This window comes from Leopardus geoffroyi, chromosome B1 (assembly GCF_018350155.1).
Source record: "Leopardus geoffroyi isolate Oge1 chromosome B1, O.geoffroyi_Oge1_pat1.0, whole genome shotgun sequence".
NCBI lineage: Eukaryota > Metazoa > Chordata > Mammalia > Carnivora > Felidae > Leopardus > Leopardus geoffroyi.
The window spans coordinates 100,883,884-100,955,972 of NC_059327.1; the positions used below are offsets into that span (position 1 = coordinate 100,883,884).

Genomic DNA, 72,089 nt, shown 5'->3' on the forward strand with positions numbered 1-72,089 from the left:
TTATTTTCTGAAAGATCAATTTACTTCTCTAACATGTTTAACAATTAATGTGACATATTTATGTTCAAATTAATTTATATTGGGCTGAGGATTTTGAATCTTTAAAAATTATTGTTTGGTCACTGTTACTAGAAAGGAACTGTCATTTTCTTCCCCAAATATCATTAGAGTTTACAGTTCTTGGATTCGGACAGGTTTTTCTCCATTTGAGAAGTGATATTATATTCTTTATCATCTATCTTTAGTGCTACCTGGTTTGTCATGAATGGTTCATAAGTATTTTTTAAGTCAATAAAATTTAAAAAGGACTTTAAGCTCCCAAACTTTGCGACTTAGAAATATCAGATAAAAAGCAAAAATAAAACCCCATTTTCCCTATGACCATGTAAATCTAGCTACCCAGTACCACCAAAATATATTTAACATCTTAAATGCCTAACTTATTGTTAAGGCATAACTCAGATACCAAGGGAACATAATGTGTGGCAAAAAAAAAAGTGTCATTAATATGTACCAATTAAGTTCCTGACCAGCTTGACTTAGTAAAATGACTGATTCTTTTATGTGGGTGATAGAAAGTACAGAGCTGAAGAAAGATATCGGGATCAGAGGGGTAATCACAGAGAGATCTTGAACTGGACCTGCTAAAGGATGTCCCAGAACTTCAGAGACCCAGTTCGGTGATGGCAATGAAACTCAAATTTAGAGTGGCATGTGTGAAATTAAATAGTAAGAAATATTGGCAATTATAATAATTTGATAAATGCCTTGCTTATTTCATGATAAAAATAATGTCCAGCTAGTTGGCTGAAGGCAGCCATTTCTATATGATATTTTACCATGCCTTTATTTCTAATTTATCCTTTTACTTTCAATTATTTTTTTCAAATGGATTGTAACTTTCTTCCTACTCAAAAGAATCTACCTTGGCTTTTTATGGTTACATATATAATAATCAGTAAATCTGTTCTGTCGCCTTTATTACCAAGCCTTTGGGCACCGCATAAGGTCAACCTTATCAATAATTTGCTAGTACATCACTTTTTTCAGTGGAAGTACAATTTTATCTTTGCATTTACATGGCATTTACTATTAAAGTCAAAAGTAGACATTGATATGTTAATATGCAGAAAAATCGTCTTTCTGGGTATGGCAACAAGAGAATATAGTCTACAGCTTTAACACAGATTTAAACTTTTTATGGCATTGCTATACTAATATACTAATATTAATATAATAAATGTTTGTTGGCTTGGACTCTATGACTATACTGTTTTTTTGTTTGCTTATTTGTTTTTGTCTTTTTGTTGCTTTAATGGTGGTTGTCAGGAACAGCATATATATCTTGCTCACTACTTTAATGATAGTATAAATTAGGGGAATTTTTTTAGTTTTTTTTTAAGTTTTATTTATTTATTTTTGAGAGAGAGACAGCATGAGCAGGGGAGGGGCAGAAAGACAGTGAAAGAGAGAGAATCCTAAGCAGACTTCACGCTACCACCACAGAGCCCGATGCAGGGCTCCAACCCACAAAACTGTGATATCAAGACCTGAGCCAAAACCAAGAGTTGGATGCTCAACCAACTGAGCCACCCAGGTGCCCATTTAGTCTTTTTAAAAGATGATCAACAGAAGAATCTTGGTCTCCTGAATCCTAGAGTCTACTCTTTTTGAAGTTCATATACAAGCTAAATTCCTCTCATAAAGAATTTATTATTCTAGTTATGAAACGATTCCACAATATCCCCATAAAATAAAGAGAAGTATCCTTATTTTAGACAGGAAGAGTTTAAAAGAAAATAAAATGCAATAAGCACTATTACAACCCAGTCTGCTATTGTCTGTAAACCACAATGATAAACACATAGCATTTCCCTTGTTACCCACCCAGAGGCCCTTAAGGAACATTCCAATATTCTTCCCTTTCATCCATTGCAGTCTGAACAAGTCCCAGAACAGTACCAGAGTTGAGGATCCTCTTATTTGGAAAAAAAAAAAAAAAAAAGTGAAAGAACTCAGAACCATTTTCTGATCCTTTTTAAAAACTCAAATGTTACCATTCAAATCTACCATTACCCCTCTAGAAAAATACAGAGGTCTGCCTTTGCTAATAGGCAGATGATTGAAACCAAAAGAGATCTACAAACACATGAATGGCATGTTTTCATTTAACTCAATGATGCCTCAAATATCTATCTTTCCTCAGTCATTTCCCACTTTCTCAGGCTCAACCAAGAAACCTCCCAAATGGCAAGTTATCTGGCAAACTGTTCATCTTTTCTGCAAAGAAAATTAACCACAGCCATTGCTCTTTTAAAAACAAGGGAGATATAAGGGCGCCCGAGTGGCTCAGGCATTGAACGTTGGACTCTTGATTTCAGCTCAGGTCATGATCCCAAGCCCCACATCGGGCTCCATGCTGGGTGTGAAGCCTGCTTGTGATTCTTTCTCTCTCCCTCTGCCCCTCTCCCCTGCTCACTCTCTGTCTCTCTCTCTCAAATAAAAAAAATGGATACACACACACACACACACACACACACACACACACAAACACATATGATATATATACACACAGAGATATGTACCACATCCTCAAAATTATTCATTGGTAAATTTTGCATGTTTCATGTTGATTTTTTGAGAGAAATAACAGGAAAGCACAAATAACAAAAACTGAAAATTGTTTTTCTTTGTGACCTCCCTATACACAATATTTATGAAAACAGTCATTCTTACAGCATAGAAACAAGCCAATTAGGAGGAACCTTAAGGTTGTTCTGGGTCCCTCTAGACATTGGCATGCCTATGAAGGTTCCTGCTGCTTTGTCTATAAAATGGAACTGGTAATACTTACTCACTCAGCACTTTACATCTTTCACCTCCTTTGCAGTGAAGGCTGATGTACATATTTCCATACTGTGTAACAAGGATAGTTCCTCTATGGAAAACAGTCACAATAACTTCTTAGGAATAGCCCACCATTACAAATCTTTGAAACAAGAAATGGAACATACCACCTGAAATAAAGCAGAAAGACGGCATTCATTTTAAGCCACCACAATTGGCAGGCCAAGAGTGAAGAAAGAGTATGGTCATTAACATTAAGAACAGGGGGTGCTTGGGTGGCTCAGTTGGTTAAGCTTCCAACTTCGGCTCAAGTCATGATCTTGTGGTTCATGAGTTCCAGCCCCGTGTCAGCCTCTGTGCTGATAGCTCAGAGCCTGAAGCTTGCTTCAGATTCTGTCCCACTCTTTCTCTGCCCCTCCCCTACTCTCTCTCTCTTTCTTTCTCCCTCATGCATGCACACTCTCTCTCTCTCAAAAAATAAATAAACATTAAAAATTTTTAAAAAAGAATTGCCTATAACAAAAATTTAGGGTTGCATAGGTTGGAAGGTAGGACTGGGGGAAGAGAAGATATTTTCTCCTCAGGTTGAGGGCTAAGAAATTTCAAAATTTTAGATGTTAATAGATGAATAAGCTTCAAAAAAAATCTTAATTTTTTTTCTATATTTGTATAGCATAGTATTCACCTCTAGAATGAAATTGGAAGTTTCAAAACAAAAATTTCAAACTAAGCCACTCTACAGTTCTAGCAGATATTCCTGGGAATTTGAAATCAAAAGAATTTGAGAACGGTTATGAAGGATTCAAAATCATAAATTCCTTCACTTAATCCAGGAAGCATGTAAAGTCATGGATATTTTCCCTAGTTTTTAAAATTTTTAAAAATGAGTTAGCTTTTAATGATTAAACACATTCCCTATTATATGGTTTATTACACTTGTTACTTAGAATAATTGGGTGCTTCTGGGAAATGGCCCTCTAAGAAATTTAACAGTCCACTTGATTAATATTTAATATAAGACTATACACTCAAGTCAGTTTAATAGTATATTAATATACTTAAACACTATTTACTGAAATCCTGAAGTAATCCCCTATTCCTCTGAAATGCATGGTTATTAAACAGGAGTGAGTTAAATATGTACAAATGAATTTTAAAATATATCATTTGTTTTTAAGTTTACTAAAGAAAAGATATTTTTGCAACCAGGATCCAGTGTTCTGCTTTATATAACCCCCAATCTCCCCACCCCCACCTATTCCACCCAAGGCCTGAGCTATACTAAAATTTTGCAAAGCCTTGCATTGTTCTCCCTGACACCAGATCAACCAACACAAAAAAGCAACTGCCAGCTCAAAAGCAATCCGGTGATAGAGCCTGGTGCTATCTAATCAAGGGCAAAAGGTCACTTCCGAACAACTGGGCAATAAAAGATTATTTCTAGGGACAAAACAGAGAGGCCCAGAGGTAGGGGGTAGAAAGTGGGGAGGAGCTGGGAAGGAAGAAGGGCAAAAGGGCTCCCGTCTGTGGGAGGAAGTGCATTGACTCTAGGCAGCAGACGGGAACCATCTGGCTCCTTCCGAGGTCTGTTCTTAAGACAAGAGAGAAAGCCCCTTTAAAGGGGCCAGTGACTCTGGGCTGTGCAATTCAAATTTTTTAATAATATAAAGCCAGCTTTCCCAGGCATAGAAAAATCAGAGAGAGAGAGAGAGAGAGAGAGAGAGAGAAAATAAGTCTTTTCCCAAATAGGAGATAGATCCACAAATGCTAACTGGAGGATGCATTGCTTTTCAGTAAACAAACTCTCTTGATAAGTACTAAGTAGATGATCCAGCAAATAGAGTTTAAGTATTATTTAAAGTTAACCTTAAGGTAAAACACACACAGAGACACACATAATTTTTAAAAGAATATGAAATCCTCTTTTAATGATACAGTGGTACTAACTTCTTCCTCCCTCCTCCTTCTACTTTACCACTCTCCTCCCCACCCTCCCCAATCCTCTTCCTACAGTAGTAGTCTTCTCACTTGTTCTTATTGAAGCACCTTGGAATGGGTACAAGGTAAGTCAAGGGCCCTATTGCAGTCAGCCTAGATGCCTTGGTCTAGAGAAAGCCAGAATTACAGACAGTGTACCCTATTCCCCCCCCAACCCCCCCCCCCAAAAGAGTCAGTACCAAGTCAACTATGTCCTCAATTTTCTCATCTGTGATTGATTTTTTTTTTTAACCACTGAGTAATTACCAACTGAAATAGAAAGTACCCAGGCTGAGAGACTACTGCTGGCTGTGTGGCTGCAAACATGAGATCCTAATTACAGTAATTCAAAATCCACAGGACAGGAAGCCCAATCATTTTCAGACTTTTTTTTTTCTTTTTTTTTTTTTTTTTTTCTGGAGGAGTACAGCATAGCTAACAGGCCAGCTGATTGGAGACAGTTCAGGGTGGGCCACAGCATGATATTCATGTTTCTAAATACGAACATCTCTTAAAAATGGCTCTGTTCAAGAACTGGGATTTGGAATAAATGTCTGCCAACCATTCCAGCAGTACTGCTAGGAAGGAAATAGAGCTTTAAATGTCTTCTCCTAGGACAACTAAACCTTTGTCCCAATAGAACACACTGAGAAATTATTCTACAGAGAAAATTTCATATAAGTAGGAAATAGAAAGGTAGGTAAAACTGAAACTTGCTTTTTGACATCCTCGTAATCATAAGAAAAAAATTATGAGAAAATATTCAAATAATGTCATAAGAAATTGTAGCACAAAAATATGTTAAGATTTCCTCTCAAGAAGAATTTTGTCATAGGTAAATGCCACACTGTACATAAACAAGTAATATGATAATGGTGGTCGTGGTCAACTTTTATCAAATGTCAGTACACATCAACCACTGAACAGGAGATACAATGGGATTGCCACAGAAAGGTACCCAGAATCCATTTCTTCAAGGAGTTTATCATCTAAAAGTGGTGGAATAAACCCCACCTGGAAAACATGCAAAAGAATATACAGATAAGCCCAAAATGAATAGTTTCTTAATGCTTAAGGGATATGGGAATACACTGTACTCTGGATTAGGGGGTCCTTTGGGAAGGACTTTAATGATGAAACGAATTTCAAACAGAATTTTAAAGAAGGGTAAACGCATGCTTTGGCAGAGTAGAGAAGACATTGGTCTTTTCTAGCCAAGGAAGTTTAAAGGTGGGATGAGAATATCTGGTTAACTGGACTTGATGCTCTAAACTGAGGAGATACAATAGATGAGGACAGTCTAGGGAGCAAGGTCTACTGGAGAGCAGGATACACAGAAGGTTATAGGTTAAAAATCATGAGCTTCAAGTGCAAATCAAAATCACAAGACACTCATTAAGATGGATATTATTTTTTAAAAGTAACAAAATAACAAGTGTTGGTGAGGATGTGGAGAAATTGGAACCCTTATGTATTGTTTGTTGGTAGGAATGTAAAATGGTGCAGCCACTAAAACAAAACAAAACAAAACAAAACACACACAAACAAAAAAAAAAAGTACAGTGGCTCCTCAAAAAATTTAACATAGAATGATCTTATGATCCAGTTTCTGGGTATACATCCAAAGGAATTGAAAGCACAGACTCAAATGGAACATTGTATATCCATATTTGAAGCAGCATTATTCACAATAGCCAAAAGATGGAAAACTACTCAAATGCCCATCAACAGAAAAATGAATAAACAAAATGTGGTATATACATACAACAAAATAATTCAGTCTTAAAAGGAAAGGAAATTCTGACACGTGCTACAACACTCTTGAACTTCGAAGACATTATGCTAAGTGAAATAAGACACAAAAGGGGATACATTGTATATGACATGCCAAATTTATAGGGACAAAAAATAGGATAATGTTTGTGAGGGGCTGCGTAAGACTGGGGAATTATGATTTAATTGGCATAGGGTTTCAGTTTGAAATGAGGAAAAATTTCTGGAAATGGATAGTGGTGATGATTGCACAACCAAGTAAATGTACTTAGTGCCACTGGATGATACAGTTATTAAAAAATGGTTAAAATGTTAAGTTGTATGTTATGTATGTTTTATCACAATAAAAAGAATGCACTAAGACAAACTTTAGAAAGAAAACAGAGGGAGCTTCAAAATCAACAAAGCTAGCTTTAAAACCATGTCTGCCACTTAATAGCCATATAACCATGGGCAAGGTACTTACTGTTTGAGGTCCAAATTCCTCAGCTATGGAATACAGATAATGACCCTCACAATACAGGTTTATAAATACAAGAAATAATGTAAAGTCACCACTTAGAATAAGAATTAACCAGGATTCTTGGTTTCAAGAAATGGAACCACAAATGAAGTACCTCAGGGAAGTTATTGACTTACTGAAGCAAAGAACAAGAGGGTGGGCAAGGCCAGATGCTGGCAAAAGGAACAACAGGAACTAAGCTGTTGTCTAATAATATCAAGTTCTTTTCATCTGACCTGCCATTTCTGCAGAGTAGTTTCTCCGACTGCTAGAGAATATGACTAATGGGATTTTATACATACGTTCCTATGCTTTCACAACTGGGCCAAAAGAGAGCTCTTCCTTTGGTCCCATTTGAAAAACTCCTGGGGAAGACTATAGATGCTGGCGAGGATGTGGAGAAACAGGAACCCTCTTGCACTGTTGGTGGGAATGCAAATTGGTGCAGCCACTCTGGAAAACAGTGTGGAGGTTCCTCAGAAAATTAAAAATAGACCTACCCTATGATCCAGCAATAGCACTGCTAGGAATTTACCCAAGGGATACAGGAGTACTGATGCATAGGGGCACTTGTACCCCAATGTTTATAGCAACACTCTCAACAATAGCCAAATTATGGAAAGAGCCTAAATGTCCATCAACTGATGAATGGATAAAGAAATTGTGGTTTATATACACAATGGAGTACTACGTGGCAATGAGAAAGAATAAAATATGGCCCTTTGTAGCAACACGGATGGAACTGGAGAGTGTTATGCTAAGTGAAATAAGCCATACAGAGAAAGATACCATATGGTTTCACTCTTATGTGGATCCTGAGAAACTAACAGAAACCCATGGGGGAGGGGAAGGAAAAAAAAAAGAGGTTAGAGTGGAAGAGAGCCAAAGCATAAGAGACTCTTAAAAACTGAGAACAAACTGAGGGTTGATGGGGGGGGGTGGGAGGGGAGGGTGGGTGATGGGTACTGAGGAGGGCACCTTTTGGGATGAGCACTGGGTGTTGTATGGAAACCAATTTGACAATAAACTTCATATATTGAAAAAAAAAATGAAAAACTCCTGGGGAAAGACTGATTGGACCTGGTCACATGCTGAACCCCTAGCCCAATTACTGTGGCTGGGTCAGGAGGTGAGAAAACCCCATTAAAAGCCCAAGTTAAGGAGGGAGGATGGAGATAGACACTGGGAGAGTAGATGTGAACCCAGCAGCTACCTTATTGGATGACTACTACAACTAGTTTGGGAAATAATCATCTAGATTTTATATACAAGATAAATAGGAGCCATCTTAGATACCTGAACAGAGAAATTATCATTTTATCTAAGAATTATGCATTTTGGAGCACCTGGGTGGTTCAGTTGGTTAAACCTCCATCCAATTCTTGTTCTTGGCTCAGGTAATGATCTCATGGTTCATGAGTTCAAGCCCTGCGTTGGACTCTGTGCTGACAGCATGGAGCCTGCTTGGGAATCTGTCTTTCCCTCTCTCTGCCCCTCCCCTGCTTGCACTCTCTGTCACTCTCTCCAAATAAATAGATAAACTTTTTTAAAAATATGCATTTATGTTGTTTTGAACTAATTAATTCAATCACTCATTATTAACACTATTTGAGATAAGTTACTACATACAGGATAATTTTCTGAATAACTGAAATTTGCTTCCCTAAGTATTAACATTTTTATTTTGAACTTTATCTAAAATATATCATTTTATGGGGCACCTGGGTGTCTCAGTTGGTTAAGTGTCTGACCTCGGCTCAGGTCATGATCTCACGGTCTGTGGGTTTGAGCCCCGCGTTGGGCTCTGGGCTGACAGCTCAGAGCCTAGAGCCTGTTTGAGATTCTGTGTCTCCCTCTCTCTCTGACCTTCCCCTGTTCATGCTCTCTCTCTGTCTCAAAAATAAATAAACGTTAAAAAAAATTAAAATATATCATTTTATGATAAAATATAAAGACAATTTTTATATATTCAAGATAATTTATCATGAAAATAAAATATCATACTGCATTGCACTAAACCAATACTCTCAGGAAAAATTTTCGTGCTCAGAACTGCTCAAATCCTTCACTCCAAGACTCAAAGGGCATCTTTAGGTCATTTGTTACTTCTTTTGTTACTATTCTCATTTTTCTGCTGCAAAAAGCAAACAAAAAAACACAAACAAAACAAAACAAACACAACCCTTTCTTCCTATCATCTTTCATCCTGCTTCTAACTGCTGAGTATTGAACATCAGATAATTAATGACTGTAAAATAAGACTTTCAGGGTACATTTCATACGAAAAAAAGTGGACTGGCTTGGATCCAAAGAATTATTATAGGTGTTCAAGGATCTGTTCTTCAGGTTCACAAAAGTGTTTGGAAAACTGGAAGCCAACCTCTGCCTGAAATCCAGGTACTTCAAAATACTGAGTCAAGACATTAAATAGTATGGGGGAATCAAAGATCACTGACACACTGAAAGTTTCTAACCTAGTCATTAAAACATCAAATTAACTATATAGAGAATATCATCTAGCTTAAACTGCTTAGTTTGGAAATACAATAGAAATTCAAAAGAAACATGTTAGAATATTTGCAAGGCAAATTTATTTCACCCAAGATACACTGGTTGAGTTTGTCAACTAGATTTTCAGAAGAAGTATTAACCAGATTAAGACAATCTTGACTCTAAAACAGATTATTAGGGGCGCCTGGGTGGCGCAGTCGGTTAAGGGTCCGACTTCAGCCAGGTCACGATCTCGCGGTCCGTGAGTTCGAGCCCCGCGTCGGGCTCTGGGCTGATGGCTCAGAGCCTGGAGCCTGTTTCCGATTCTGTGTCTCCCTCTCTCTCTGCCCCTCCCCCGTTCATGCTCTGTCTCTCTCTGTCCCAAAAGTAAATAAACGTTGAAAAAAAAAATTTTTTTTTAAATAGATCATTAAAGTGACTGACAAAGTAACTACTGAAACAGAGAACTCTCTCACAGTTAATACAGTAATCCTTATTGGTACTTAGTGATTTTCACAATTTCTCTTCAAGGTGACTTTGATTCTGCTCTTGACCAAAGCATTGATGGTTGTGGCAACAACAACGTGTTTAAGGGAAGAATGACCCAGAAGGAACATGGAGAACATGTGTGCTTCATGAACATGTCTCTTCAGAAAGGCTTGCAATATTATCATCTCTCACCCAAAAACATAAAGTACATGGCCTAGTATTCTCAATAGCAAATGCTCAAATACCCAAAGAATTTAATCAAATCTGTGGTTGCACATTCTTAAAAGAGGAACTGAGTGTTGAAGGAAAGATTAGGGAGGACAGGAGAAATCCAGAAGAGCTCTCTTCCTTGTTTTCTCTTTCAGAATGCCTAGTAGGCATAAAAAATATTATTTTTCTCATGTGATTAAAAGAAGAAATAAGTGATAAAATGTCAAGAGTAACCACAAGCAAAAAGAATACAGTTCCTACATAGGCTAACTGGCTCCCGTTCTAGGAGGGTAAATTCGCAGATAAAACCTGTGCCCCTGCCAAGGCCTGCCAAGGCGTTAAGTCTCTCCAGCTATGTAAACTGCAGAGAGTTTGCAAAGGAACAAATCCAGGACATAACCCCCTTGAAAACAACAAAAGGGATACTTGTCCAGACATTCACATTGCATCATGCCACTTCACAACTTATAATGAGTCTAGAAAAAGAGGCATGGTTTTGGCATGGCTAGTCTTGTAATTCTCATTCTATAAGGCAAAACAAGCACATCGTTATTTTCTAGACTACATTTTATCTGCTTGAATCTACCTAGTGAGACATTGACAAAGCTCTTCAATCAAACTAAGCCAAATCAATGTGGGATTTTTTGCTATAAACTGCAAAACTTATTAGCAATCGATCAAGGCCTGATACACTTATTTTAGGGGTTTATTCAAGAGCCTTTTCCTTTCCTTCCCCTGTCTATCTCACTAATAATTGGCTCCACTACTGAAAGTTTGAGGGAACTTTATTATGTTTTCTGTGTATATGGGGTTTTTTTTGTATGTTTTCTCTATACAGTTCACATTATTCTAGATACTTAAGTTGTAAACTATACTACTGCACAAATACTTAAACTCAAACCTTTCACAGTGAGGAAGAAGAATTTTGTAGATAAAAACACATACAGGGACAGATGGAAAGATAGAGAAACAGACAGGTAGCTAATCAATGTGCCTTTTACCACCATGAGATTTAGGGAAGACTTATACCCTAAGTCTTCCATATTTATCCAACAGACCAGATATTTATAACCTGCACATTGAAAATAGCTACTATGTGGAAAGGGCCATATCTGACATTCACAAAGTTAATAAAGTAATATCGAAAGTGTCAAAACATGTCCATTTTATTAAATTTTTTCCCCCTAGCATTTTTGAGCTTGTCAAAATTTTTCCAGATTTAACACAATTTTAGTTTCAGGTTTGTATAAATTCAGACTCAAATTCTTCTGTTTTCAGTAAACTTGGGAAAACTTACCTCACTGCCAATATTTGCAATATAAAATAGTAAAGGTCACAGCGATTTACAAGAGTTTTTAAAACCCAGTCTGAGAGATTTATGATACATTGTGTATTCTTATTTCTTCCAATCTGTTATTCAAAAGATTAGAGGAGAATTAAGAAGGCTAAAGTCACACCTTCTTGCCATAGGCTTATTTTTCCTGCTTTCATCTCTTTGGTCTCTCTACTTATTCATTGATGAAAGTATGGAAGGAAAAATATATTATTCCCTATCTTAGTACATCACCAATACAGAAAACATGCAGTTCAACAATCCTTCTCCTGCTGAATAGTGAAAAAGAGTGTTTAGCATGGTGAAGATTAGTTATATATGGCCCAGAGCCATTCCTGAGAAGCTTATTAACTAGTTAAAGAGTTGGAACTAACGTATAGTAAACATTACATTGCCAACTGAAGGCAATCCATTTGCTCTGGAAATCAGGAGCATTGGTAGCGCTGATAACCTCTTGTGAAAGTGGAGGAGCTGCCTAATGGAGATTTGATATAGGGAAGAGCCAAGATGGCAGAATAGCATGGAAGCTGTTTTTGCATCTCGCGTCCGTGAAATACAGCCAGATCAACACTAAACCATCCTGCACACCTAGAATACTGATTTGAGGATTAGCACAATGGAGGTCTGATATAAAGGCACTGGCTACCTCTGCATGCAGGTAAGTGACTGAAGTGCCTACCGATTGGAATCCTTATCCTAATGTTTGAAGGATTATCTTCTATCTAGAAGCCATACTATATTAGTCTGCTAGGCTGTCATTGCAAAATACCACAGACTGGGTGCCTTAAGCAAAAGAAATTTATGTTCTCACAGTTTTAGAGGCTGGAAGTCCAAGATCAAGGTGCTGGCAGGATTGGTTTCTGGTGAGGCCTCTCTTCCTGGTTGATGGATAGTCACCTTCTCACTATGTCCTCACATGGCCTTTCCTCTGTGCTAACAGAGAAACAGAAAGAACACTCTCTTATGTCTCTTCCTCTTCACATAACAACACAGGTTCCATTGGATTATAAGGCTCCATCCTTATGACTTCATTGAACTTTTATTGCCTCCTTATTGCCCTGTCTCCAAACACAGTCATACTGTGAGATCGAGCTTCAACATATGAATTTGGGGGGAATATAATTCAGTCCCTAATACATACCTTAAGTCGAGAGAGTTATGGAGGACTAAGACTACCAGAAGACTATGATACTTAGGCCTCAAAACGTAGGCCCTTGTAAGTTTCCTTGGGGGAAAAAAAATCAGTCTCCATTGAAATATGCTTTAGGTTTATGTCTCTAGCTTTAATAAAAGTTTGTCACATGAACTATTTCTCCCTTTTTTAGGGATATTGTCTATTCCCAATATTCAATTCCTTCTACATAAGTTCTGTGCGAGATTTGTCTTTTAGAATTTAGTGCCAGGGGCAAAATCTGTCTTCCCTGAGAACTTCCTGTAATTCCTTAAAATGCCAAGAAACTCATACTATAATATTTTCACTTTTTCTTCTAGTCTGGCAGGAAATTTTGGGTTATATTGGAAGTTCAAACATAGCAAACCTATTAACTGCTTATATTTGCAACCATCCTCTTACATGTTTTGCTTTTCATCCCGATTCACTTAGTACTTTTCTTAGTAAAATTCTCTTAATATGCTTTTTAGCGGCCTCAATAAAACACATTTTCACGAAAAAGATAACGTTTAAACAAATCCCTGGCACGACAAGTATCTTTATAAAATTAAATCAGATTTTTATTTTGGGGGATGGGGGGAGAGAGACAGAGCACAAGTGGGGGAGGGGCAGAGAGAGAGAGAGACAAAGAACCTGAAGCAGGCTCTTAGCTGTCAGCACAGAGCCCAATGTGGAGCTGCAGCCCACGAACCATAAGATCATGACCTGAGCTGAAGTCCGACGCTTAACCAACTGAGCCACCCAGGCGCCCCTACGCCAGATTTTTAAAAATAAGATGGCAGATACCAGTTTCTGTGAAAATAACACGTATAAAATAAAATAAAAAAAAAAAAAGAGTGGCCACCAAAGAAGAGAATTCTAATTTATCTTTAAGTTTTCACTCTTGATACCCAGGAAAATGAATATCTGGCAATGAATATGAAAATAAAATTTCAAGAGTAGCAAAACCCATTTAAAAGTGGAAGATAGGGGCGCCTGGGTGGCGCAGTCGGTTAAGCGTCCTGGCTTCAGCCAGGTCACGATCTCGCAGTCCGTGAGTTCGAGCCCGCGTCAGGCTCTGGGCTGATGGCTCAGAGCCTGGAGCCTGTTTCCGATTCTGTGTCTCCCTCTCTCTCTGCCCCTCCCCCGTTCATGCTCTGTCTCTCTCTGTCCCAAAAATAAATAAACGTTGAAAAAAAAAAATTAAAAAAAAAATAAAAGTGGAAGATAAAGCTTCCAACAGAATCAATATATAATTTTAAGCTATTATATACAAATTAACTTTTATACTGGTTAGTAGTGTATCATATTAGCTAGCAATAGTCACTAGGAAATAAGCTCCACCCTTTTGCTGATGTGGGTGCACTGTTCTGCCTTGTACCTCTCTGGTCGTGGCTGACCACTAGACTGTGAGGGTTAAAGAGTAAGCAAAAGAGGCGCCCGGGTGGCTCAGTCCGTTAAGCGTCCGACTTCGGCTCAGGTCACGATCTTGCGGTCCGTGAGTTCAAGCCCCACGTCGGGCTCTGTGCTGACGGCTCAGAGCCTGGAGCCCTTTTGGGATTCTGTGTCTCCCTCTCTCTCTGCCCCTCCCCCGTTCATGCTCTGTCTCTCTCTATCTCAAAAATAAATAAACGTTAAAAAAAATTTTTTTTTATTTTAATTTTTTTTTTTTCAACGTTTATTTATTTTCGGGACAGAGAGAGACAGAGCATGAACGGGGGAGGGTCAGAGAGAGAGGGAAGCACAGAATCGGAAACAGGCTCCAGGCTCTGAGCCATCAGACCAGAGCCTGACGCGGGGCTCGAACTCACGGACCGCGAGATCGTGATCTGGCTGAAGTCGGACGCTTAACCGACTGCGCCACCCAGGCGCCCCAAAAAAAATTTTTTTAAAGAGTAAACAAAAGAAGCACCAGCAGCATGGCAGCCAGGAGGAAAAGGACAGATGCCCTTTCTGAGTCTCGGCATGTGCTAGGATGTGACTTCAAGGCCTCTCACTGATAAGATTCATGCCTGTGGAAAAGCTGAGTTTTTTAAGTTTTAAGAAAGAAACCGTAGTTTCTAGAAAGGAAAGGTAAAAGAAATCATAAACTACAATATTTAGCTCTTTTTTACCATGGTACAAAATTAGTGCATTGGAATAACATGTCTCACTATGTTGTGCAAATGCTGTACACATATTGTGTAAAAGTCCAGAGGATGCGTTTACAAAATATCAGCAACATGTGTTGATAATATTTAAAATCTATCAATCATGCATGGATGTCAGAAAACAATATGTTGTTGGATCTGTTGAACAAAGAAAAACTAACACAAAAAACTAGGTAAGGTCTTCCTGAAATTCTTCACAAATATGACAGACCTCCATAAAAACTCTGCCTTGTACTGTGGTTTCAACTAAATGGGGAAAAAATTAAGTAAAGCAACTTACATTCCGATAGGGGAGTGATAGGAAGTCTCTGGGAAAATAAGTTTTCACAAAGTAGGTAAGAAAGACTAAGCTAAACCCTGTATGGAAAATTAGGTCAAGATGAAGACTGAACATAAGCAATTACCTTCCCTATCTAAAACCTTCTAAAACAAATAGGAAAGATGACATGGGAGAGAATAATTCCTGAAGCATATTAGAAAACACAAAAGGGTTCAGTTAGCGGAATACCAAATGCTGGCAGGGATATAGAACAATAGGAATTCTCACTTATTGCTGGTGGGAATGCAAAAATTATGTAGCACTTTGGAAAAGTTTGGTAGTTTCTTATAAAGTTAAATACACACTTACTGGTGTGGATTGTTTGTATGCCCCCCCAATTCATATATTGAAGCTTATCTCCAACATGATGATAATTGGAGGTAAAGCCTTTGGAAGGTGACTAGGTCATGAGGGTTTAGCCTTCATGAATGGGATTAGTACCTTTTTATAAAAGAGACTTCAGAGAGATCCCTTAAGCCTCCCACCATGTGAGGACACAGTAGGAAGATGGCCTTCTATGAACCAGGAAGAAGGTCCTCAACTAGACACTGAATCTGTCAGCACCTTGATCTTGGACTTTATAACCTCTATAACTGTAAAAAATACATTTCTATTGTGTATAAACCACTCAGTCTATGGTATTTTGTTATACCAGTCCAAACGGACTAAGGAAATACATAAAATATACAAATTTATTTTTTCATATGTCATGACAGGAAAGCCAAGATCCTGGAAAAAAACCTACTGCTCATTTGTCTACTGTGCTCATATCTCACGCTCTATTTTCACTGCACAATGATGCTTATAACATACAGTTTGTCTGTTTATTATCGTCTATGTCTCTTATTGGAGCATCAATTCTGTGAGGAAAGGATAGTAGCTATCCTGTTCAATGCTGTATCACCAGAACTCTAGCAAAAATTTTATAAATTTGTTAAATTGAATGACTCAATTCCAACTTAGATGATGAGAGAAATATCTAAAAAGAATGGCTGCAGCATCAGTACATCCCATATTCATTTTGCCTCCATTCACTGTAGTAACCTAAGTGAACATGTTATAAGTACAGCACCTAGCTTAACATTTTTCAGAGAAAGTCAGTGATCCTATTTAATATAATGATTCAATACTAGGAGTAACAGAAATGTGCTAAATTAATCTACATATTTAAATTAATTTTGTAATAGCTTCCAAAGAAGAAATGGAACCTAGAAGAAAAAATCAAATTATATATACCCTGTATTTTACCAGGATTCCTTGATCTGGTAATATGGTAAACCCAAACTCAGTTAAGCAATTTCTGAGCATCATGCTATATGAAGTATATATCTATTTATATATCTATAATTACATCAAAAAGAATAAAATACCTAGGAATAAATTTAACCAAGGAGGTGAAAGACTTGAAAATTACAAGACACCAAAAAAGAAATTGAAAATAGCACAAATAAGTGGAAAAATATATGATGCTCATGAAGTTGAAGAATTAATATTGTTAAAATGTCTATTCTACTCAAAGCAATCTACAGACTCAATGCAGTCCCCATCAAAATACCAATGTAATTTTTCACAGACTAAAACAAAGAATCCTAAAATCTGTTTGGAACCACAAAAGACCCCAAATAGCCAAAGCAATCCTGAGAAAGAAAAAAACTGGAGGTATCATGCTCCCTGATTTTAAGCTTTACAACAAAGCTGTAGTACTCAAAACAGTATGGTGCTGGCAGGAAAACTGACACACAGATCAATAGAATAGAATAGAGAGCTCAGGGGTGCCTGGGTGGCTCAGTTGGTTAAGCATCTGACTCTTGATTTTGGTTCAGGTCATGATCTCACAGTTTGTGAGTTTGAAGCCCCACACCAGGCTCCATGCTGTCAGTGCGGACCCTGACTGGGATTCTCTCTCCCTCTCTCTGTGCACTCTCCTCTCTCAAAAAAAATAAATAAACTGAAAGAAAGAGAGAAAGAGAGGAAGAGAGGAAGGAAGGAAGGAAGGAAGGAAGGAAGGAAGGAAGGAAGGAAGGAAACAAATTTTAAAACTTATACCATCCCTCACACCCCTCATTTTCATCCACAAACCAAGGAAGTAAGGTAGTACAGGCCAAAGCACAAAGCATGTTTACATTGTTTTAAGGTTGAAAAAAAGAAAAACAGTTAACCTATTCTTAAATAATAAAAGATATAATTATTCTCTTTTGCCTTGAGCATTGATCTCGGTTTCTTGGTGTCTTAGTCTGTCTGGACTAGTACAACAAAACACCATAGACTGGGTGGCTTATAAGCAACAAAAATTTACTTCTTATAGTTCTGGAGTCTGGGAAGTCTAAAATCAAGACACCAGCAGATTTCAGTGTCTGGTGATTCCCTGCTTCCTAGTTCATAGATGGCCTTCCTCTTGCTGTATCCTCACATGGTAGAAGGGGCAATGGAGTGCTCTGGGGTCTCTTTTATAATAGCATTAATCCCACTCATGAGGGCTTTATCCTTATGACCTAATCATCTTCCAAAAGCCCTACTCCTAAATACTACCATGTTGGGCATTAGGATTTAAACATATGAATTTGGAAGGAACATAAACAGTCTATAGCACTTAGTTTCGATTCCTAAGGAAAAGTAGCAATGGTTACTCCTAGAAAACTATGGGTAAAACAATGAAAGATAGATCTTAAAGTCATACATGATGCACTGTCTTTGGAGTCAGATAACCAGAGTTCAAATTCTGATTCCCCAAGTTTTAGCTCTGGGGAACCTGGGCTACTTACTTTACCTCTCTGCACCTGGGTTTTCTCATCTTATATAAAAGAGGATAATAATGGTACCTACTTCATACAATTGTTGAGAAGATCAAATAAATCATAAAAGAACAGTACCCAGCTACCCCAGCACACAGTAAGCAGTCAGTAAATTTGAGCCATGAAAATAATGAAAGGATATAAAAAGAGAGGATCCCTTGGAGGAACTTACAATACAGTGAGAAAAACAAACCATAAATGAAACAAATTATATGGGAATGAATATTAACATGCATAAGAATAAATATATATCTTACAAACTAAAACTTTAGGAAAAGGAGATTACAGGAACAATGATAGTAGCCTTTTGTTGAGGAAACAATCACAAAATAAATGAGTTCAAATGTCATATTTGGTAATAAGAACTCAAATAATGGAAACCCCAGCCGATATCTCCACTACCCTGTGACCTGGGTTCCTGTATGGAAAAGACGAAACGGCTAGTCTTTTTGAATTTCATAGAAAAAAGAAATCTCAGAAGAGAAATAGCACTTTCATCTCTTAAGAGTGGTGATATCTGGAATACAGAGCTAGGAAGGTACTAGTACTGAATTTATAAAGGTTTTTACAGAAAAAAAAAAAAAAAAGTCTTTTTGCTTCTGTAATTAAGAGAAGAGACCAGACTGGAAGCAATAGGTCTATCTTGTTCACCAGCACAGCCTCAGAAGCTGGCCCATATCCGCTCCCTCAGCTCTATCCCAGGAAATAATCGCTCATTTCTCCAAAATCTCAGTATTTCAGTTTTCTTCTCTTAGACAATTTAGTGCATTTTAATTCCTTATTATGGGTGTGTAGAGGTTGGGCTCCATTTGCAAGTGTTGAATCACTACTTAGTTAACACACAGTATAATAGTAGTTTGAGGTCTACATGTATGTTATGTTATGTTATGTTAACTAACTGAAATTTAAATAAAACTTTAAAAACCATTTTTGCCAAATTCCTCAATTATTTAAAATGATCATATTCCCCCTTTAAAAATGATCATACTTTATAACTTTAATTTATCACACATTAGAACCTCTCTAGAAATCTTAAGAAACCAATCGTTTACCCAGGTTTCAGAAGTGCCTCGTTTTCTGTAGAGCAATTTAGTTTGCTGCCTTTTAAAAAAATAAAATAATAAGTAAGCAGGCACAAGAGTAATACATAATGCCAAATATGTTTTTTACTCCCTACGGATTGCAGAAAAGATTCAATATTTTTTCTTTATTTACCACACTATTAAACACCTCAGTCCCGAAACCGCCATCAACACTAAATTCTAACTGCAAGTGATTTATTGAGCCTAAAAGCTTAATTCTACTTTCAATTTCCCTTTCTCAATTGAGAACACAAAACAATTTTGCCAACATACAGAGTGCTAGGCTAGTTGTTATTAGGAAAAAGGAAAATAATAAAAACCTGTGAGCCCCTACAAGTGAAAAGCTTAAATAATCATTCTATCATTCAATCTCATATTTTAGGTTTTACCCTTCTTTGGGGGGACATCAGGAAGGAGGTTGGATATTTTTTCGTTCATCAGTATTGCAGTCTTAATTCTCTTTTACAATTTAAAAGAGCTACTGTGCTTCTGAAGCTTCTCTGGTCAGGGGCTTTTTATGCCTAAAGTTTCAAAACCTAGGGCAAATGGTTTTCTCCAACCCTGCTTAACTCAAATATGAAACAGGAAACTGTGATGTCGTGTCTAGTAAACCATCAAAAGCACTCTGTTTAAAATAGAGAAATTAAGTGAGCTCACTGCTACTTTCAAATACCTTAATTTTTGGTAGAAGACTTACCTATCTAGGAGTCATTGTAAAAGGTTAATTAAATAAAATAAAAATAGGGTCGTCACTTCTTCCTAAGTGCATCCTAAGTTGTCTTAGCAAATGAGTTCCTTCATCGGAAAAGATGAAAGATGTCAGCATTCTCCTGTGAGAATGATGTACATTTAAGAGGTTACTTAGCTCACAACTCAGAAAGTTCCTCTAATTCGTGGAACAAGAGAATAATAGAACTTGAACATTCAATAGTATCATAATGGTACTATTTTAATATCGATAACTTTGTGGCTATACATAGCTAATCACAACTGTAGGCAACTGAGCAGTCATTTGGAGCACTTAAGGAAAACAAAATAGTCCTCTGAGGCTTCCACATGATAAACATACAAGTTCACTATCTAAACATTAAGTCATCTTTTAAATGGATACTTTAAGTAATCACTTCCTGTACAACCGGAATGAAATATACACTGATTTTAATGACAGTGATAATAAAGTTGGTTACGTAATTCCAAGCCAGTCACCTTCAGGAAAACTGATGAGCATTAGTCTTTAGAGACAAAGTTTCTTAAGAGAAATTACTAGTACTATTAATGTGGTTAACATAAAAAGTGGGGGGATGGGGAAGAGAAGGAACCTAGCTCTCATAGCTGAGCTGCAGTTGCCATTATTTTTTAAAGTCCTTTCTTTGCAGGATTATTTTGCTATAACTATGGACAATATCAAATAATTTTAGTTTATTTTAAATAAAAATCATAGATTGTTATTACTGAGCCCTCAGTGATCCTAATTTTTAAGCTCTTTTTCTTATCAAGTGTCTTAGTTTTCCTCCAGTAAATGTGTTCAGCTGGGTTTAAGTACTGGGTTTACTACTGGAAAGCTGAAAAGGACAAACTCAGTTTTTTTCCCTTCACAACTCTCTGAAAGAGCTCCACTTTATTAAAAAGATAGAAAAGAAGGAAGTAAATGAAATAAAATACAAATTCTGGTTCTTTTCAGAATGACTATTTTCAGAAAGATTATTCTGGTCTATATCATATTTTGGAACCAATTCCTCTAGTCTAAAAGATTCAATGAGTAATAGAAAATAATAAAGGGAGGATAAAAGTACAAGAGTGTTTTTACTTATAATTTTATTTTAGCTGGCAAAGAAACTAAGAGATAGGTAAAGAGTATCCAAATAATTGTTAAAATCTGTCTGTAACTAAGAAATGGGTAGTGGGATTATGTGACTTTTGTTTTCTTCCTCATACTTTTTCTAAATTTTCAAAAACAGTGTTACAATAAACACATGTTACTTTTATCAGCAGAAAAGAGGATTTAAGTGCTTTTTCTATTTCTGGTTGCCAGGTCAGCCTCCTGATCCAGCTCTTAGTGAAGATATGGAGCTTATATTTTTTCCTTAAACTCACACTCCTGGCACAGCACTGAACACGTTCTGGGTATTCACCAAGTCTGCACTGTCTAATTGACGTAGCATTCTTTCACTTTTACACACCTCTGTACTTAAAACACTGTTCTCAAGAGTATCTAAATACACTTTTAAATGATATAGAAATCCTCCACTAAAGTAACTTCTTTGTATTCATCAACTCTTAGGAGCAGATGAGTAAGGTGACATTTTCATGTTGTTGGTTCAAAGTTGCTCAGAACAAAAAGCCACTATCTTTTGGTTTAGAGTTAAGATTCACTCTAAAAGTAAGATGGTTGGGCGTTCTCAGACATGACCCAGTCTTTAGATTTTTATCAAGGATGCTGCCTCTACATTACAATTGTAGATGTACAGTTTAAGTATTAAAATTGAGATTACTTTTTTCCCAAAGAGTGGTCTCCACTTCTGGCAACAGTGCTGGGAAAGAGATTGCCATAATCTCCTTAAAGCCAGGTTCCACGCCCCCCCCCCCGCAATCCAGTCTTTCCATCTTTAATGCTTTGGCCAGTATGTGAGGCAGAGTAGGTATTTTATAACTGTTACAAATTGAAAAAGTCAATTAGTCTGCCAACATAGCTACAAACCTAGTTTGTCATGAAACCAATGCAGTATGTTCAGGGAGGAGGATAGTCTAAAAAAATGTATTTATTTAGAGTTTTAAAACAAAAACCCTACCAAATATACAATGAAAGGGCAAAATATACTGTTTTCTACAACATGTTAGGCATTTAAGACCATTTCATAAGAATACATGTGGCTAATAATTAAACATGATATCAAATAAAAACTTCTTAAGCTGGTATCATCTTAACTAACAAATGGATTCTAGAGTTGAATTCATAGAACATAAAAAAATTGTTTTGAATAAGGATCAAGTTATGAAAATTGTTCACCTCATAAAACAGATATAATAAATGCACTCTGAATCAAAACACATGACTTAAAGCGATACAGTTTCCTTAGCCTCTCTAAGGAGTGCTTTCTTGAAGTTACCCATCAGTGTTTCAATAATATTCTTTTTTCTTTTAATTTTTACAAGTTTTGTGTTCAATCATATATGTGACCCAGATATTCAATGCCACCTTGCTAATGCTGAGACAGCTATTGTATCCATAAAACCACCGCACAGTGTCTAAATCAGGAGCTGAATATGTTCATCTACCTTTTATCGGCTCTAAAAATGCAGAGCAAACATTATCTATTGTTAATTACCTGTAAAGTAGGGCTTTAGCCACTTCCCCTGTTTCTAAGAGCCCTGAAGTGAAACCTAAAAGAAGTCACCCATTGTTTTCAATTGTGCAAGGGCCAGGAGCAAACAGGGCTCAAATTGCAGCTCTGAAAGGCCACAGGAAATTGGCATACCACTAATCTGCACTCAACTATTCAAAGAAACAAAGCCCGCATTCCTGCTGAAAAACTCACCAGCAGAAACCCAAGGCAGATCTGTTCAGTAAGGACCACAGAATAAATCTGTAGAAATAAAAGTTTTAATTAGAGGACCAGGAGACCTGGCTCTAGTTTCCTAGCTCTGAGAGTAACACGCATCATTTAGATTTCCACCTTCCCAATTTTCCCCAAAATGAGACTATACAATTAGAAGAATTTCCACTTAATAATTTGAGCAGGGATGGAGTTAGAGGGGACAACATAATAAAAGGCCAACTGTTCACTGCAGATAGCTGAGTTATAATCAACTAGTATGCTAAAATAATCAAAATCTAAAACAATTTTAATTGCTTTTGTGTATTTGGGCTATATACATTTCTTTTAAATGCAACAACATTGTTTCTAAACCCTAGCAATGGCATGCAATTAAGAAATTGGTCAGTATCTTTCAGTCGAAACAGCACAATTTAAATTTCAAGTAAAATTCAAGTATGAATATAAGGATAGTTTTTTCAACTAGATGCTCCATCACAGCATAAGTCATGGACAGAACACTGCTACATCACCAGTGGGCATGGCATACCCATTTGTTCTTACATAGTGGGCATCGAAGAGAGAACAGAGTTAATGAACAGAGCCAGGGAAGTTAGGTTTTAGTCCTAACTTTACTAATAAATGGGAAAATCTTATTTCTTCCCTGTGTCAAACTTATCTATAAAACTAAGCTAATCATTTGACTCCTCCTTAACTCACAAGTTTGTTGAAATACCAAAACTTTATAAACCCAAGTACTAACAAAAATATCGTATGTAATATACAATTCAAGATATTACGGTATTTACTAAGAATAGTGTTCTGATTTGAGTAATAACTTGAATTATAGAATATTATTATAGCTCTACCCAAAGAGGATTCAAAAGCACTTATAGCCATTGTGCATTTGAAAAAGGTGATGTTTTGACGAGTTTTGTGACTATGCCAATTTCAGCGAGAAGAGTAAACAGTAGTTTAGTATCTAGGAGAAAGAGCATTAGTACCTAAGAAGCTGAGAAGGGCTCTGGCATTCTCCAAGACTCCCAAATCAACTCAGTATTAATTACTCTTAAGGATATTTCTGACTCTTAATGAAAACATTATGAATATCTAAGAATAGATTAGTAAAGTGAAGGAGTAATTCCAAGCACTTCCATGTCCGGCCTATTTGGGATGTTATAGAGAGGATGCATTAGTACAGTGGGTAAAAGGTAAGATGATTCAATGGCCTCTAATGTCTTGTCTTCTCCAGTGCCAAAATTGTACTGCCCCAATTCTTAAAAAACTATTCTCTTCTGGAAACTTTAACATAATCAGTGATATTACAAAAATATTCTATAGCAAATAATCACAATATTTTTAGAACTCTATTTACTAGTATATGCAAGACTAAAATGGTTTAAAATAGGTTACATATTGGGGTGCCTGGGTGGCTCCAACTCTTAATATTAGCTCAGGTCATGATCCCAGGGTCATGGGATTGAGCCTTATATAGGGCTCTGCACTAAGCATGGACTCTGATTAAAATTCTCTCTCTTCTGCTGCCCCCTCTCCCCTCCCAGGCTCGCACTCTTTCTAAAAAAAAAAAAAAAAAAAAAAAAAAGTCAGAATGTATCATATCAGAATGTATATTACCATAGTCCTCCCTAGTCAGAAAAACAAGATCCAAATATGGGCTTTTATACTCAAGTGTAAAATGCAAGAAAAATCATATTTATTGAATGCCTAGTATGAGCAAAGCACCTTTGGAGTGCCAACAGGTCTACAACATAATCTCAATCTCAAAGAATCGCAATATAAAAGGAGCGACAAGACATAAATGTTAAGTGTCAGAAAATGCCACCCCCAAATATGCTGGTTTAGCATAACTATTACTTTGAGCTGAAAGCACTAAAAAACATCACTTGCATAAAGGGTGCTCTGATCTCCCTTTTTCTTCCTGAAAGCAGGAGATGAAACTCCCTTGGGAAAGATGCCTTCCCTGGACTAGGAGGAAGCGAATATTCTTAACACCAGGGATGGCAGTGGAGACCAGAGAAATCTATACAAATGGACCTTGTTAAGATAATTCAACTTCTTTTAGTCTCCCCATATGTCTCAGTTACTTTTCCACAATTGTCTCTCTTTGTTCAACCTAGTATATAAATACTTAGGCCTAGCCACTTCCTTGGGTGTTCATTTTCCTAAGGGGGCTTCCATGTACATTTAAAAATCTGTATGCTTTTCTCCTGTTGATCCATCTTATGCCAATTTAATTCTCAGGCCCAGCCAGAGATCTTAAGAGGGTCGTGGTGAAGTTTTGCCTCCTCTCCAACATTAAAAAGTAAACATGAAAATTAATGAGCAGTTTACACAATGCTGTCACTAAAAAAATTCTGGGAGAGATTATTTTGCCATGATTCAGTTGAAATAGAATTTAGACCTAGCTATAAAAGAATAGAATTTAAAAGGTAAAGACTGGGGTGCCTGGGTAGCTCTGTTGGTTAAGTGTCCGACTTTGACTCAAGTCATGATCTCACGGTTCATGAGTTCGAGCCCTGCATCTGGCTCTGTGCTAACAGCTCAGAGCCTGGAGCCTGCTTTAGATTGTCTTCCTCTCTCTCTCTCTCTGCCCCTCCCCCGCTCACACTCTGTCTCCCTCTCTCTCGAAAAATGAATAAATATTTTAAAAAAATTGTTTAAGGTAAAGGCAGTCTCTGAGGTCAGGTTTTGAAGGTGTGTTTTAGGGACAGAGAGTGAACCAATTCCACTAGATAGAAGACTTAAGCTGCAGAAAAGCAGGAGAGAAGAGTGAACAGGCTGGTTGGGGGTCTGACAGCACATCTATGAAAGCCTAGTACAGGAGTTTTCACTTAATCCTGTAGTTAACACATAGGGTGACTGCAAGAACAGAGGATAGGGCAAGAGGGAAAGAGAAAACTTGGGGCTTCAGAAAGACATACAGTCTGATGAACTGGAAAAGATTAATTTTTAATATGGTTATTTGTTATGCAGTCATGCTGTAGGCCAGTAACATCATATGATAAATGACACAAATGTTTCCAAGTGTAAATCATCATATTCCAACTAGGCAGCCACCAACAGACACACATTTTCCATTGGGTCAAAGGGACCCAAAATTTTATTTGCACACAAAAATACAGTTGTGTGTTTTGTTCCCCATAGGCAACATCTGAACAGCCCCCATCGTGAAATCACCGCTGTATGCTCGGGGCTGCCTGTGGTTCAGTTAGTCATTTGTTGTGCCATAGGAAGGAGGTGACAGTTACTGCTTGGATATGTTTGTAGGGCATAACCTCAAAGGGACTTCCTCACCACACTCTATAGTAGAAAGAAATAAATGTTTGTTTTGAAAGATAAGCATAGGTAAGTAGGAAAAAATGCTCAAGGGCAAATACTTTTGAAAAAAAAATGCTTTATGAAAGAATGTTGGGTTTTGTTGTTTTTTTTTTTTCAAGAAAGGCAAGTTCAAGCAGACCACTTTTTTTTTTTTTTTGAAGAGTACTGCCTGCTTTTCTTCTTTCCAAAATTTGCCAGATTTTACAATCCATATGAAGCATATTTCCCTAAGGATTAAGAGACTCCCCTCCAATTAAAATTTTTAGTTAAGAAATTAAGGGACCACATGGTACATATTTCATTGCCAAGGAGAAAAGAAATCCTATTATCTACATAGAATACAAGGAAATGTGAGCTTTCACACTTGACTTTTTTTTTTTTTTTTACTAAACTCTTGAAATCAAGCAATGCCAGTTTCCCTCAAATTCAAGTTATTCTGCTTTATAATGATCACCTCTCAAAAAAGCATTTCCAAGTCTCTACATGTGCCACATACCACCTATAAAATGTAGAAAATTTTTAACTCCAATACTCTCACTTAAAAGCATTTCAAACTATAAAGAAAAAAATGACCAATTATAATCCCGAAATTATTTTGTCCTCATTTTATATAGCTTCTGCAAGAATTTGGATTTTACTGCCTCCCCGATTGTTACGGTGAACTCTATTTAGGAACTGCGTATTAAACTCCCAGTCTTCAAGTAGAGACAAGGTCTATAGTACAGGTGTCTTAAAAGTACTTTTCATATATTCTGGGGCACCTGGGTGGCTCAGTCGGTTAAGCGTCCGACTTCAGCTCAGGTCACGATCTCGCGGTCGGGGAGTTCGAGCCCCGTGTCAGGCTCTGTACCGACGGCTCAGAGCCTGGAGCCCGTTTGGGATTCTGTGTCTCCCTCTCTCTCTGCCCCTCCCCCATTCATGCTCTGTCTCTCTCTGTCTCAAAAATAAATAAAAATGTTAAAAAATTTAAAAAAAAAGTACTTTTCATACATTCTTCTCATTCTTCTGGTTCTCTTTCCTATTAGATATTTATCCTTGAGTAAGTCATTTTATCCCTCTGAAGTCAACTTTCTTTACTTTGAAATGAAGGAAGGGAAAACCAAGTAGTCTTTAAGGTTCATTCCAGGTTTGCTTTTGAGTGACTTCAAATTGTTCTGTAATCTTAATTCCCGATCACCTAATACATCCCAACCACTCTCCTTCCTTTGTCTACCATTGTCACCACCATTTTTGCTTTGACAAACAGGCAGAGAAAAACACAGAGGAGAAGGAAAAACAGGACACTGAAGTTGCAAACACTGTTTTTAAAGTCAGTGATTCAAAACGTAAGGCCTAGGGGAAGAAGGAGGCAGAGTGCTGAGGAAATAGGGGTTAATGTTTTCAGAAAATCAGGAGAACATGGTTGGCTTGCTGAATTTTCTAGTTCTGGAATTTGGTATTTCTGACAACAAGTTCAAATAATTCACTTTTCTGAGTGATAGACCATGAACTCTGTCTAGGGAGCTGAGGTAGAAGAAATAATAATTTAGTTGCTGTTTGATTTTCATAGCGTTTGATTCTATTCTCTGCTTTATTGTTTCCTGCATTCAGTCTACTTCATTACTCATTAACTGTTCTGGGAGAGATGTGGTCTAGGGGAAAAAAGATTCTTAAATCTACACAATTAGTAGAATGTTCAGTGGAGAAAATCTTGGTTTTTTTATACATTTCATTTATACAAATGTTCTCTTTGCCTTATGTTACCAGAAATAAGTGGATCCAGTGCTGAGTCATCTAGATTCCTCCTCTCTCATCTCAACCTTTATCTGAAACCCATCCCTTCCTTTCAATCTCCATTGTCCTTATGACATTAATCATACCAATCATTATATTAACCATCTAGCTGGTCTCCCCTTTCCACTCTAGTTTATCCTCCACAGTGCTGCCTGAAGAATTGTTCTGAAACTCTAATCTGGTCATGTCACTCTCCTGTTTATAATCTGTGCTGTCCATGACTCCCTATCACCCATGGGATAGAGCTCAAACTCTTTAACGTGACATTCACTTTCCATAACTGGCTCCTATCCTTCCCACAGGCACCTTACATTCCAAACATACGAAATTACTTGCAATTTTCCCAGCATGCCATTTCCATTCCCACTTACATCCCTTACACTTACCTGAAATCTTTTCTCTCTCCTGTCTACCTGATGAATTACTACTCATCTTTTATGTCTTTTCTGTGAAAACTTCCCTGACTTGCAAAGACAGATGTGGCTGCTTCCTCCCAGTGTTTCCACAGCCCCAGTCATCAACGGACATAATAGCACCAATCACATTGCTAAAAACTTATGAATTACTAGGCAAAGACTGGGATCCTTAGCACCTAATGTATTAGTGTCGGATAAATGACTAAAAGGTCGACAGAGACAAGCAACTCTTCTTTTCTCTCAAAACTGCCTATATTATTGACAATAGAAACAATCAAAAACTCTGTGAAAACAAAAATTCAATTTGGTTATTAATCGCCACACGTTTCCTTAATTTGAAGCTTTTAAGAATAAATCTAGCAAGGCAACCAACAAATATTTATTAAGCTTCTACTCTACTGCAATAGGCACTGTTCTAGGTATTGGATAGCAAGGGGTTAAGCTGATACATTTTGGTTTCATCATTATTCTACTTTATCTTCCCTAATCGAATCGTATTCCTGGTATTAAAGAGCAAAAGCCAAAGAACGGACAAAGACAGGTACGAAGAAGAAATGATAAGTAATTCCAAGAGCAGGTCTATAAACCACAAACTAACCAGTTAGAACTCCACATACTCAGTAGATAACTCTGACACCAGCAGTCTTCTTCAAGGAGATAAAACCCCTCTACATTTGGAGTACAAGGCAGATTCTGGGTGGCCCAGAAGAATAAAATGTCCTTCCATTGAGGAATCAAATTTACTCACAGCTTCTACTGCAAATCTGCAACATGCAAATTCTGTGAAGTTGACAGCACTAAGATCTTGGACCCAATTCCTCTGCTTTCTGAAGTGCCTCTGAAGTGCACAAAAGCTTAAAGAAGGGAATGTGAAAAGCAAAAGGTCTTTGGCTCTGGGTATCATTTTGACTGACTTGACTAGTCAATCAATTTTCATGAAGATACTTTCTTTATTCAATAACTGATTTTGTTAACAATTTGGCTTACAAATGGAGGACATCCAATTTGAAATAAATTCTAGTCCACTAGTCCATTCCTTATTAAGAAATCTTACATTTTTATCAGATCTTAATTACTTAATTTATAATCCATTAGCCCAAAAGCAAGTTAAACAGTCTAAAATCATCCTTTCCAAACACAAACACCAGCCTCTAAATTTTCCTCACTACTTCTACCTCTGGCCTTTTAATACTTAAATGAACAACTCTTTTAATGCATTGGCTGTTTTCTTCTCTTCATCTTCAGCTTCAAAAATCTCCTCTCTACCTCAGCTACTCATCAGCACAAAGAAACCCCAGATTTCTTCAGGAATTAAAAACGGCCTACCTTCTAACGTTTTGACTTGAAGTCACCTCTGTTCTTAGTTGTCTACCTTTCCTATTTAGGTGTTCTCTGTAAACCCATACTTCATCCTCATTGGAAATTTCATTCAATTATTCTGGTCAGTCATTTCAGCAACTACTGCCCTAAAATTCCCAACCTCTTTCAAATTCACCATTTCTTATTGGCCACTTATTCTCTGGTTAAGTGCCCCTTTAACCAGCTGCAAGCAATATCTAGATGAAACATGAAAATGCTTAGAAGGCCACAAAAACAGTCTCTGTTCCATCTGAGCTGAGCTCTGTGCATGTTCTTCACCTCATCGGTTCTGTTGACTGTGCAACAGCATCCCCATATCTAACCATTCTAGACCTCTACCCTCAAGAACCAATTTCAGTCCCAGATGGTCTTCATTACTGATTTATCAAAATTCCTTCCTTGTTCTCCCTCTTAAAATTCCATTATATCTTTTTCTTTCTTCTTTTATTCTTTACTCTAGAACAACCATTCTTGCAGTGTTAAAGCACCCCTTTGTGCTCACTCTTCCTCCAGCTATTTCCCTCCATCGCTCTCTCAAATACCCTTCCTCTCTTTCTACAAAGGCTTAGGTTTTTGTTATTCTAAAAATCCTCCTCAGCTGTTACCTGCCTCTAGTTACTTTCTTATCATCTCAAAATTTCTAGAATGAATAGACTTAAAGTGTTACCTACTGTATTTCCACCCATTTGTTCCCTAATCCCTTGCAATCCTTTGATTACAATTTCACCTAGATACCACCCACCAAATTCAGTTTGGATTCTCCACAGATTTTGACATCTAATTAACTAATTTCCATCTTGAAAGTCTCCTTTAGATTCTAAAACACATCAATCTCTTGGTGCCTATCCTTCTTTGACAACCCCTCTTACTGTTGGCTTTATTTCCTCCATCCCCTAAATATAGGTTATAGGTATGTACCTCCAGGTTTTGTCTCTAGCCATTCTTTCCTTAGGGATTTATGCTACAGATTCCCCATCAACCCCATGTGGATGACAGTGGATGACAGGCCATCACCCACTTCTATTAAACTCTAGACATTTTTTTTACGTAGGTTCCATGCCCAATGTGGGGCTTGAACTCACAACCCTGAGATCAAGAGTTGCATGCTTTACAGACTGAGTCAGCCAAGCACCCCAAACTCTAGACTTTTTATTCAACAACCTGCTGGCAACTCACTCACACTTTAAGTTTATCCCAACATAACTCATACCTTTTCCCTCCACACATACCTCCGAAACTAATTCCACCCATTTCTTTCCCTTCCTTCCTTTCCTTCTTTTTCTTTTCTTTCTTCCCTTTCTTTTATTTTACTTTTTCTTTCCTTTCCTTCTTTTTTCCTTTTCTTCTTTCTTTGCTTTCTTTCCTTTCCTTTTCTTTCTTTCCTTCCCTTCTTTTTCTTTTTTTTTCTTTTTTTCCTTTCTTTCCTTTCCTTTTTTCTTTCTTCTTTCTTTCTCTTTCTTTCTTTCTTTCTTTCTTTCTTTCTTTCTTTCTTTCTTTCTATCTTCCCTTCCTTTCTTTTTGAGAGAGAGAGAGAGAGAGAGAGAGGAAGGGGCAGGAGAGAGAGAAAATCCCAAGCGAGGTCCACACTCAGCACAGAGCCCTATGGGGACTCCATCCCACAACCCTGGGATTGTGACTTAAGCCAATATCAAGAGTCAAACATTCAACTGACAGAGCCACTCAGGTGCCCCACCAACCATTTCTTTTAACAGAAATACCATTTGCCTATTCACCTTGGTCCAAAGCTTCAGAATCATTTTCAATTCTTTCCTCTATCCCAAACCCATGTTATAAATAACTGCAAAGTCCTACTATGGATTTAACATTTGTACTATTTTTCACATTGACCCCTTTTTCCATGCCTACTAACCTCCAAGCCACTTATGACTCTTAATACCTCTGGCTTTCTTTTTTCTAAACTGGCCTGCTTATATTAATACCTCCCATTTTAATCTCCCACAATTCCCCACATATCTATAATCAAATTCAGAAGTTTTGGACTGTGGATGTGCCTTAGAATCATCTCAATGCTTTAAAAAAAAACAAATGCCAAAGCCCTACCCCCAGAGATTCTGATTGAGCTGGCCTGAGATGGGATCTAGACACAGGTTTTGTTTGTTGTTGTTTTTACTCAGATGATTTTAAAGCACAGCTAAATTTGAGAACCACTGCTAGCCAGTCAAACTGGATCTCAGTTTTCTAACACCCACTTTGTTTTCTTACATCAAATCTATTCAGCTAGTTTTGTCTGACTCCCTCCTTATGGCATGTATTTCTGTGCCTTGGACTGACATTCGTCCATTATGCTTTAACACATTTGTTCAATTTTATAACTTATAAATTAACCTGAAACTTTTGTTCAAATTCCCCTCCCAACCAACCTCTCTTTCCTTCCAACCATTTACCACATGGTCATATACAGTAAGTAGTTTTCTACAGTTTTTGTTTTTGTCTACTAGATCACGACTTTAGGTAACTAACATCTGAACAAGGCTTCTCATCTCTAAAGATGGATTAGGTGCCTGGGTGGCTCTCTCAGTTAGGCATCTGACTTCAGCTCAAGTCATGATCTCATGGTTCATGAGTTCAAGCCCCACATCTGCACTGACAGTGCAGAGCCTGTCTAGGATTCTCTCTCTGTTCCTCCCCTACTCATACATGCATACCCTCTCAAAACAAAATAAATGAACTTAAAAAAAAAATAAAGATGGATTAGATAACCTCTAAGTTTCTTCCTAGCACTAAAATTATGATTTAGTTTATCAAAACTAACTCTTGGCTTACTAGTGAATGATAGAATCTTGTATATTTTCTCAAATATATACAATTCAAAAAAGTCCTATGTTCTCTGGTAGTTTTTGCAATTATTATTATTAACATATCTACTATGATTTGACTAACAACATCAATCTTTTTAATAGTGCAACATAGAGGGGTACCTGGATGGCTCAGTTGGGTAAGCATCTGACTCTTGATTTTGGCTCAGGTCATGATCTCATGTTTTCATGAGTTTGAGCTCCACAACCTGCTCTGCATGGACCTTGCGGAGCCTGCTTTGTATTCTCGTCCTCTGCCCGTCCCCAGCTCACACTCTGTCTCTCTCAAAATGAACTTAAACAATTTTTTTTTAATAGTGCAAAATTGGGGCTCCTGGAAGGCTCAGTCGGTTGAGCGCCCGACTTGCTCAGGTCATGATCTCGCTTGTGGGTTCGAGCCCTGTGTGAGGCTCTAGGCTGACAGCTCAGAGCCTGGAGCCTGCTTCAGATTCTGTGTCTCCCTCTCTCTTTGCTCCTCCCCTGCTCATGCTCTCTCTCTCAAAATAAATAAACATTAAAAAAAATTTTCTTAAATAGTGCAAAATAGAACATTTAAATTGCCTTTGATTACTATAATCCTAATGCAAACAGAACAATGGTACGAAGTAACATCTCATAAATCCTTTAATCTAGATGCCAAGTTACTATTACCTTTTACAAATGGATTAAATCAATTTGTCATATTATTACCATATAAACCTGGCCAGAGGAAGCACACATGCTCAGTTTTCAAGTGAAGTTGTTAACTTTAATATTAACGTATAAAAAATAATCATGGTAATGAAGTCATTTGCTACTTATTCCTGATAGCTAAGGGCAAAGAATATATGCTGAAAAACATTCGACTTCCTAAATTATAGTCAAATACATTAATAATGAAGTAAAAACTTCCTAGTAGAGAATGGAACGGCAAAAGCTAATGTGCAGCATAAAGGTACTGACTTGCTGCTAAGAAATGAGGAAAATCCTGTATCAGATAAGATTCCTGGCTATACCCTAGATATCATGAACAGTTTATCTTCTAAGCTGGGCTTATGTTTCTACATCCTCAAAATGAAGACATCAAGCTAAAAAAGCAGTTCCAAAATTGTCTGTTAAAATCACTCAAGAAGCTTTTTAAAAATACAGAATACAAAGCTACTCCCCTGGAGATTTTCCTTATATAGTAGGTCTGAACTATTAAGAGACCTACAAATTTTTAACTTTTAACTAGTGACCTATTTGGTTTTATATATGGTTGAGAAGTATTAAGCAAGATACACTCAAACCTACTTCTAGCTCTAGAATTATTCTGCATATAGAATAATGTACATGGTAAATGTTCAATAAATAGAGCAAAATGGCTTGGTAATAGTCTGAGAGAATATTGGAAGAATCAGTAAGTTGTTTATTAAATACTTGGCTATTTTTATTATATCAAATCAGTGAAATAATGGGGAAAAAAAATCCTCCAATTGTCAAAACCTCCAACTGGCCAAAAGGAGGATTTAAAGATTTGTTTTCCAGATGTTTAAAGACATGAAACTCTTGGAATTAAAAAAAAAAAAAAAAAAAAAAAAAAAAAAAAAATATATATATATATATATATATATATATATATATATATAGGAGGTAGGGTAGGGTTTAAGATGAGAACTGTCTAGACCCTCTGTTCTTTGTTTCACTATTTCAATGTTTCAAAAAGGGATCGTACCTTTTCGCAAAACAGCTATACATAAAACTGCCATGAAATACATCATTCTGAAGATGGGGAAGAGAGTAGATTTAGGAAAAGGAGGCAATTTCAAAACTTAAATCAATCTTCTGGAACTGAATCCTCTGAGTTGGTTCCGATATCAATTTTAAGGTAAAAACATGACTAGTTTTTAACTCACTTCCTTCCACTTTAAAGAACATTGTTTTTTACATTTCACTTTTCTTAGTAATAATTGGAATATTCTATGGTTTGGATTTTGAAAACCATATAATCATTATTGCAGACTATAATTTAAGGTTTCACCTTAGGCCTTCACAAAAAGAATCATACCTGCTTTTCACATTTCATTTTCCTGCTGGGTTATAAACTGTTGACAGGAAACTACTCAATTACAGAAATCCCATTTTGGTTTTATTCACAATTAAATTATCTAAATAAAACTCTGAAATGAAAAAATTGGCAGTCAGAAAATATGCTGGAAAGGAACTATTTCTGTCAAGATGTAGTAGCTGAGGAAAGGGACAAAATCATGGAATAAGGAAAGAAAGCTAGCCCATCTATTTGGTATGTTATTTTCATTTAAAGTATCAAATAGGGGCACCTGGGTGGCTCTGGCTCAGTCTGTGTGTCATGATCCCACTGCTCATGGGATCGAGCCCCTGCTTGGGATTCCCTCTCTGCCCCTCCCCCCACCCACGCACTGTTTCTCTCAAAATAAATAAACAAACATTAAAAAAGAAAGAAGTATCAAATAAATGGTAGTGGGCACTGTAAAAAATTTCAGCTTTGCTGGTGCTTTCAAAGACTTAGCACTTTAAAATGATGATCAGTATTAGGTTGGAAAGCCTAGAATTCATAAGCACTTACAAGGACACACCCTAATATTTTTTTCTTCTAGGTGTAAACCTTCACAAAGAAGGAAGTTTTGAATCAAAGTGTTTATGCTTTGCCATCTAACAAGCCTGTCAGAAGTCTGAAACTCTAACATACTGCTACTTCCAAATCATGCAAGAGTGCCCATAAAGCCCTAGCAGCAGCAGACCACCATCTTAATATTATAATTTTAATGTATTCTGCATATAGTTAGAAGTTAAAAATCCAAAACATACCGCATTCTCATTAGCACTATAAATCTCTTTCAAACAAGCTACAGCTTCTTAGTCTGGGTATTATAGCTACAGACAGCTCTTATACCAGATCCTAATTATACCAAGAGTCTGAATAATAACAGAAAAAAATTATGCAGTATTTTGAGGGGGTCTGTGTTTATATACTTCATTAAGGAGCCAATCTTAAACAAAAACCCAATACTAAGGGACCACTGATAACATTACATAACTTGAGTATGAAAGAAAATAACTTCACATTTTGAAATACTACAGATTACGAAGTAGCCTCCAAAACAAATATTCATTTATAAAAATTCTCCTGCTTTCAGAGCATAGAGAAAATTTTTGATTATATCAAACGTCACAATGCCAACTAATAGGTTTACTGGCTTGAGGGAAAGGATTAAAACAAGTTTCTATCACTTATGCCTTGTCCAATTAAAACAAAATCAAGGCTCGTTTACAAAGAAGTACTAAAACAAGTAGCCAAATCATCTAAAAGATAATGACCAAAACAAAAAAGCTGGTAAGAAAGAGTTTTGGTAGCCTAAATCACAGGTTCAAATCTTGTCAGCATCTTATTCTGAAATGCAGAGAATTATTCAGGTTTGACATAGCACTTAGGCATGGGGAATTGGGTAAAACTGAGTTTGAAGATTCACATAAACGAAATTTTATCAGATCAAAGATTCTAGCTATGAGTGGTTTCAGCAGATCAAAAAATAAAAATATTTATTTTGTCTATATAAAGTTTCAGGCCCTGAGATATCTTATTCCACAGAACATGACAAAATGTCATTTGATCAGGCCATACTAAACAAAAGTAAAAAGGTAGGGACAGGAATGTTTTTAAAGCCTCTCTTTGATAATGTGAACTATTTCTCTTGGTACACTCTAACATCTAGCATGTTTTACTAAAGTGACAGAGCTAGAGACTCCTAGCATGCATACAGAACTAAGTTCTTTAAGTTTTACTGATAAATTTTTGACTAATCCAAGAAAATAAAACATTTTCATAAATTACAGATATGTTCCATTTTCCAAGAAATTATGATATACACAAAACCTCTTGCTTACAAAATAGCCAAAGTAGAGAGTGATTGTTAATATTAACTGCAAAAAAAAGTTCACTTTATAAAGTGATTCATTAGGGCATCCTTTGAAAGATAATTTGGATCACAAAATTTTGATTAATGCATTTCCCAGGAAACATCTAAATCTGAGCTCACCTAAGAGATAAAACGGGTGTGCATGAAGAAAGAGTCAAAGCAAATGACAAAAATCACCATAATAGTACAGGCTAATAAATGAAGAAATCAAGAGACGGTTTCATTAATTAATATATTTTCTGCATTATAGTTAACATAGGTACTTTCTTCGTGTCACCTTACTTTCCGTTACGTATTGATATTTTGTTATATTCAGACATGAGTACATTTCAACAGTCTTTTGCAATAAATATCATAAAATAATAGATTCGCATAATAAATATTCTTTACAATAAAAAAGTTTAACAGACTTTTGTCTTAAAAATAGTCAGAATTCAACTTTGTGATTTATACATAAAATATACAAAAAAGCACCACAATTTGTGGTTAAGGCAATGAAAACACAGAAAAAATTAGAATTACCCAGCTGTTAGCTAACCAAAGGGCCAAAAGGACCATTAAAGGGCCAAGATCACTTTAGGCAGCATAGTTCTGTGACACCTATAGATTGATCAGCTGTAAATATCAACTTCAGTTATCCAAGTGCCCTCAATGACGAGAAATTTGGTAAAAAGTGTGGGGTGTGGCAGGAAGGTAGTTGAGTCCTTCACAAACATGAAAGCTAGAATAAAGAGGAGCAAGAAACAACCAATTTATCTCCAATGTGAAGATTTATACTGTAAAGCAAATCTAAAATTACATAGGAAAAGAAAAATACCTGGCATCTCCAGAAAAAAAAAAAAAAAAAAAACTGAGGGGAAAGAACTTTGAGGGGCAAGGAGAGGGCAGTGGTTAAACGAAAATTTTTATGTTATAACAAAAATATATCCCCCCGTGCTTCTTAAGGGGCCAATGCTATGAAGACAGCCCTACTGGAGACAAACTTAACACATAGCTTAATTAAGCAATAAAAATGTTGTTTCTTTAAAAACCAGTTTCCCTGCTCCCAGAGTACCCAATCAAAAACAGCTCTAAATCACTGCAGATTGACTGGGTATGTGTGTGGGTATGTTCATTTGTACAACAACTTTTTGAAAAGTTGCTTGCAGAACAAAACGGCTACACAAAAGCCCACTGGCTCTCAATACCCTCCTGCGTGGACGGCAGAGGCTCTTGTCGTAAGTGGGAGCCAGGTGCAGTTTCACAGTCCACTCTTACTGAAGATCATCCATTAGAGAAGAGTAAGATCCATGAGTCAAACCTTAGGAACAGGGGAAGAAAGGTAGGAAAACTGTAGAGAAAATAAAACCAGTATGTCATAGAATCTTTTTAACAGCCACAGCTTGAAAGCCAGAAGTTCAGGAGGTCCAACGCACTTCCAGAAATCATGATGGTTTACCCTGACCCCTGGAGGGGCAGCTCTCCAGCTTACAATAGACAGTGTTGGAGTTCTTACATCTGCATCCTGGGCGATGGATCCAGTCATAACACCCCCTGCAAAGCTTCAGGCATCCCTTAGCAGGAGGATAACAGAGTAAGCAAGGTAAAAATAGAGACATGGCTCCCATACACAGGTACCTAGAGCAGCAGTGTGACTGTGAACAGGAGCAAGGGTTATCCGAATAAGAATCCCCTTCATCGTCATTGGAGCAGTGGTAGAAGATGCCCTTGACTAAGCACATGCAGGTTCCATATTCCACCATACTCTCGGCAGAGCAAAGGCACTGACGATTGCAGGCCAAACAGGATGGCAGGGTCCTGGGAGCTGTGCATTCTCCACACTTGCACTTCCCACACTGTTCACAAATAAACTTGTGCTGTGTCAGGTCCTCTTTCAAGGAACCCTTCAAGTCATCAACAATCAGCTGCTTAGGCTGGGTCCGGATTGCCCTTTCAGACCTATGGCCAGGCACTGGTCTGGTTGGTGGTGACCTTCCTAACAGTCCCTGCTCTGAAGAGGCACTGCTGTTGCTCCCAGAACTGGCTGCACTTCCAGTGCTGGTCGATCTGCTCAAAATGGGGCCTCGGGCATTATTTAAGAGTCCTGCATGTCCCAGGTGGCTTGTAGGTCTGTGTTCATAGTTGTTATTCACATTAATTGGTATGATTTCGTGAGTCCTTTCATGCTTTTCTTGTCTTGGTGCTGTTCGAGGAGCAGGTCTTTTCACCACTGATGGCCCTTCTGTGTATTCATTGCTGCCTCTGATGGCCTTGATCTGGTCTAAAGACAAAATAGCAGCAGGCTGAATTTCTCTCTCATAGTCTAACCTCTGACGGCTATCCAATGTAGGCTGCTGGATCACAACTAATGAACTGCCACTGCCATGCTGATTTTGGGGATCCATGTGTAGTGATCTCGAATTCTGGCAATCAGTGGAAACCTGGCATGCATCTGAAATCCTAAAAGGAAATCAAAGATGAAAAAATAAAAAATAAAAAAAAAAAAAACAGAGAAAGAGAGAGAAAATAAATGACAGGAAGCATTTTGAGGGGGGGGGGGGGGAAATCCTGTCAAGTCACAAATTGCCTAAACCACCTGGTAATGATCTCCTTCATCAGCGGATTACAATGATGCTGGGGTCCTGGCCAGAGTCCAATTCTAAGAGGCTGAGGACCACATCACAGATGAAGAATGCAGGCAAGAGACCCCATGCCATAAAAGTGAAAAGTTGTTTTCAACTTCTAAAAAGCAGAATCAAGAAGTAATGCCTTCCTGTTTGTCAATCTAACAAATAATTAAAATGGAGTATGCCTTTATAGGGAATATTGAGGATAAGCCCTGGAACAGCTCTCATCTAAAGAAAGCTTGTATCAGTTCATCAGTGTTTTCCTTACAGGAAAACATCCACTTTCTAAAAATTACGAATGGCCTTTCTGTTGTGTACTGTTATAAGCACTAGATTAACAATGAGAAATTAGTCAAGGTATACTTCATGCATTACAAAAAATCCAAGAGACATCAAACTAAAATGAAATCTCAAAGTAAGAGGGCATTTTACATAGAAACCAAGATTATAAAGGTAACCCATTATTTATCTACAAGATGTAAAGATGAGTATAGAGGAATACAACAGCTCTTGGTATTTTACAGCCACTACAACACACACACAAAACTCAATGCTGTGATGTTAAAAAGCATTCTCATCTGAAATCATGAAAGGATTTTTTTAAAGTTTAAATTAAGGGGTCACTCACATAACAAGATAACTTTCATGTACAAATAAGTATTAGGCCTGTAAGGCAGTATGGAGAAATCTGGGCCATTTTAATTACCACATTTCCTCTAATTTAAAAATCTGTATTTACATGACAGATCTTGATTCTCAAGAGCACTGCCAACTCTGAATCAATGTGCTTCTTGAAATAAGATAAATACAGTGATATCCTGATAAAAGTAAGCATTTGTATTTCCACACTAATAGTAAGTTATTTCTAATTTATAATGCATTCTTCACACACACCAAAAAACCACCAAACGTAAGAACATTTCCAATTTCAATCAATGCAATCACACAAATTCCTTCTAAAGTCTACAGATCCCTTCGGAGTCAAGAATGAAAAGAAAAAAATGCCCATTCTCAACTGCCACCTTGAGCCAAAACACCAACTGAAGGAATAAGGCAGACAGAAGTCCATTTCATTCTGTTAACTAAACTGATTGTCTATAGACTGTCTTCTATGTTAACTTCTTGGAGTTGCCCTCCCTCATTCTCCCAACGAAGATCTCCCAAGTTGCTCCTTAACTCTGCCTTTCTCTGTACAACAGAAGAAACACATTCATGATCTGCCTGGTTTAGTCCTGGAATCCTTAAGGACTGTTCAAATATCCCTTCGATACTCTGCACACACAAGATCATTCCTCCTTGCAAAGAACTCTTAACCCAGTGCTTTAAAAGCAGAGTATCTCCAAGTCCTAAATCAGATCCCACAGTTAAGAAAAAGGCGTGGAGGATTTGAAGAGTGTAGTAAAAACACCAGGCACATGTTTCATCTGCGTTTTAAATGATGGTCGTAACGAAGTTCAGGCTGCCTGGTAAATCAGATTAGCAGATAAAAAGAAAATTAGCCACCTCTGATCTGAAGCAAAGCCCCTTTTCAAGCACTGACAGTTCTCGGATCCAGCCCCAAACACGCTCGCACGCTCTCGGCAACCTGTCTTCCCCACCGAAACAGGACTCCAAGTCCAATACCTTTTCGTACAGTCCCATCACATCCTAAGGATCACCGTGGATTTCCGACCCATTTTTGCGTATCTCGCCAAGATTTCTTACAGGTCGCGGAGAGCCTTGAGAGCTAATGCAGGCGCCAAAAGCAAGCCCAAGGCATGGAGAGTCAGAAATAAAGATCTGTCTACACTTTAAAGGAAAAGCCGGATTCCTAAAGAGCCGGGAAGAAATGAGCCGGGGGCAGGGGCAGCAGAGAAGCGTCGCCACACTGCAAGTTACGACGGTGGAGCTGCGCCCTCTGCAATCCGAGCTGGGAGAAGCGGTGAATAAATAGTTGACGGAGAGGAAGGAAAAGGAAAAAGTTATGAATGAAAACAAGTTTTCTCTCTCTCCCTCTCTTTGGGCAGGAGGAGGGGGAGGAGGCTGAGGTTACCATTACCTCAGGAGGGCGGACTTCCCATTTTTAAAGTGGCAGCGCCCTCTCCCCTCCCCTCGCCGTTCCACCGCTCTCAAAACAAGAATAAAGTCGAAGCTCGCTTTGGCGCAGACTAATTCCGTCCAGGGGGTTACCCGCGAATTCCGAGGTTTGCCTCCCTAAACGCGCGCCCGCGCGCGCGCGCACACACGCCCTTTCCCGGCCCCCGGTCTGAGGAAACTCCTTCACAGAAAGCCCGCCGTTGGCACAAGTCACGAAGTTCCTCAGAGTCCTCCGGGGAACACCCCAAAAGCCTCCCAGAATCCATCTTTCGCGTGGAGGGCTCCTTCAAGAGGACAACCCCGGCCACCGCGCCAGCACTGCAGGAAACTGGGGATGGGAGACCCTGCCTCACCGTCCTTGGCCGCGGCCGAAGGTCGCCCACCAGATTCCCCAGCCCCGAGCGCCCCGGGAGAGAGGCGGCCGGAGGGGCGGCGCCGCGCGCTGGGGTCGCCCCTCCACTTCCCCTCCCCCTCTCCGAGCCCCGGAGTCCGCACCTGCCGCGCAGAGCCAGCCGGGTGCGCGCGCCCCCCCGCCCCCGCCGGCCAGGAGCGGCCGCCGGACACTCACCTAGGTCGAAGCGGTAGCTGGGGACCAAGCCGTGCGACCCGGCCCAGGTCCCGGTGCGGGCGGCAGCGTGCTCACGCCGCATCAACCGCGGCGGGGAGGACGAGGAGGCATTACCCCTGCTGCGGCGAGTCCGCCCGCGGCCTCCCCCGCCCCCACCGGGCAGGAGCGCTCCCCGCGGCCCCCTTCCGGCTGCGGAGGACAATTCTCCGGAGTCTCCGCGCGCGGCCCGGCGCAGCAGACCTCTCACAGCTCGCGTTCGCCGCGCAGCTCAGTAACATCCACCTCTGGGGCTTTTCTCTTGCAGCCCCCTTCCACGAACCAGAAAAAAAAAAAAATCCCTTCGGGGGGGGGGCCCTCGAGTCTCCCAGAAAAGCGAGCTGGGGAGCGGTAGTGAGAAGAGTTCGTGACGGGCCCACAGGCTGGCACGCCGTGCTCCGCGTGAGTTCTTCTCCGGTTCCGAACGCTCCTCGCGCGAAAGGAAGGAGTGGCGGCCCCCTGACGACTGAAAATCCACGTCACGGACGTTCGAGACTTTGCGGCGCCCCGGACGGGGCTCGAACCTGCGTCTGCGGGCGGGTCACGGAACCGCGCAGGCCCCGGCGGAGCCCGGGAGCGCACGCCTGCGAGGCGGAGGCTGCCGCTTCCCCGGGCGGGGGTGGGTGGGATTTTTTTTTTTTTTACCCGCTTTTTTAGGGGTAGCGGTGGAAGGACTGAGGCTGGGGGGGAGTTCTTCTCAAGGGAAGAGGCGGGGCGTCGTCTCTTGGCCCCCGCGCAGGTCGAGGCACTTAACCGATCCTGCACGCTGGGCAAGTGGGGGGCACAGCGTCCCCCGGAACTCCGGTCCTGGCAGGTCAGCCTCTCCGGGGCAGCGCTCGCTCCCAGTCCTCTGACCCTCCTGTTCCACGGCCGAAATGCCTGCTACAGAGGATTATCGATGGGAAAATAAAACAAAACAAAACATTAATTTCCTTTTCTTTCTAGGCACTTGGACGCGTAGCGCGCTCAGCCGCCCAGGCGGAGAGTAGAGCGGGGTGGGCCGCTCGCCAGCTCGCCCGCCGCCCGCAGCCCGCTGCCATGTGCTGGCTGTTGCTGCTTCCAGTGATTGACAGGCCGGCGCACAGTCGGCGTGTCAGCAGCGAACCAAAGTAACATGCAGTCTTGCACGTTTTGCCGAAGTGCTTTTGCCCCTTGGAATGCCTAGGAGTTCAAACAACGTTCAAGCAACGCCTCTGCGCATTGGAAATCAATACACAGAGACGGGAAATTCAGGTTTTAAACAATTGCTTCGCTCGGGGTTCGGTCGCCAACAATGCCTAAACAAACATGTATTTGGTCCACACACCGAGTGCCAGACCCTCTTCGGCATTAACCACTCTGTTTTTCACACAACCGACCGTTTCAGACTTTAAACTTGTTACCCTTCGGATAAGGAAAAAAAAAAAAAAAAATGAAAGGGACCCTGTTTTTTCTCTTAACAGTAGCATTTAAGAGCATTAGTTTTAGCAGTGGGAATACTACTGGTAATTTGAAATGCAACCAGTAATCTTACATCCAAAGCGAGTTCAAAGAAATGTTCAAGTCCTTGTAAAAGCCAACATTTCTCACCTAATCTTTCCTAAAATATCTACGGAATGAAAGGAAGGAAACAGTTCTTACCTAACGCAAAGATTGGAAATTGCTTTTCAGGCACATTTACAGCGACTGTAGCAGTTCCTTATCCAGGGTAAGGAGCTCGGTCTGCTGCTATCACTCTGCAAACCACTGCGTGCCTTACAGAGCAATCCCACTCCGGCTCCGCAGAATTTCAGCAGCTCGCCTCCACCTCCACCTCCACTCCAGGACACGCCTCCAGTGATATCATGTGTCAATCACGCGGGCTGCCTGAAAACCTGGAACAGGATTTCTCCCAACAGTCGTTTTCTCTTTCGTTTATGTGTACCAACTTGGAAATGTTGCCTTGTACTCTCTGTGATAAACATCCTCTGAAACTTTGAGATTACCTCTAAAATTCCTACAGATGCAGTTTGTCACAGAAGAATCCTTTAAGTTGAGTTATCAATCTCTGTGAAAGTATTGGTGAACACAACTTTTAAGGTTGAGTTAAAAAATACTTTTGAATAAAAGAAGATTAAAAAGTTGTATGCCAAACCATCACTTCTGATCAGCTAGAGAGAAAACGTATATTGATATGTAAAAGATGATAATATAACATTACAGTTCGTATTTGAAGCAAAATTCACAATATGTGCAATCTGAAGGTTCAGAAGGTAGCACTCCTTACTGCAAACGTATATAACATTACCTCATAAAGGTGAAATTTCCTGCTGTAGATTTTATAACAAGTGCTCTGTCTTGGTTTGGGATATGATTTCCTAAAACTCAAAAACCCCAACTTTCTTCAATTTTGTAATTAATTTGTATCATTTTGCAAAAAAAACCCATCCACAACCAACTAATTTATTTTTAAAAATCAGTTAATTGGAAATCAATTAAAATAGATTACCAGGAAGTTTTATAATTCTTAATGATACATGTTTTGTTACTGGGAAAAAAAAGATATTTTAATCAGTAGGAAACTCGCTTTGTTTCTTACAACCTATGGGATTTTAGACCTTTATTATCAAAATTGTGTACTTTATGCTTCAGCGAGGATAACTATATGTGAAATTTAAAATTCCACAGAGACTCTTAAAAGATACCTAAAAACCAAAAACATATAGTAAGTGGAGAGGAAGTAATTTTTCCAGGTACTAGATATCAGAAGTAGCTTAAAGTCTTTGACAAAATACAGCAAACAAAACAAACCTCAAAATCTAGAACATGTATAAATTTGGATATGGAAATTTTCAGTTCTTAAGCTCCTTTACAATAACAAGTGATTCTGTTGAAGCTGTTTTTTTCTAGACTTTCAAATGTTTGAGCACTTAAAAAAATTAGAAGTTGTATTTGGAATTAACCTCTTTGGAACCTAGGGCATTGCTAAGACCATCAACAAGAAGGAAGGAAGCATCACTAGAAAATAATATAGAACAAGAATGAAGCCAAAAAGCTACATATTCACTCAATATAAACGGTATTAAAATGGGCTTTTAAAAAAGATAAAATCAACATTGTACATACTTTCTATTTTTTTTTTTCTTAGATTTCATACTTTGGGATGTAATGAACTTTAACCAATGATGGATAGGTTTCTTGACCATTATGAATGGACTTGGAATAGTCAAATCAGAAATAGAATATCATATCAGAGTATCCTGTTTGGATCTTCAAAATTGTCTTCTCAGCTATTACCACAATTTTAAGATGAGCGGTCAGTTCACCAATATGATAAAACCAGGAGAGGGAGCACTGAACATTCTACTTCCATAAATCCTATAAAAATATATTTGAAAGATTTCTGTTACAAATAAGCTTCAAACTCAACCACAGATGTATAAAATTATAATTTGCATGAGATTTAAGTATTTTTGAATTACAATAATAAGTTAAATCCATGAAATTTTAACTGTAACAGCATCATTATGGGTCATGTTCTATTTAGAAATCAAGTATTAGGCTGCACAGGTTGACCAATGACCCTTTACATCATTTAGCAATAAAATCCATCAGTATGTTTTTCTCTATTACATTACAAATAAATATAGGTGTAGTCTTGCCACCTGATCTAGAAGACATTTAATAAAACCTGCCTCTCTTTTTGATTACCTACAACTCATAAGAATTTGTAAACATCCTAAACTTTTAGTTTAAAATAGACATTGCTCTTTATTTAGTAAGTTTAATTTCTGTTTACCATACCTAGGAATGGATAGCTGAAGTATGAAATTTTCCTGGAAAGGAAAAACAATGTAAATATCCATGGGAAAGTCTTAACGATAATGTTCAGTTCACTATTAAGATATGTGTAAAAGAATAAAGTGGAATGGAGAGTGAGCCCGGATGTCTTGTTCACTTTCGTGTGGAAACAAGAGAAGCCATCTCTTCTGCTGATATGATTTTTGAAAGAAAGAGTAAAATAAAATGAAAAAACAATCTGATAACTCCTCACAACCGCTAGTAATTAAAAAAACAACGGTGTAGTACTGAGAAGCTTAACTTACTCATTTATCTACTTTATTTGCCAAAGTAGCAGAATCATAACGTGTTCCAAGCTTTTGAAAAATAATACCTTATTAATTCTTCCAAGAATTAATCATATTAATAAATATAATGTTTTATCTTGTTGAGAAACAAAATAACCCCATAAATTGGTAAGTTAGCCTATAAGTATCTAATAAATTAATGAAGAACCAGGAATGGAAACTAAGTCTCTACTTTCCTTTTAGGGCAATAGTCACTGTATTACTATACTTCCCAAGAAAAACTGGCAAGGATAGCCATTTTATTTTCAGTTTCCTTTTGTAAACAGTCTTTGTAGTTGACAGAAATAGACCAACCTATTCTGTAAATTTTCCATAAACATTCTCTTTATTTTCATAAGCTCAATTCTCATCCTTCTGCCCTATTTGAAACACAAATGTTCTGTATTGGCTTCAAATTCTGGAAGTGGGCAAATCAAACAATACATTGAGTAAATTATACTGAATGATTTGTAAAGTTTCTGTCCACTCTATAATTCTACAACTAATCATTTGTATACTTTGTCACAAGTGATTCTATTTTTCACAAGTTGTAAGAAGGAAAAAGAAATGCACATGGAAGGGCTCTGAATTGCCCTCTACTCCTTAAGTGTCATATTCCTTTACAGAGAATCAAAGTGACAAGAGTTCAGACGAACGGCATCACTACTATATATTAAAGATTTTAGTAACTAAATCCACATGGTAAGGTTGTATAAGGAAACATCTTTGCCCCAGTACAAAACAGTCTTCATTTCTTATCTAGTCAATTGAAGAATAAATCCTCTCTTCTTTCCTCCTCCATAATATTAAATGTTCACTTCTGAACCTTCCCTTGTTCTTTCTCACAAGAAAAGAAAATCCTCCTCTTCTCCTGATTTGACTTCTGAATGCCTCCTATAGTGATCATCTGGTATCATCTTTGATTCTGGTCAGCAAAAGCTATTAATCTTTCATTTCCATAACTATTTACTGCTGTCTTCATCTTCAGAGACAAATGCATAAGAACATAGGTTAATTTAAAACCTATAACTGTCCCCAGAGATGAAACAGCAAAACAACAAAATCATGTTTTCATTAAAATAAAAACGACTTAAAACATCTCCTGGGGCTTGCCTACTTTAATCCTTATTTCCTATACTGAAAAAAGAAAATGCAAAAAAACTTACAAGAAAAATTTTTTGAACACTTTGGTTTTCTTTAAATTGCAATTCTCTTGGAGCATTTAAAAAATTCCATGTACAAATACATTTCACGTGGTAACAATAATTGATAGGCTACATGTGTTGAAAATCTGAGTTTTGGCTATATCATTCTTCTATATCATGATCTATAACTTTAGCTAATGTGCCGTATTTGCCCATAATGTCCCTATGTCCAGTACTCCAAGTGTGAAAATGGCATGATATTGAGAAAAGAATAACTGATGTAGCATCAGATGATACGAAGTTCAGGTCTCGGCTTTGCCACTTTCTAGCTTGGTGACCTTCACTTAATTTCTCTTAGCCTGCTTTCTCATCAGTAATCTGAAGTTAATAACAATCCTTCACCTTCCCAAATTGTAGCACTACTGTAGGCTTAATGTATGTATATGGAGTACTTTGTAAAATTTATAGCTCGGTATAAATTCTGTAAGTTAGCTATAAGTTAGCAGTCTCAGACACACTGTATGATGAAGAAATGTTTCAGGTTTCCTCTTTCTAGGTGCTTCATCCCTAAATAATGAATTTATTTATCTTATAATTGTTTCAATTCAGTTTGCTTTTGTTTTTCTAAGGCTGAACTCAGTTTTAAGTAATTGTATATCTGCGTGTGTGCATGTGTATGTGTGTATGTGTGTGAGTTTGTGTGTGTGTTTTAACTGAGATTTTGGAACAGCTATCTGCTAATAATTTCAGATTAAGAAACTTTATGGCTCTGATAACTTTAACATTTATCTGGAATGTTTAATCATTTACATTTTACTTTCAGTTAAGATAAAGTTCATTGCAAATAATAAAAATATCTTCTATGAAATTTGTAAGCTCTTTGTGATCATTTGGATCTAACAAAACAAATATATGTTTTAAAAAAGTAATTGGATAGCATTTTAAAAATTGAAAATAAATAGAAAAGTAGAAAGCAGATAACCTTCTACATACTTTCATACTCTTGCTTCTTTCTGATAATCTCTTAGAATGTTTAATTTGATAATATGTATGCCAGATATGGTAGCAGATAGTTTCTGCCAATTACCAAAGTACTATATGAATCTAATGTTTGTATTAATTTTTAAAATTGATAGCAGAGAGGTATGTCATGGAGCCAATGAATTTCAACTAATAAAAAACCTGTGAAGCGCCACCTATTGTTGAAAATAAGTCATTTCAAATTTCAATCAAAACTTGAATATTGCGCTTTAGTCTAGCAATTGGACCCATCAGTTTATACTGATCAGTGTTTTATAGTCTTTTTTACCTTAAGTTACAATATTATGTTATGATTTAAGGTGTTAGTTTTCAATGAAACTGCAAAAAATGTACTATATACATTGGATGCTTTTTGAAGAATCTGAAAGATAAAAAATAACCTACTGTACCTGTATGAAGTTATAATATCACTGGAGAAGGTCATAAAATAATGATATTGACTTTTAACCAACATATATCCAAAATTTGGACATATATCCAAAAAGATGTTTTCCCACTCAAAGTAGTTACTTAAAAAAGGTATATACTTCTTCCAGCAATGCCACAATTGGATAAATCTTTCTTTAAAATCCTTGATTACAAATACCATCTGGACCTACACATCACATTCTTTTGAAGAAGCTCAATCTTGTATATCAATGCTGTATATGGTATAGTGCATATAGTGCATATATTATAAATAATATCAGTATTAGAAAAATATTTCCCTTTTGAAGATGGATTTGGATTTTGTTAACCCATAAATCTATAGGAGCCAGTATATGGAGTAGGATGAGTGCTCAAGCTGAGTAGAAGTCTCAGAAGAAAAACAACATACCAAAATAAAAATTACAAAACTGTTCAAAAATGTTAAAGGATCACTGGCTACCGTGGGAAGAATCAACAGTGAAAGGAAGTAATTATTCCTTTGACACATAATATGAAGTATATATTGCTATAAAATATAATATATTAGTTATTATAGGAAGAAGAACTTGAATCTCATTCTAGAATAAATAGGATTCATAAGAGAGGCAAAGAAAAAGACAAATCGATCTTTAGGTCATGGCAGAAGGAAACACCAGAAGGAGAAAATAGGCAACAGGCACATCATGATCACAATTGTTTTACAAGACCGGCGTGACTGGAAAGCAAAGCTTCTTTTGTAAAATCATAATTGTCAAAATTGGAAAACTAAGGCAAGGACAAATTTCAGAGGGATTTTAATGCCACAGTGAGGATTTGGACTTGATCTCAAGGAAATCAAGAGCAAAGGAGTTACCTGATGAAAGAGTCTCTTCCTAAAAGATTTGTCTGACTGTGAGGATTGCAGCAAGAAAAGGCTAATGTCACATAACTGCCTTAGAGATGAGTACAGTAACCTAATGAGTGGTAAACAGAACTTGGACCAGAGTACCAGTGAGAAAAGAGGAGAGAGGACAAGATCTAACTTAATATGAAGGTTTATTACATGCCTAGTCATTAAATGATATGATAACAATAGATAGAAGTTTTGCCCACCAGGTTTTAAGAAAACCTTAAAGAATGGTAAAATATACCTAATTTGGTCAGTTATACTAAGGACACTTACTGAAAATAAACCAGTAATGGAGTGGCTGACTGGCTCAGCGGATGGTGTGACTCTTGATCTTGGAGTCATGAGTTCAAACTCCACATTGGGCATAGAGCTTACTTACTTAATTAAACCAGTCATATAAGGATATTTGAGCCCATAAAGTTTACACAATTCCTCCAATGTTATGAACCTTCAAGAGTGAGAGAAAGAATTCATAATTCATCAGAGAAGTTAGAAAGGTATTATGTACTCTTTTCCATTTTCTTCTGTTCAATTTTGGAAAAAAAGGGAAGAGAAAGAATTTCAGGGACAGATACGTTCATAAGAGATCACTAATATTTATAACTATATCTGGCCAACCCAAGGAATGACAATTTGATTATATTATGCTCCTATCTCAGAGACATCAAACAGTATATATGCTCCAGAATTAATCAATTCAGGCATAGAAAAGATTACTTGAAAAATTCTCCCATGTCAGGAGATTGTGTAAATACTAGAAAACAAAGCCATAAAAGATCTCAAATTCTATATAAAAAATTGAGATCAAAGATTTATAACAGCAAGTTACTGATACTCTTGTGATTTTTTGAAAAAACATTTAAAACTTTACAATTCACTGTCAAACTGTATGCAATAAATAAGTCATGGACTTCCCTTTCTTGCAAGACCATTTTAGTTTATGCATTCATTTACCAAGTGTACATTAGTAGTGTGCTTGGTACAGTGCTAAGTGCTGGTGATGCAAATTCCTGCAGAAGCCCTAGTAGTGACATTCTCTACCATGAAACTATGCCTCACAGCTGATTGGATTATAGGTGGGCTCAGGACCTAAATATAGCTAAAAAAAAAAAGAAAAGAAGAAGAAGAAGAAGAAGAGCTGGGCTATTATAAGCCTGGTAGTTATGGAGAGAATAAGACAGTTATTTTATGAAATAGAGCTACGATGTCATGAGGCAAAAGGCAATGAAGGACTGTAAGTGAATAAAATTTAGGAGAAATGAGTATCGTTAATAAACAAAATACCACATCTAATCAAATCTAAGATGTCATTATTTGTATGGTACACTTTTATTTTATGGACTACTATGAAAGAAAAAATACTGCTGATTAATATAAGACACAATGCTTTCTTATTACTTAGAGTTTTGTTTTCTATTTATTGATAGGGCTTTTAATGCGCTTTTGTACATAGATTTTTATCATATGTCAGTCTTATACACACAGGAAAAGAAAAGATATGCAGAATAAGTTGACTAGGGCTCCTAAAACTTCTTCATAGTCTAATTCTTCTGAATCACTATAGATTCAGTCATCAGTGCTAGTGTTTTTCTATACAACATAATGTTCTGGCCATCAAGAACACTGGGCAGAAGTTCTTAAAAGATGCAACAGTTCTTCAAAGAACACTGCATCATTATTTTCAGAATTTCTTCCAAGCCACTAACACTTACTCTGCAAGTTTTGACACTGGAGCATTTTTTTTATCTTATCACAAGTGCCAATAGAAGGTTTTCAGACAATAGTCAGAACTCATAGCTCTACCTCATATGGTCCTTAAATAGTTTCCCAAGTCAAACATGAAGAGGTTGTAGTTGTCTACTCATGCAGCCAGGAATAACACCACGTTTGCCCATGGTCAGGCAATAACCACCTCATCACTTGTCTCGTGCCTGGTAGACAGTAATTGTACAATGCAACCCAATTTCAGAAGTATTAAAATGCGGTTGAAAATGTACCTCTTGGATAAAAGTGGCTAGCATTTTATCTTTACAGGAATCTTAATGCTTTCCTTATCTAACCTTTGTACCTATGATGCACAAAGAGGTTTAGTATTTTGCCCAAGATTATACAGTTGACAAGTGGTGGTACAAGGATCTGAACCCAGGTATATGGAGGGTGAGGGAGTTGGTTGGTAGAAAGAAAAGAAGACCAGAAAGGATGGGATAGCTGAATTGCTGTACTAACAGGGAGTGTGTCACTGAAGATCTGCCACCAGCCTACTGTTGATCCCAAAGCTCCTTGGCTCTTAAGGCAGCTCAGGTATACAGTAGTTTCTTTCTTTCTTTCTTTCTTTATTTTCTTCTTTCTTTCTTTCTTTCTTTCCTTCTTTCTTTCTTTCTTTCTTTCTTTTTCTCATGATATTCATATTTCTTTTTTTTAATTTTTTTAATGTTTATTTTTGAGAGAGAGAGACAGAGCACAAGTGGGGGAGGGGCAGAGAGAGAGGGAAACACAGAATCTGAAGCAGGCTCCAGGCTCTGAGCTGTCAGCACAGAGCCCAACGCGGGGCTCGAATTCACAGACCGTGAGATCATGACCTGTGCCCAAGTCGGATGCTTAGCCGACTGAGTCACCCAGATGTCCCTGTATTTCTCTTTCTACCATATTTTATTGGGGTGGCCTGACTTAGTATCTGCTCTTTACAACAAATAATCCTAATAAATATAAGCATGGATATATGCCTGGGAGAACTGGGAATGCTGCACAAAGAAGGGCACACTAAGCTTAAATTTGTTGGATGGGAAACAAAATTGGGGTGGGGGAGGGGAGGAAACAGAGGGAGGCCTTCTAGAAGAGCTAAATATGTGTGCAAAGATACAAAGGGTGAAATAATCAGGGAATATGTTCAGGAATTCAAAGTTGTTAAAGCAGAAAGTAAGGAGGTGGAAAAGATAAAGAGAAGGCTGGGTAGGAAAGCAGAGGTCAGAGCACACAGGGACTCTGTTGCCTTGTAAAGAAACTGCCTGCTATCCTGTGAAAGAGTGACTCTGAAACTTGCTTTAGCAGTGATCTATTTTTGAAACTCCGAAATATGTGAGAGATAAGGTGGCATTGCACTGAAGAAGCAAGGATGGAGTGGGGGAAGAGGACTCCCCAAAGACAGCTAATACAACATTTCTTTAATTCCATTTCTAGAGTTGAAAGTGCATGACCAGAGGAGTAATATGAGAAAGATCATCTTGTCAGTAGTGAAGAGGATGGAGAGGCAGAGTAGATCATCGCTCTCAGTCACTAGGAAGCCTCTGCCATCATCCAGGGGAGAGACTGAGAAGTGAGGAATGGCACATCTTATTCTGGGTTAGACTGTGAGAGAAGTTTAAGTGAAGAAGAATTTCTTAAACAAGCACAGCAGATAACCACACATACCTGAAGACAGAAAACAAAGTACGGTTAGCTATACACAAAATGGAAGTGGAAAAACACAGAATGATGGCAGATGTCTTTTTTTCTCTGTGCAGATTTTCTGATGTGTCTACATAATGAGATGAAAATGGATGTAAAAGTTTGTTTCCTGCTGTTTTGTTATAAAATTATGATAGTCCATAATATTTATAGATTACATACGTGAGCTTATTGTGTAACAATCCCTTTGCTAAGAATTTTAGATACATCATCTCTTTTAATCCATACAAAAACCATATCAGTTAAGTATTATGATTTACAGAGGAAGACACTGGTGCTGTAAAATATTAAATAATGTACCCAAAACAAATACCCACCTTGCAAGTGGCACAGCTAAGGTTTGAAAATAGATTTGTTTGACTGCAGAACACCAGCTCTTTATTCTACTAGTTAAAAACTGTCCAAAAACACTAAATAAATACTAATATACCACTGTAAGAATATAGTATAATTTACTTAAATATCCCAGTTCCAAATTTTAAGAAGAAAAAGGACAGATTTTCATGGCACTGGATCTCAACTCTGGTATCAAGATTTCATGAGACTGATTTTCACTATCTTGCCTGATGCCACCCTCCAACCCTGCTTGCTAAGCCACGTGTAGTGGAAACAATGATGTCAGTGGTAACAGCAAATTTCTCACATCAAAGAGCATGTATCTGAAGATTTGGCTCCTCTGGTTTTTCCTATATCCCTATATCTTTTGCCTGGCCCATCATAGGGAATTTGTGCTTGTATGGCAGATCACAAGCCCGACCCACACTTCCAAAGATACCTTATTCCTATTTAGGGTCCATTGTGCACATGTGCATGTTAGTGGTTAAAGTAATTTTCTTAAGATCTCAAATCTACCTTTAAATTCAATACTATTTTTGTGAGACCTAATACAGGAAACAATCAGAAGGTTTCAATCAAGAGACATGTAGAAGTAAAAAGAAAGGGGTTCTTCTCCTTATTAACCTGCACCCCCAACACACACAAACACACACACACACACAAAGGGTAAGCGTAAGAAACAGGACAGCATTAATAATCAGATACAGGAAATATGGTTCCTAGGTAGTTGATAATGAAATGTACCTGAGTATGGCCTACAATTCCTAGAGTGACTTCTTTCCTCAGTAATTAATGTGCTAGCCTTCTTACCATTTAACAGATATAACCAAAAGAGCCTTATATATATACACACAAACATAATAATCATGAATCGCTTAAAATTTTTTTTCCACATGGCACTAAAATGCATGCAAAATCTGTGTTTTTTTCTGACTAAAAAGTACATTGTATAAGCCCTCTCTCTTATGCCATGCCACTAGTTGTATCTTTATGAAAATGTGATAAAAAAATGGAATATTCAGCAACCCCATAATATATAGATCTTTCCTCTCCCATCTCTCATTGCCAATGAGAGATTGGCATTCTTACCAAAGCAAAATTATTCAGCATTCAGAAGAACCATTGCATTGGCCTTGAAATGTTTTATATTATATGATTTGTCACACAAGAAGTATTTCCTACCTCTGAGGGATTTATGTTGAATAAAAAGACTATACCAAGTAAAATGTTTATTAAAAATGAGGAAAAAAACAAATGTCAGAAGATGTTTTTTTAAATGAGTGTGGGGTTTCCTTTTTAAAATAAAGAATTTACATCTTATTCAAGTTTGGCCTTTAATTTTATACAGAAAGTCTCATTAATACAGTGAGAACTAGCCTCCTTGCCACATTAATTTTCTTTCTTTCTGATACATGTCAGTCTGTGTGGTCATATGCGGCCTGGGGCTTTGGGTTTGTGAATGAAGAAAGTGAGGGAGGGAAAGGAGAGACAAAAAGAAATGCAGGAAAAGGGAGAGAGGGGTGTCTTAACTAGTGAAAAAGCTGAACAGTAAATTATAATTAAGAATAAATTTGGGCTTATGTCTTGCACATTCCATATTAAAAACTAAAGATCGAAAAAGAGTAACAAACTCACAGTTGTTTTTTGTCCCATAATTATTTAATACAGTCATTCTGAGTTCTGCCTTCTATTTTTAACTGTGACCTTTCTACTGAATAAGAATCACATATACCAGGTCTGAATTATTACAAAGTAGGTTCTGAATTAATGAGATTAATGAGATTTTTTTATACTATACAGGGAATTCGATCCTGGAGTAAGAGTGTTATTAATGAGTGGTCCTGCACTCCATGACAATGTGCCATTTGATGGGTGTATTTTTATAAGGCCCTGTGCAAACATCACCAATTGGGCTCCCACTCAGTTCATTGTGACAGTAAAGATCATGAACATACATCACTGTAGCAATCCTTATTCATTAAAGGAGACTATGGGTTGAAACTGTTCATTATGTAGCAGTGCCATAGAAAGTTTATGCAGTTATGGTGGTTTAAAAGATGTTAGTTTCGTCTACATTGGAGTCCTAAGAGATATCCAGCACAAAACTGGGATTTTTGTGGACATTTATGGATAGTCTGTAATTTAAGCAACTTGTACACAGTTCACAACTTATCATTTCCTGATGCAGATTTATAATACAGTCTGATGTTTCAGGAAAGCTTTATGATCACTTTATACGCTCATTCCAGTGTTATGAAGTAAGCTGATTATACCATCACATTTTAGTTAAAAACTCAGATATAAGAATCAAGGTGAATTCAGTGAGCTTTAACTAATACAAAAGTTTAGAAAAAAACCACAATGATTGAGTTTCCAGTCTGTTGCTTATCTGCCCTGGCATGTTAATGTTGCTTCAAAGTGGATAAATTATACTTTATCAATATAAAGCCTACACCGTATTCAAAATGATACCAGAGTCTCTTTATAAGAGAATAGCATTTCTTTTTTTCATAAGGTCAACCAAATGGAGTGTGACTCAGTTGCACTTTTTAAATTATTAAAAATGTCTCCAATTCTAATTGTATCAAGATAGATATAAATACGAAAGCTAGCCTTATAAAGCTTCTAGAGGAAAGCATAGAATAGCCTCATGATCTTGTGAAAAGAGATACTTTCATAGAAAGGACACAAAAACCACTATGCAAAAAAAAAAGTAGATTGGGCTTCGTCAAAATTAAAAAATTTTTCTCATCAAAGGACATTATTAAGAAAATAAAAAGGCAAGACACAGACTAGGATAAAGTATTTGAAATGCATAAATCTGACTTGTATTCAGAATATATAAAGAATTATAAATCTATAACAAAAAGACAAATGACCACATTTTCAAACAGTCAAAAGACTAAAATACATAGCAAAAGAATATATATGAATGGCCAACAAGCTCACAAGAAGCTGTTCAACATCATTTACTCATCAGGAAAATGGAGATAAAACCACAAAGAAATACAATTTCTTATCTGCTCGAATGGCTGGTTATAAAAGACTGACAATACCAAATGGTGGTAAAGAAGTGGAGCAACTAGAATGCTCATGCATTGCTGATGGAAACTAAAAATGGTACAATCACTTTTGTAAGCAGTTTGGCAGCTTTTTATACAGTCACACACACACACACACACACACACACACACACACACACTCACCCTATGACCCTACAAGTCAACAAGTCTCCTCCTAGGTGTTTTCTTAAAAAAATGAAACATATGTTCCCAAAATGATTTCTACAGGATTATTCATAACAATATATTATGATTATTCATAACAACTTTATTCATAGTAGCCCCAAACTGGAAGCCACCCAAATGTCCACCAACAAGAGAATGTATAAATAAATTGTGGCATATTCATACAGTGAAATTCTACTCAACAATAAAATTGAATGGAATATTGATACACACATCGAAATGGATCAATTTCACACATATAATGCTAAATGAAATAAGCCAGACACACAAAAGTATACCATATGATTCCATTTTTATGAAGTTCTGAAAACAGGCAAAAACTAATCTATAAACAAATCAGAACACTGATTGCCTATGATAAGGAGTAGGGCTTGATGGGGAATGTAGCACAGGGAAATCTTCTGGGATGACAGAAGTGGTCTATTTATTAGGATAGCAGTTACACTGAATTACTTTTATGTAATCATCACACTTAATAATCACACATTTATGTAATCACACACAATAATCACACATTTAAAATCCATGCATTTCATTATATGTAAACCTTACCTCAATAAAAAGAAAATGATTCTGAGTTCTCGCCTACATTTTTTTAATGCAACATTTATTGAGTTTCTACTACATAGAAACCCTGTTTAGAGACCAAGGATACAAAGATAAATAAGAATAAGACACTGTCCCTGACTTTAAGGAATTTAAAGTCTAAGAACGAGTATTTATAATCTGGTAAAGAAGAGAGACAAATTTCACAGCAAAATAGCAGGAACCTTAGCAGAGCTATGGGCACTAGACCAGAGAAGGGAACCCACTCTCAGAGAACCGCCTCAGTAAGGAAGATCTCTGGAGAAGGTGACACCAGAACATTATCCTGAGAGTAAAGAAGAAGATGGAGGGAAAGGGATTCACAGGCTGGGTAAAAATCATAACAAACTCATGTGGATAAGAAATGGCATGGCTTGAGTGAGGAACTAGAAGCAGTTAAGTATTATTCCAGTTAACTGCCTTTAACATTCCTAATAGTCTCCCCAATATATTGGCCAAGATGAGAAAATTAGTTTGTACTTTTAGTGTCTAAGCCCTACACATTTTTTTCCAGTACCAGTGGCACTTATCTTGCTCCAGAACTGATCACCCCTGCCCCCATCTCTGCCTGAATTCCTGAACAAATATTTGTTCCACTCTATTATCCTATCAGAGCTTTTGGTTGTCATACAATTCCCTCAATTCCATCATCATGGAATCCAAGAGAAAACCCTGTACAATTCTATATGCAATATTTTTTGAGACACTGTCTTCCCTTGGCTTCAGCATCAGCATCAGCATCAGCATCAGCATCATTTTCTCCTTTTGGCTTTTTTTTTTTTTTTTTTTTTTTTTTTTTTTTTTTTTTTTTGCTTCGCTTCACTCAAGCTTTATGTTGGCATTCCTCTGGTTCTGCTTTAAATAGAGTGACTATATATTTATTACCCAAACGAGGCTGCAATTAATAATTACCTTGGGGCAATGCGTGTTCACCGGAACCATCCCAGGCAAGCTGGGATTTATGATCATCCTATTCCTGGGCCGGTCTTTTCTCACTCCACACTCTCTCCCCAAGTAATCTCAACCACTCCAATGGCTTCTTTATCATATTTATCCAAATGATGCCAAATATCTCCAGCCTGGACTTCACTTTTGAGCACCAGACCCATAAAGATAAAGGTTTATTCCACTTGGATGTCTTACAGGCACTTTTAACTCATTAACTCAGAAAGAGAACCTACAATTATCCCTTTTACATTCTCATTCACATTCATTCCTAGCATTTCCTATCTCTGTAAAAAGCCAGCTCTATCCTTCCACTCGCTCCAATCAAAAGTTTTTTCTGCCCACTCATATCCAATTAATCACCAAGCTCTGTCAGTTTTTTTCCTATACCCAACTTAAACCCTCCACTTCCCTCCAGCAACACCATTGGCACCCCAGCACAAATCATATCAACTCTTACTGGAACTAGCCTCTATGCTACCCTCAGTGTGATCTTCTTAAAACACAAATCTGATTACTTTTTTTTTTTTTTTTAACATAAAAGCGTTTCAATTGTTTCTCCTTATCCACAGCCTCCAATCTCAACTTGTAACATGGTCTCAGGTTACTCTGTGAACTGGCCCCTGCCTCTCTCTTCAGCCACACCTTGGCCCTCTATGCTGTGGCCACATTGGAATTCCTTCAGTTCCTCGAAGGTGCCAGGGTTTCTCTAACCTCAGAAGCCTTGCATAATTTTTCTCCTTCAGTTATATGATGCTCCAACATACTGTACTTCTTTGCACAATTTTACACAGTTGTAATTATTTTTTATTTTGAATAATTTGTTTAAAATCTGTCTTTCTTTCTAGACTGTTAGGCTTCAGGATGTGCCTGTTGTGTTCACCATTATATCCCCAGCATCCATATAGTGCCTGAGGCTCAGTCCATGTATTTGTGCAATTAAACAAAGGATCTCCCTCTCACAGGAAAAATCTAATTTATTGACTAAGGGGGAAAATTCAAATTACTTCTGTTTTTTATGACAATGAAATCAACAAAGTATTAACAAGAATTATTTGTATATTTCTCCATTCAAATACATTTTGCATCTTCTGGGGGTGGGGCTCATTGTCCCATCAACAAAATAAGGAGTATATGTATCTACTATATCCCCTTCTTTCTCACATTATTTGCTCATTTGAATAAAGTTAAAAACATAAAGGTAGAAAATGAGACAAACCACAATCTAAATTCCAGATCTGGGGTTTTCCCAAGTAGGAAGGATAAAATGTAACATGGTGATTTAATAAATCTGCTGTTTCCTTTCAGATTAGAGACAAATCACAAGGGTAAATGCTTAAGACAATTTTCCAATCAAACATTGCTAATCCTGTTGATTTCTACCATTCAAGAAACCCAGGAGAAATCTAACAGTGGAGTGCTTTGTGTTTCTTATTTAATGAGTATTTGGCAAAAACAATGAGGTGGGGGAAAACGTTCTTGAGGCCCAGAATCCAGTGTCACTTGCTTACAAAGCAACCATTGGGACATGAGGTGATTGACCATCTGTTTTCAATCTTGGGTCAACATTTCTTTTAATCCAGGATGTAATTAAATCCCTAGTATGTGCAGAGATATCTATTTCATATATATAATTCCCTAGATGTTTAATTATAAAGTAGTTGCAATCATTTGCCCAAATCAGTTCATATTATGTTATTTTGACATCAGGTTTACATGTTTTGGATGGAGCTGTAAAGGACTCCGATGGGGAGAAACTGGTATAATACATAGGAGTTCATCCTGTCTCCATTTCCATCTACCAACAAGGCTGGCTTCCTGTCTTGCCTCTTCTTCCAATATTAAGATAAGAAGAGGTAATTTTGTCAAATCTATGCATGGTGCATTTGTAGTTACCCTACCTGGGTCTGAGTTATAAGGGAATTTCTTAAATTCATATTTTGTTAAAATATGAAAGTCACTTTTTTTTGAACTATTAATTGTGCAGAAAAATACTTCCTTTAAAAATAAAAATCCTTTAACTCTAAGACAGGAGAAAATAATAGATGGTATTCTTGTTATAACAACTACGCCATGTAATTTCATCTTGGGTTAAGTATCTTAGGGTATTTTGAGATGAAAAAAAATCGGAGACTGCTCTTCCTGATTTCATTTTCTCTAAATCTAAAGTCACATAAAGAGGTATACATCCTCTTTTAGTACTCACGTATTCCATAGTTATATCTTTGTATTCTACACAAAGTTATAGAATCAAACAATGTAACCGTGATTATAGTAAAACTAATAAGCTGACATCTTCCTGTTTGTGTTCAAGTAATAGGAAGAAGAAACGGGAATTGCATCAATTAAATTTTTTTTTTTTTGCAAAGACAGTATCATCTGAAAGTCTTATTACATTATATACATTATTCTCATATCTTGGTAGGACATCTAGAATATCAAATTAGCAGTGTATTCAGCAACACACTTTTTTCCTAAGTTTATTTATCTGTTTTGGAAGAGAGAAAGCATGAGCAGTGGAGGAGCAGAGAGACAGGGAAAGAGAATCCCAAGCAGAATCTGTGCGGTCAGCGCAGAGCCCAGTGCGAGTGTCAAACTGATAAACCATGAGATCATGACCTGAGCTGAAATGCAGAGTCAGACACCTAACTGAGGGAGACACCCAGGCACCCCACGATACACATTTCTAACTCCTGTCTCCATTGTACACACTGGATACTATTTCAAGAATCAACTTTTCTATTTTAATATTTTACAGTGATGTTACGTCACGCTATTTAGATATAGTAACTTCGTAAAAAGACCAAAACAAGAGAGACTGATTTGTTGGTCTAGAAATGAGGAAACAAATCTTTAGATTCTAAGCTAAATCCAAAAGCTACAATAAAAAACTATTAATCAAAATATTCAGTTTCCAAGAACCATGGGAAAGAGACCAAAGTTTTATTATTTTTCCTCTTTGTTCTTAAAAAAGTCTTCATCCCTTTTTAGTTTATAAATGCTATTTTTATTTTTGTCTCCCCAACATCTCTGCAAAATTCATATTTTCTTAGTACTCTGGGAAATAGATTTCTAAGCTAAGCCACTTACCTTTTTTGTTTGTTTTATCCTTTTCCTTTTTTCTTCTCAATCAATAATTAGTTTTAAAAGAATTTATGGAGTTTCTACTATGTGTTAAGTAGTGAGCATTAGCTCTTCCATTCTTTACAAAGAGGTTTTTTTTTTTAATTCCCATTTTATCTGGCTGCTTCTTATGAAGGCCCTGGAATATCCTATTAAGTAGTCTGCATTTTCAAAGTAAGGAAGCCAAAGAAGGATTCCAATTAGGGGTGTGTAATAAAGAATTTGGCCCATCTTTGTTATCAGTTCTGGGGAGGTAACCTCCACATCCTTGGATTTCCTGAGTGATAGGAGTATCTTTGTTATTCATGGTGATCCCCTCCGACCGACCACTGTCTGATAGTTTTCTAATGAGGTGCCTCAGAGTGGGCATTTGATGACTAGATGATTTTATGCTGACTAGATGACTCAGTGTAGGGCAAGCCACACCCGTAGTCTTAGGACAGAGGGTGGGCCATGCCAGAAAGACCAATCATGTGATGAGAAGGTTGGAGCTTTGAGCCATGTGGCATCAATCTAATCTCAGAGGAGGGGAGGAAAGCGGGAAAGTGAGCTCAACCACAGGGGCAATGATTCAATCACATCTACTTGAAGCATCAATAAAAACTCAGGTGAGCTTCATGGGTTGGCAGTACTCAAAGACTATATCGCCACACATGGACGCCAGGGAGATAATGTGTCCCTGGGGACGTGGAAGCTTCACATTTGGAATCTTCCCAGTCCCAGAGTCCACCCTATGCATCTCTTTCTTTGACTCATTCTGAGTTGTATTTTTGTACTATGAAAACTGTAATCATTAAGTGCATTAAGTACAGCACTTTCGTGAGTTCTGTGAGTCATTCTAGCAAATCACTGAACCTGTGGAGGACTATGGAGACCCTTGAATTTGTAGTCAGCTGGTCTGAAGTGAGGCCAGCTTCAGCCCAGTGAGCTCTGGGCTGCTGAATTTTTGACTGGTATTAGAAGCCTTGAGAAGACTTGGCAGTCCAGTGCGGGTGAGAACACAGATCTGCATCTTAGACAGTTGTGTAAAGGCTGGGGTGGAGGTGACTAATTGGAGGTTATTGTACTTGGCACAGTAGACAGCAATGTGTCTCTGAATGATGTGGCTCCAGGTCAGGTTCCAGGAAGGTTTCAGGGAAGACGCAGCAGCATTTGGATGAACCTTGAGGTAGATAGATTGAACAAATTTAAAAAATGAGAAGGAAGCATATTAAGTAACCTGAACAATATCACAGAATGAGACAAGCAGGTAAATAATTGTATTAGTTTCCTATTGCTGCTGTAACAATTTACCACAAATTCAGTGGCTTAAAATAATACAAATTTATTATCTTACAGTTTTGGAGATCAGATGTCTGAAATGGGTCAGCAGGGTGACCTTCCGGCCACTCCTCATTCCTTGCCTTTTCTAGTTTCTAGAAGTTGCCTGCATTCCTTGATTCATGTCCCCACATGACCCCAACTCTGCTTCCATCATAACATCTCTTTCTCTGACTAGGATTCTTTTGTTTCCATCTTTAAAAGGACCCTGGTGATTATATAGGACCCACTTGGAATCTTCAGGATCATCTCCCCCATCTCAAATTCCTTAACATAATCACACCTGCAATATTCCTTTTGCCATGTAAGTTAGCAAATTCATGTGTTCCAGGGATTAGCTCATGGACGTTTTGAGGGGAGGGAGTCATGATTCTGCCTACACAGTAATCCCGTTTAAGTGGAAGGCAGGGATGTGTAAATACAGTAGGAAAGTAAATGAGGGTTATATTTAACGGAGAACCTAGGTCTACAGGGCAGAAGACAATAGGGAGGCAATCATAAGTTTATCAGCAAGATAATGGTTTGATTGCTGGTATGATTTTGGAAGCAGGTCTTGTAGTATAGGCTGGATTAAAGGGGGGAACAACCAGAGATTTGTTAGGCTGCTATTGGAATAGCCATGTATGTCTGAGGTGCTGAAGCCAGAACCTCCAGAAGAAACAAAACAGAGGGGATTTGGGAAAGGGGCAATTCACGACACTTGGCAACAGATTGGACATGTGATCTGAGAGAAAGGCAGCGTAAAAGTTTTGAGCTAACAAGAGGTAGAAATGGCATTACACTAAATTTTAAAAACAGTTTATTTGGCAGGAAAACAATAAATTACATTCTGAACACGGTCAGCTTGAAATTATATGGAGAATCCTATGAGGGTGGAGCTTCATGTAAGCAGACACCAAAAACTTGGGAGAGCAGTAAAGCATGAACTTAGATATTTGAGTCTCATGCACAGAGCAGATAGTTAACCATATGGAGAGAATCCCTAAAGGAGAGTACAAAGAACAGAACAGAAAAAGTTGAACACAGAACTTTAGGATTTAAAGGTTGTTCATACATTTAGTAAGAAATTATTATTATAGTGCTCACTTTGTTCCAGGCATTGTGCCAGACACTGGTGAAATAGAAAAAATAAAAAATCAGTCCCTGCTTTCACACACCTTAGAGGTCTAGTGGAGATGTTGGACAATAAAACAAAGATTACAGCAAAGAGTGGAAATGTTAAGTTATCAGTGTTCAAAGGGTACTAAGAATGATACAGTCATCTGCAATCTGAATCATGAGATCAGGGGGTTGGAGGAAAAAGAGGGAAGGAGAGAGAGGCTCTCCTGATTAAGCAGAAGAAGGGGCCAGGAAGTGACATTCTAAGACAACCGAATATATTCCAAGTCATGCAAGTTTGGAAAAACCTGATAGATTTGCAGAACTCTGATAGCCCAGTACTCCTGGTGAAAGGAGTATAAGATTTACTGTCAAAAATGAAAAAGCTCTTGGAATGGAGCCAAGAGAAAACTTATTTGCAGCAGAGAAAACTTAGCTGAGGTCAGCATCTTGTATAGTACCTGACATATAGTTGATGCTCAATAAATATTAAATGAATATATTAAAATTTGGAAAACACTCTTACATACATTGTTTTGGTAGGCAGATTAATGTCCTCCCAACAATGACCATGCCTTAATCCCTGGAATCTGTGAATATATTGTCTTACATGACAAGGAGGAATTAGGGTTGCAGTCAGAATTAAGATTGGTAATCAGTTGACCTTAGCATAGGAAATTATCCTGGATTATTGGGGTGAACCCATTGTAATCAAAGTGTCTTTAATGTGAAATGGAAAAATAGCAGAGGAAGTCAGAGGGATGCAGTGTGAGAAAGACTCAACCAGTCATTGCCGGCTTTAAAGATGGCAAGAGCCAGGAGGAAGGGAATGTGCGAAGTCTCCAGAAGCTAAAAAAGGTAAGAAAAGAGATTCTCCCCTGGAGCCTTCAGGAATGAACACAGTCCTGCTGGCACCTTGATTCTAATGCAGTGAGATCTATTTTGGACTTCTGACCTCCAGAACTGTAAATTAATAAATCTTTGTTATTTGAAGTCACTAAGTTTATGCTAATTTACTACAGCAAGTAGAAAGTAATACAGTCATATTGTTATACAAATGATGCCAATTAAAATGAAAAGAGGTATTCAAAAACTGAGGAAAAAAGAAAAGACATAAATCATCAATATTAGAAATTAAATAGAAGATATCACTACAAATCTTCAACAATTAAAATAAAAACAAGGGATTACTATGAATAGCTTTTTGTTTATAAATTAGACAACTTGAAAGAAACAGATCTATTACTCAAAAAGTGAAACTAATGAAATTCAACCAAGATAAATAAATAATATAAATTATTTTATACCATCAAAGAAATTGATATTACAATTGAAAAGCTCCAGGAAAATAATTCCCTATACTCAAATATCCTCACTGGAGAATTCTATAAAATCTTCAAAGAAAAATTGACACCAATTTTATGCCATTTCTTCCAAAAAACACATTTTATGAGGCTAGTATCACTCTCAACCAAAACCGAAAAATCGTACAAAAAAAGTAAACTATAGAGCAATAGCTCTCATAAACTCAGATCCTTTAAAAGGATTAGCAAATTCAATGTAGCAATGTATGAAAAGAATAATACTCCATGACCAAATAGGATTTATTCCAAGTTTGCAAGACTGGTTTAACATTTGAAAATCAATCAATATAATACAAGTTTAAAGAAGAAAAATCACATTATTATATCAACTGATGCAGAAAAAGCATTTGACAAAATCCAGCACTCATTTATGATTACAACAAAACCAAACAACCTCTCAGCAAGTTAGAAATGAGAAGAACTAACCCAAATTGGTAAAAAGCATCTACAAAAAACCTACAGTTAACATCATACTTAGTGGTAAAAAACTGAATGCTTTTCCTCTAAGATTGGTAACAAAGCAAGGATGGTCACTCTCACTACTCTTATACAACACAGTGCTGAAATTTCCAGCCACTCCCAAAGGCAAGAAAAAGAAAAAAAAAAAAAAAGCCATACAAAATGGAAAAGGGCAAATAAAACTCTCCCTATTTGAGATGACATGATTATCTACATAGAAAATCCCAAGAGATCTACAAATAAACTTCTAGAACTAACATTAGTTAAGCAGAGTAGCAGGACAGGACATGAGGTCAACAGACAAAATCAATTGTACTTTTGTATATTAACAATAACATGTGCAAAGCAAAATTAAAAACACAATGATATTTTTGATTATTCTAAAGAAAATGAAAGATTTAAGTAAAACCTTAAAATATGTATAGAATTCATATGTTTAAAATTACAAAATACTGATGACAGATATCAAATAATATCTAATTAAATGAAGACACATGCCATTTCATGGATTCACACACAAAAAATCTGTACAAAAGTGTTCAGAGAAACTATACTCATAGTAACCCAAAACAGGAAACAATCCAGCTGTCCTTTAACAGCGGAATGGTTAAACAAACTGTGGTACATATTTAATATGGAATACCACTTGGCAATAAAAAGAAACATACTATCACTACCCACAAATGACCTGAGAAGGGAATTATACAGAGAAAAAGGGGAGGAGGGTCTGTATTCAGAATCAGGGTGGAAGAGAAGTAGGAGTTCATCAATCTCTTGGTGTTTACAGATAAGGACACGTAATACCTGAGAGTCCAGGTGGGATACTTTTAGAACCAGATCAAAGCAGGATTTGAAACCAATTCTGGCATCCACTGAGTTACCTTGACAAGTGACATATATTTTTTAGCCTTTGTGGCTTTTTTACAGAATGGAAAGAGTAATTATATCACCGTGTTATTCTCAGAATTAAATGAGATATATATATGAATTGTCTGAAATATTATAGATGTTCAATCAGTTCCCTTCCCTCCTCAGCAGAAACAAACAAATAAAACCTTTCCCAAAATTATTCAGCTTTCAATACCCAAGCTCCAATAAGACTCCAAGTTCCTGACTCCCAGTGCAATGTTCTTTCCAGTCTTCTGAACCAGAATTCCTAAATTTGAGGCAGAAAAACAAAAAGTTACATCAGAATCATCATATATAAAATATATTAATGTGTACTGCTTTGCTAATTCATGGACATAATTACTTGGTGATTTTTCCATATTCACTAACTACCTTAACAATTTCAGTCATTATATATAGAAATTAGAAGACTAAATTGTTGACATAAATGCTACCTCTTTTCTTTAAACTTAAACAGAAGGCCCCCCTTCTACTTCTTAGATATAGGAGTTTTCATGACCAGTAAAGTGACAGATGAAATAAATCTTTGCCTATTAGAATGGAATAGTTCATTCTACCCAATAGGAGCAAAAAAAAAAAAAAAAAAAAAAAAAAAATTAATAACTTCTAGTTCCTTTTGTTTATTTGATTCAAGGACAAAGGATGCTTTCATATTCCATTTTCTAGCCTTAATTAACTATCTCTCACAAATCTTCACTTTGCAATGAGTTTATTTAATGCATTTTTAAAAATAATGTCACATTGGGGTGCCGGGTGGCTCAGTCAGTTGAGCATCCAACTCTTGATTTCAGGTCAGGTTATGATCCCAGGGTTGTGGGTTGGAGCCCCATGTCAGGCTCCGCCCTGAGTGTCGAGCCTGCTTCAGATTCTTTCTCTCTTCTTCTGTCCCTCTACCTCACTCATGCTCTCTCTCTCTAATATAAAAAAGTAAAAAAAATAATAATAATAATGTCACATTTACAAACATTGTCATTTCTGGCATTGTACCTCACTTTTGCCAAAAATTAAGACATTTAAAACATATGCTTAACTAAACTTAGACTAAATTACCTAAGGCTGCATGTACATTTTTGTTTCCATTGCTCAAGAACATGGAAACACTTAAATTTAGTTGGCCATTGCCTCCTTTTAAATGTAAGTTTCAGTACTAAAGAAATGTAGTTATTTATCTAAAGCTCTTTCGGGAAAATGCCACACACTTTTGAAAATGCCTGGCATAAACTGAGCTCTCGGTAAATTTTCACTGGGAGCCACTACTATTCTTAAAAATGTTAATATTAAGGGGCGCCTGGGTGGCGCAGTCGGTTAAGCGTCCGACTTCAGCCAGGTGACGATCTCGCGGTCCGTGAGTTCGAGCCCCGCCTCGGGCTCTGGGCTGATGGCTCAGAGCCTGGAGCCTGTTTCCGATTCTGTGTCTCCCTCTCTCTCTGCCCCTCCCCCGTTCATGCTCTGTCTCTCTCTGTCCCAAAAATAAATAAACGTTGAAAAAAAAAATTAAAAAAAAATGTTAATATTAAATTTATCATCTCCAGCTTTCATAGGGCAGAGGTGATCTTATTCACAGATCCCACTCTAAGAGAGTATGATGATGAGGTGAGACACAAAAGTCTGCATTCCAAAAGCAACTTCTAGAACTTGGGTGCAGGTAGCCTATAGTCTACTTCCTGAGACAGAAAGGCAAGCCCATCTTCGAGCTGGTCCTTTCCCACCTTCTTATGCTGTAGGGCCAGGCATGGTCAACTGGGCATCTTGGTTTTAGAAGCCTCCTATTCTCCAGTTCCTAGCTGTATACAAAGCCTAAAAACACAATGCATTTAATAGTGCCCAAACTCTACTCACATTTAATTTGAGACTCATCCTATTGATTTAGTTGATCTACTGTAGACCTTGGTGCTGACCATCTGTTTTATATATTTTTTACATATTTATATTTATATACTTTGTATATTTATATTCATATATTTATAAACAAACCATGGGGGTGGATGTCAACTTATTAAATTGTAGATGAATATAGGTATGCATAATGGATTTCACATAATGTTTATTCATTTATTCAAAATTCTCTTAAGACAAGGTTTAATCTTCACATTCCATCAACAGGTTCATAGCTATAGTTAAAACTTCTAGTTATTTAAATTATTACTAAGAAGGGGCACCTGGGTGGCTCAGTTGGTTAAGTGTCCAAGTTCGGCTCAGGTCATGATCTCACAGTTCCCGTGTCCAGGCCCATGTCCAGCTCTGTGCTGACAGCTCAGAGCCTGGAGCCTGCGTCGGATTATGTGTCTCCCTCTCTCTTTGCCCCTCCCCTGCTCACACTCTGTCTCTCTCTCCTTCAAAAATAAACATTAAAAAACTTTTTTAATAAATAAATAAGTTATTACTAAGAAATAGTATCTCTGAGTCATAGAGACTCATCATGGAAGAAATAAATTGCAAAATAATGTGCTATGCAGATTTCCTTTGCCATAAAAAATATTGTTAATTGCACTTCAATCTAGCAGCACATATCAAATTTTAAAAGTTTACAGTTTTTGAGGCATTATCTTTTAGAATGTTTGACCTAGAAGTATAAAAATGTTTACATTCTCCACCTACCTAGCTCCTAACCTTTCTGAACAAGTAACCACAACTATTAGTCTCTTGGGTATCCTTTTTAGAGTTTTTTTAATGATCACACAAAGAATTATGAATATTCATATTTTCTCATTTAGTCCACCAGTTTTAGATGGTAGAACATTCTATATTCTATATACTGTTCTTTATCTTGCCCCTTTCACTTCGTATTCTATTTTGGAGATCTTTTCATATAAGCATATAAATAACTTTCTTCCTCTTGTTTGCTGCTGCATAGTATACTATTACATAGATGATTTTAGTTTATTAAACCATGAGCATTTGGATTTTTGCTAAGCTCTTGCTTTGGCAAGCTGTGCTTCAAATGAATAAACTTGTTCATCCTTGTATGAACACATCTGCAGGATAAAACCCTGGAAGTGGATTGTTGAGGTTTATGGACTTGCTGTTTGGCTACATATATCCAAATTCCCATCCAAGGGGATGGTACAATTTTTCACACCCATTAGAACTGTTAAAGAGAGTTTATTTCCTCAAGGCCTCTCCAACACTCTGTGTCATCAAGTGTTTGAATGTTTGCCAATCAGATAAGTAAGAAATGGTACCTAGGTGTGGTTTCATTTTGTATTTCTCTTATAGTAACAGTAGGGTTGAACAACTTTTCAGAGTATATTAAAGACTACGAATATTTCCTGTGAACTAATTATTCAGGTATCAATTCATCTATTGTATTTTTCAAAGACTTATTTTTAATATATTTATAATCGCTACTGGTTTTTTGTTTTCTAATTTATTAATTTCTGCTTTTATTTTTGTATTCCTTCATTTTGCATTTCTCAGAATATTACGTTGTTCTTCAGATGCTTAATTTGTTTTCACCCTTGTTTATTGATATAACTATGTAGGCTATGAAACATCATTCTAAAAATTGCTTTATCTCTGTCCTGTACGTTCTGATATATATGTTCTCTATGTCTTGTATTTTCTATATATTTTCTCCATAAATTTCAGTTTGTATTCCTTCTTTGAGCCAACAGTTGAAGATTTTATGGATTTGTTTGTTTTGTTTTTTCATCTCTAGGTAGCAGGAAGTTTTGTTGTTATTAGTTTCTGGGTGGTTTTCATTCCAATCAGAGAATTTTGTCTATACTATTTAACTTTAAGGAATTTGTTGAGGTTTCCTTTGTGGGCTAATATAAGGTATTATTTCAGGGATACTTAAGATGAAGATACATGCTCTATTATTAGGAAAGAATGCTTGATATATATTATAGAACTATTTACTTATCAATGATATTATTTAAGTTTTCTGTGTCTTTTTATATTTTTTTTGCATCCTCGATCTCTTCTGAACTGAAAGAAAACAAATCCACTACTAGTGTTTTTCTGTCCATTTCTCATTGCCTTTTCTATTTCTGCTTTATGAACGTTGCCACCATGTTATTTGGCATATGAAAGTTATTACTATTATGGCTTTACTTTGAATTGTACTCTTCAAATTTTTATTTGCCTTAAATAATGTTTTTGTTTTAAATTTTACCTGGCAGGTCTGATGAATGTTTTATGTTTGGAGAATCATGCTGGGTCTTTTCTTTTTAAATGAGTAGGACTTGTCATTACTTTCTCTTCCCCCACCCCCCTTCTTTTGTACAGTTGGGATATTTGTGATGGAACACTACCACTATTGTTCTATGATAGCTCTATAGCGATTTTGCAAAATACCCAAGAAAAATGATTGCCAGCATAAAGCCAGTCATTTGTCCCACTTTCTCTCAGCTCTTTTCTGTCTTCCTAGCTCCCCCGACCCAGCTTTGCTTAGTAATTGATGCCACCGGGTTTACACAATTCACCTGGACCATCATAACACCTGCATGTTTTTCATAACATCATCCTCACCACTCAATCTTGACTCCCAATATTCTCCAGGCTCCAAATCAACCTTCTAGATATTACTCGGATGTTCACTCCTTCATTCAATTAACAAATATGTATCTCGTGCCTAATTTCCCCAGCAACTACCTTTCTTCCACTAAAACCACAAATAGATAGAAATTCAAAGAAAAAAAAACCCTCCAAAAAATGTTGAATGAATGAATGAATTTTTATCTCCAGCTCATTGTCAAAGATAAACTTAAACTTTGGGGGCACTTGGGTGGCTCAGTCAGTTAAGCATGGGACTCTCAATATCAGCTCAGGTCATGATACCAAGGTCGGGGATAAAGCCCTGAGTCAGGCTCTGCACTGACAGCACAGAGCCTGCTTGGGATTCTCTCTCTCCCTCTCTCTCTCTGTCACTTCATGCACATGTGTACTCTCTCTCTCAAAATAAATTAAAACAGAACAAAAAACAAACAAAAAATAAATTTTGTAGGCCAGCAAAACTATAGATGGATTCAGATTTCTTTCTTGGTTTTAATTGCTTTGCAACAATAAGCTACATAAAAAGATCCTCGGGACATGAACAAACAAACACATGGAAAATTGTGACTAGCAAATTGCGGTGCAGATGTGACAAACAAGATGATTTGAGGCATCGGTCCCTCTTTCCTGCTCCCATACCATGCAGTGGGGACTCTCCACCTTCGCTAACTCACTTTTCACTGAGCTACACTGAAGGTGTCAACCTTTGAAAATTCAAATATGCTTCCTACTCTCAGATTTCAGGTTTAGCAACAGGAGGAAAGAATCTGTCCTACTCTTCTGATATGTAGGAACCACAGAATGCATTAATTGACAAGCAATGACAATGAAGCATGCTTCTCAGGTGGAGAGGGCAAGCGTGAAGAACAAGAAACTAGAGATGGCTGGCATGAGAAGTAAAAATTTTGAAGGGCAACAATGTCATGAGGACATCTCAGGCTATAGGCCCCTGGCAGGTGGTGTGCATGTGTGAAGGGGGCCTGGTGGAAGAACACATGACCCCTCAGTCTACTCTTTCTCTCTTTTCATAGAGATACGGGTACCAAGAACTTTTTTTACTCTAAGAAAACAACACAAACATTCTGATAGATAACAACCCCACTCTGCCTCATGGTCAGTTACCTAATCTGAAGTCATAGGGCCTGTGATAAGCACCTTCTAGATGAAGTAGCTACTATTCAACTCCAGCCAAAGGCCACGCTGTGGAAACATGGGCTCAGCTTGGGCAGCTTTCCAAATTTTGCAGAAAAAGTCTAAATCAAGGTTCTTAACTCAAAGTCCTCTGATTTTTATTTTTTAATTTTTTAAAAATGTTTATTTATTGATTTTGAGAGAAAGAGAGAGAAAGCAAGAGTGAGGGAGAGAGAAGGGGAGACAGAATCCCAAGTAGGCCTCACACTGTAAGCACAGAGCCCAATGCAGGACTTAATCCCACAAACCATTGAGATCATAACCTGAGCTGAAATCAAGAGTTGGACGCTTAATTGACTGAGCCACTCAGGTGTCCCAGTCCTCTGATTTTCAAATGTTCATTTCATTTTTCAAGTTACTAGACATGCCAAACCACAGTTTGACCCATGGGCCACATGTGTGTGACCTAGATACATAGAGAAACAGATAGGGTTTATATCAGTATATCCCAT

The 72,089-nt window shown here is 37.4% G+C and overlaps 2 protein-coding genes across 3 annotated transcripts; one reads left to right on the plus strand and one right to left on the minus strand.

Annotated features, from left to right (window-relative positions):
* Positions 1-36,477: 36,477 nt before the first annotated feature.
* SPRY1 (sprouty RTK signaling antagonist 1) lies at positions 36,478-41,626 on the minus strand. 2 transcript variants are annotated; one of them, XM_045468161.1, is made up of 2 exons: positions 41,515-41,626; positions 36,478-38,703 (listed from the first exon to the last, which is right to left on the minus strand). In XM_045468161.1, the coding sequence occupies exon 2, from the start codon at positions 38,646-38,648 to the stop codon at positions 37,689-37,691; it is 960 nt and encodes a 319-aa protein (XP_045324117.1). In that variant the 5' UTR covers positions 38,649-38,703; positions 41,515-41,626; the 3' UTR covers positions 36,478-37,688. The 2 variants fall into 2 exon arrangements, with proteins under 2 accessions (XP_045324117.1, XP_045324124.1); XM_045468168.1 differs by lacking the exon at positions 41,515-41,626 and adding an exon at positions 40,494-41,317.
* On the plus strand, positions 38,872-47,648 carry LOC123596410 (sterile alpha motif domain-containing protein 1-like). Its single transcript, XM_045474932.1, has 3 exons — positions 38,872-39,005; positions 41,136-41,952; positions 42,496-47,648. The coding sequence occupies exons 1-3, from the start codon at positions 38,872-38,874 to the stop codon at positions 42,661-42,663; spliced, it is 1,119 nt and encodes a 372-aa protein (XP_045330888.1). The 3' UTR covers positions 42,664-47,648.
* The last annotated feature ends 24,441 nt before the right edge of the window (positions 47,649-72,089 follow it).

Excerpts from the sequence above, each read along its gene's own strand:
- SPRY1 (XM_045468161.1), bottom strand. The coding sequence starts at position 38,648 with ATGGATCCCCAAAATCAGCATGGCAGTGGCAGTTCATTAGTTGTGATC.
- LOC123596410 (XM_045474932.1), top strand. The coding sequence starts at position 38,872 with ATGATGCTGGGGTCCTGGCCAGAGTCCAATTCTAAGAGGCTGAGGACC. Across the intron at positions 39,006-41,135 it reads CTAAAAAGCAGAATCAAGAA|AAAGCCCGCCGTTGGCACAA; the intron begins GTAATGCCTTCC and ends ACTCCTTCACAG. Across the intron at positions 41,953-42,495 it reads GCTGGCACGCCGTGCTCCGC|GCACTTGGACGCGTAGCGCG; the intron begins GTGAGTTCTTCT and ends TTTTCTTTCTAG.